Source organism: Peromyscus maniculatus, chromosome 7 (assembly GCF_049852395.1).
Source record: "Peromyscus maniculatus bairdii isolate BWxNUB_F1_BW_parent chromosome 7, HU_Pman_BW_mat_3.1, whole genome shotgun sequence".
NCBI classification, from domain to species: Eukaryota; Metazoa; Chordata; class Mammalia; order Rodentia; family Cricetidae; genus Peromyscus; species Peromyscus maniculatus.
Window position 1 is genome coordinate 85,339,060 of NC_134858.1, and position 72,089 is coordinate 85,411,148.

The 72,089-nt window shown below is 40.2% G+C and overlaps 2 long non-coding RNA genes across 2 annotated transcripts; one reads left to right on the forward strand and one right to left on the reverse strand.

The window, feature by feature from the left end:
- Positions 1-4,909: 4,909 nt before the first annotated feature.
- LOC143274297 (uncharacterized) lies at positions 4,910-32,766 on the reverse strand. Its single transcript, XR_013052875.1, has 3 exons — positions 32,582-32,766; positions 24,125-24,217; positions 4,910-5,082 (listed from the first exon to the last, which is right to left on the reverse strand). It is a non-coding gene; the product is annotated as an uncharacterized LOC143274297 (long non-coding RNA).
- A 771-nt stretch (positions 32,767-33,537) lies between these two features.
- LOC143274143 (uncharacterized) lies at positions 33,538-36,856 on the forward strand. Its single transcript, XR_013052574.1, has 2 exons — positions 33,538-33,674; positions 36,351-36,856. It is a non-coding gene; the product is annotated as an uncharacterized LOC143274143 (long non-coding RNA).
- The last annotated feature ends 35,233 nt before the right edge of the window (positions 36,857-72,089 follow it).

The window sequence follows — 72,089 nt, forward strand, 5'->3', positions numbered from 1 at the left end:
CCCCAAAATATTGTGTACCTTAATAAACTTATCTGGGGTCAGAGAACAGACAGCCACTAGATACAAAGGCTAGGAAATGGTGCCACTCACACCTTTAATCCTAGCATTCCAGAGATAGAAATCCCTCTGGATCTCTGTGAGTTCAAGGCCACATTGGAAATAGCCAAGCATGGTGACACACACCTTTAATCCCAGAAAGCCAGCCTTTAATCCCAGGGAGTGGTGGTAGAAAGTAGAAAGATATATAAGGCGTGAGGACCAGAAACTAGAGGCATTTGGCTGGTTAAGGTTTTGGCTGGTTAAGCATTCAGGCTTTTAAGCAGCAGTTCAGCTGAGAGCCATTGGGATGAGGACACAGAAGCTTCCAGTCTGAGGAAACAGGACCAGCTGAGGAACTGGCAAGGTGAGATAGCTGTGGCTTAATCTGTCTCTCTGATCTACCAGCATGGACCCCAATAACTCGTCTCAGGTTTGATTTTATTAATAAGAACTTTTAAGATTCCTGCTACAGGACTGGGTTAGAGAAAGTTGCATGTAAGAGCCTTTTTGCCCTATATTTCCCCATTACTGAAATGATCAAGATATTATAGTCAATGTATAAATTCAAGATGACAATGTGTTTTTTCTTTGACAAACTGTTATTAAATTAACTGTGTACCTTAAGAAGGAGGAGGAGGAGGAGGAGGAGGAGGAGGAGGAGGTGATGGTGGTGGTGGTGGTGGTGGTGGTGGTGGTGGTGGTGGTGGTGGTGGAGGTGGAGGTGGAGGTGGAGGTGGAGGTGGTGGTGGTGGTGGTGGTGGTGGTGGTGGTGGTTATCCTGATGGGCTTGCCTTTATGTGTGACTTGGTATTTTTCCCTTGCAGTTTTTAGTATTCTATCTTTATTCTATCCATTTAGGATTTTGATCATTATGTATCAAAGGGAAATTCTTTTCTGGCCCTGTCTGTATGTGCTCTGTATGCTTCCTGTACCTTGATAGATACCTCCTTCTTTAGACTGAGGAATTTTTTACTAATTTTATTAAAAATATTCTCTGTGAGATGGGGGCATAGCTCAATGATTAAGAACACTTACTGCTCTTTCAGAGGACCCAAATTCGATTCTCAGTACCAACATGGTGACTCACCATTGCCTGTAATTCCAGTTCGTGAGGATCCTTTGCCTGTGGCCTCCCAGAACAATGCACGCATACCCCCACACAACACACACACACACACACACAATTAAAAATAGTAAAAGTAATCTTTAAATATATTTTATGTGCCTTTGACCTGGATTATTTCTCCTCCTCCTCCTCCTCCTTCTCTATTTTTTATTGATTATGTCTTTTTATAATGCCCCAAATTTTCTGGATGTTTTGTGCCTGGGTGTTTTGTTTTGTTTTCAGATTTAACATCTTCTTTGACTCCTTGACTAAGCTCTCTTTTTTTTTTCTACCTTGTCTTCAATGCCTGATATTCTCCCTTTGATGTCTATAATCTGTTCATGAGGCTTATCTCTGAGGTTTGTGTTGGACATCCTAAACTTTTCTAATTTCCAGTTTTATTTCTGTTTAAGTTTTCTTTAGTCATTGTATTTCTTTGTTTAATTCTATTTTCATGTCTGGAATCATTTTCAATGTGTCATTCAATTGGTTGTTTTTTCACAGACTTACAGAAATTGTTGGTATCTTTTTAGGGTCCTTGAACATATTCATAATGGTAATTTTGAAGCCCTCGTGCTTTCCACTATACTGCATTTCTTGGGACCTATACAATAGGGTTACTGGTGGAGGCATATTGTCTTGGCTGTTCATGCTTATGTTTTTGACCTAGGATCTAGGCATCTGGAGTTATGATGTTTGAGGCATTTCTTGGTGTTGATGCTTAGTCTCATCTTTGTTGGGTAGGTGTTCTGTTGTTTGGTTGTTGTCTCTCTGAATGTTAGTCAAGTGTGGTGGCTGTAGAGTCTCTGGTAGAGTTATTCTGCGGATCAATGGGTAGCAGAAAGGAATGGAGATAGGCTAGGATTAAAGGCTGAGGGGGGCTCTGGAAAAGAGCTGGGGGGACCTGAGTCCATACCAAGAGGCAGAGTCCCCCAAAACAAAGGTGGGTTGGCAGGGGTGTTTCTGCTAGTAGGCTGATGTAAGATTAAGCATAAGTGTGAAGTTACAATAATGGAGGATAGGAAGACAATAGAAATTGCCTACTGAGTTCCAGCCCAGTGTAGCCACTGGGAGTCCCTGGTAGAAAGTGTTTCTGTGGGTTGATAGTTGACACAATGGAATAAAGATGAGTTAGTTGACTCATTTATAACAATTTATACCTTTAAAACATTACATGTTAGTACATTGTATAAATAACTGATGACAATTGTTTTTTGGCTCAGAAATGGCTATAAATCTCCCATCAGGGATTATAACAGGATGTTGAATAAACTTTTTCTTACATTCTGAAACCAAGGCCAAGGCCCATAGCTAAGGATAATAAATGCTAAGTTCTACAAAACTATGGCCTCCCACAGGGCTTATTATGACAGACTAATTCAGAAATTTGGCTTTACAGTAAACCCCCAGTCCCCACACACACAACCAGAAACAGAAGGTGACTTAAGTATAAAGGATAACATATGGAGAAGGGAGAGGTCTTTAGAGAGATCTTTGTGGAAAGCCAAGAGCATCCCTTACTCATATGTGAAGACCAGAGCATCAGCTAAATAATAATTTGTGTTGTTGAATTCTGACTTTAATGCATGGTAGTCTGATAAAATTAGGTTATTCTAATTTTTTGTATCTGTTGAGATTTGCCTTGTGACCGAGTATGTGGTTAATTTTAGAGAAGGTTCCATGGAGTGCTGAGAAGAAGGTATATTCTCTTGTGTTTGGATGGAATATTGTGTAGATGTTTATTAAGTCCATTTGAGTCATAACGTCTGTTAGGTCCCTTATTTCTCTGTTAAGTTTCTGTCTGGTAGACCTGTCCATTGGTGAGAGTGGTTAGTTAAAGTTTCCCCCTATGTGTGTGTGGGGTTTGATGTGTGGTTTAAGATTTAGTAATGTTTTTTACGTATGTTGTTGCCCTTGTATTTGGGGCATAAATATTCAGAATTAAGACTTTATCTTGATGAATTTTTCCTGTGATGAATATGTAATGTCCTTCTCGCTCGTTTATTGATGTTAGTTTGAAGTCTATTTTGTTAGATATTAGGATAGCTATACCATCTTGCTTCTTAAGTCCATTTGATTGGAAAGACTTTTCCCAGCCCTTTACTATGAGGTAGTGTCTGTCTTTGAAGTTGAGGTGTGTTTCTTGTATGCAGCAGAAGGATGGATTCTGTTTTCGTATCCATTCTGTTAGCTTGTGTCTTTTTATATGCAAATGAGTCCATTGATATTAATGACCAGTGATTGTTAATTCCTGTTATTTTTGGTAGTAGTGTTCTATATTTCCCTTCTTTGGCATTTGTTGGTGTGAGATTATCTATTGCCTGTGGTTTCATGGGTGCATCTAACTTCCTTGGATTAGATTTTTCCTTCTAGTGCTTTCTGTAGGGCTGGATTTATGGATAGGTATTGTTTAAATCTGGTTTTATCATGTAATATTTTGCTTCTTAAATATGGTGATTGAGAATTTTGCTAAGTATAATGATCTTGGCTGGCATCCATGGTCTCTTAGTGTCTGCATAACATCTGTCCAGGACCTTCTGTCTTTCAGTCTCCATTGAGAAGTCAGATGTTATTCTTATGGGTATGCCTTTGTATGTTACTTGGCCCTTTTTCCTTTACAACTCTTAATATTTTTTCTTTATTCTATATATTTAGTGGTTTGATTATTACATGGTGAGGGGATTTCTTTTTTGGGTTCAGTCTATTTGGTGTTGTATAAGCTTCCGGGGGTCAGAGAACAGAACAGCTTCTAGACAAACAGACATAGAGGCCAGAAAAATGGTAGCACACACACCTTTAATCCTAGCATTTCTGGAGGCAGAGATGCATCTGGATATCTGTGAGTTCAAAGCCACACTGGAAACAGCCAGGCATGATAACACATGCCTTTAATCCCAGGAAGTAATGGCAGGAAGCAGAAAGGTATATAAGGTATGAGGACCAGGAACTAGAGCCTTGTTAATCTTTTGGGCTTTTGAGCATTAGTTCAGCTGAGATCCATTCAGATGAGGACACAGAGGCTTCCAGTTTGAGGAAACAAGATCAGGTGAGGAATTGGCGAGGTGTGGTTAGCTGTGGCTGGTTCTGTTTCTCTGATCTTTCAGTGTTCTCCCCAATACCTAACTCTGGGTTTATTTTTATTAATAAGATCTTCTAAGATTCATGTTACAGGAACTCATGAACTTTAGACTGATAGCTATGGAACCTGATGGAACTGGACTAGACCCTCTGCAAACAGGAGACAGTTGTGTAGCTGGGTCTGTTTGAGGGGCCCCCGGCAGTGTGATCAGGATCTATCCCTGGTGCATGAGCTGGCTTTCTGGATCCTGTTACCTATGGTTGGACACCTTACTCACCGTTGATGCATCAAGGAGGAGCTTAGTCCTGCCTCAGCTGAATGTACCAGGCTTAGCTGCCTCCCCATGGGAGGACTTACCCTTTTTTACCCTTTTGGAAGAAGAGATGGATGTGTGTCCAGGGGAAGGGGCGGGGGGGGGGGGGGGGGGGGGGGGAGCAAAAGGAGGGAGGAGAGGGAGATCTGTGGTTGGTATGTAAAATGAATTAATTTTTTTTAAAAAAAAATCTTTGTCTCAGAGAGATGCTTGTATTTAAGGCACTAAATACTCCCAGGTCTGAATGATGGCCTGAGAAGGTAGGAGGAAGTAGGAACTTCCTTCTTGTTGAGATTCCCTGAGTGCATGTAAGGTGACAATGAAAGATACCAATGCTGTCTCTAAATGGGGTAATGTCAACATTGACAATCTCACCAGGAACACCAGGTGCCTGCATAGTGTTTACAGATATTCACTGAAACCATCCCAGTCAACCTTTGGGCAACCATTTCAACAGCATCCAACCAGAGGATAACTTAGTGTCATCACAGTATCTTCAGTTTTCTTCAGTTCTTATGCTCTCTTCTTCCCTGGTCCCACCTCAGCCTGCAACAGGTCCCCAAAGAGAAGATTTAAACAGACAATCAAAGCTTTTAAATAAAAATGTAACTGAGTGAGGTCATTCAGGCCAAGAAAGACAAACATTGCTGTAGCATGAATCTTAAAAGGTCTCGCCAACTTCTCAGCTGATCCTGTTTCCACGAATCCTCAGACTAAAAGCCTCTGAGTCCTCTCTTCACCTGAATGGATCTCAGCTGCACTGCTGCTAAAAGCCTAAAAGCTTAAAAAGCTTCTAGTTCATGGTCCTTTTATACCTTTCTGCTTCCTGCCATCACTTCCTGGGATTAAAGGCATGTGTCTTTCCCAAGCAAGACATGAGATCTCAAGTGCTAAGAACATGTGACTCTAAGTGATCAGCCATAAATGGGTTATCTCTATCAACCTACCCCCACTCAAAGCTCCTGAAATATCACCAAAGAGGAGGCAAAAGAAATGTAAGAGCCAAAGGTTGGGGAGGAGAGAATAAAATGTTTCTGAACATGATGTGGTCACTGCACACGTGAACTCACGGGAGCTAGAATTGCCTATGTAAAACCTACACAAGAGCAAGTCACTCAAAATTGTGATGATATACTGTGTATCAAATACAGCTTGCCTGAGGATCAGAGGACAGAGCCAGCCACTAGATTAAATGAAGAAGCCAGGTGGTGGTGGCACATACCTTTAATCCTAGCACTCGGGATGCAGAAATCTTTCTGGATCTCTGTGAGTTCAAAACCACCCTGGACTACATGAGATTAATCTAGTCTAAAAGAAACAGAGCCAGGCTGTGGTGTCACGTTCCTTTAATCACGGCACTTGAGATTGCATGCCTTTGCTACCAGTATTTGGGAAGCACACACACCTTTAATCCCAGCACTAGGGAGGTTGAGATAGGAAGTGAAATGGCTGGGTGGAGAAAGGCATATAAGGTGTGAGGAGACAGGAACCCAAAAGACCTTTCCACTGATGTCAGAGGCATTCAGTATGAGGATTCATGGAGATAGGATCTGACCTTCCATTCAGCCTGAGAATCCAGTAGTGGTGAGAAGTTTCTCTAGTGGCTTGTTCCTTTGTCTCCCTGATCTTTCAGCACTTACCCCAATATCTGGCTCCAGGCTTTTATTAGAAACCAATTAGGATTTGAGCAACACAAAATTCTAACATGGATAGATAGCAAAGGGGCTCCTGAGGTCCTACCTCTACATGAGGAGTCACTGGCAATTGGTGATGAATGAAGGAAGAAGAATTATTCTTCTCTGGGGTGTGCCCACTGGTAGATTGTCGATGCTCCAGCAGTTTGCTCCAAATGTATGCATACATAAGCAACACTAATGAGACTCGGTGGGTTATTAATGTTTTAAAGAAATGAAGTTGAGAGGAAAAAGTACTGAAGGACACTAGGAGGAGCTGGAGGAAGGTAGTAAGGGTGGCTGTGACCAAACTATGGTGTACACATTATGAAATTTTCCAAGAATAAATTAAAAGATTATTTTAAGTGTGAATAATAAACTTCAGGATAAGACTTAGCTAATGTATAAAGGGGCTGAGAAATCCCAGAATCTACTAAGGAGTCTTAATGATCATAGTGAAGGTGTTTTAAGAGAGTTTCTAGCCAGGAAGGAATGGATATTAAATACCAAGGGGTAACACACAGTTATTGAAAGAAAGAAAAATGTTTATACTAAATTAACTGCAAGGTTATTGTCTTCATCTTCAGGATTAAATTAATTGAAAACAAGAAGTTTTACTCAGGAACTCTCAACATTTAGAATATTCTAAACTAAGTTGCCATTCCCATGTTTCACCTTACCCAATGCATCTCTGGCAAAAGCACAACATTCACACTTTGAATGACTTAATTACTCATGACTCAGTTAATCAATATTCAGCATATAAATGCCCTCCAGTGCTACATTCCACTGTTAACAATAACCATAATAGATTGCATTTCATTTCCATTTAGTTCAAAATGATTTTTACTTTCTTTTAAGATTTATTCTCTGGTCCATGTGTTACTTAGAAGTGTATTGGGAAGGGTCTAAATATTTGGAGATATTTCCAACTGTCCATCTGTTGTTGACTTCTTGGCCCAAGGCAGAGACTGCATCACTTCTCTTCTTTTGCTGTGTTAAGATGCGTTTTATGGCCCACAATGTGGTACGTCTTGGTATGCCCTATGTGAATATTCTACTGCTGTCTATGATGTCCATTATACCCAGTTAACTGATCACTCTCCTGAGTTCAGCCACCTCTTGGATTTTCTGACTTCCAGATCTATCCATTTCTGATACAGGATCACTGAGGACTCCAGCTCTAATGCATTCATCCTTTTCTCTTCAGCTTTTGTCTCACACATTTTGATCTTTCCTTGCTAGATACATACATCTGTTTTCTTGCAGAGCTGACTCCTGCCTCAGTAAGTAGCACACCTCTTTAGCCATAACTTTAGTTTCTTTAAAGACTATTTTATTGCAATGTAGCTCATCCAGGAGCCCTTTTTCACTCCTCCAAGTTGTCCTATCACCTCTCCATGTGCATGCACACGCACACAAATAAATAAATAAATGTAATAAAGTATTTAAATACAACAATATGCTCAATAAGATGCTACTATACCCATACTTTGCATACATTTTGTAACACTGCTCAAATAGGTTCATCAGTTCAGAACTGCATGAAAATTGAAAAAACACTGAATCCATTCCATAGACTATGAATTGTGTACAACGTAGTACATAGTAGTTTATTTCTAAAGAAAAGCAACAGTTGCAAAGAATACAGAGAAAATTCTGATATTCATCCCTCTTGAGGATGTGGAAATCATCACCAGTGTGCAGAAGATGTCATTTCTGACATAGTCCAACTGCGTGCTTCATTAAGTTTCTTATGGAGCTAATCTTGAGGGTTAGTTTTGTTCCGTCCTTGCTGTGAGTGCTGTTTACACAAAGCCTTTAGCATGTACCTGCAAATTCTTAGCCTTCACTTTAAATAACAGATCTTTACCAAGAATAGCTTCCTTGTCATTCGTTTGTGCCACATTGGACACTGTTTTTCTTTTGTTCAATATTAATGGATTATCTGTCTGCTTCAGCCTCTCTCCCAACACCTGTGACCTCCAAGTCCAGTCAGTGCCCTTTGCCATAGTCAATGGCTTCTACTGAGTTTCTCTGATAGGGAGAGTTACAACATCCACTATTTTCTGTCAGAGCAATCAGTGGTGTGAACTAAAGCCTGAATTCTCTTCATTGTCCATCCTTACACATCGTGTAACAACAGAGAGCCTTCACCTGAGACAGTGGGAGCAACTGTTTCAAGAGAAGCCTCAGCTAGGCTCTGCCAGCAGTGGACAACCAGCAATCCTATAACTTAACTCCTACAGCAACCCTCACTGCCAGCAGCCAGTTTCCTCCCGTGGCTTTGAAAGAAAGTAAATCTTATTTTGTTCCTATGCTCTGTTTTTAAAAGGAGTACCATTTATGGGGGCTGGAGAAATGGCTTGGTTCTTAAGAACACTGGCTACTCTTATAGAGGACTGAGGTTCTGTTCCCAGAATCCATGTGGTGATTCATAACCATGTGTAACTACAGCTCCTAAAGAACCAGTACCCTGTTCTCACCTCAGCAGGAACCAGGCACAGACATGGTGCACACACACACACATGGGCCAAATAATCATACACATAAAATAAATAATCAAAAAAATTTTTAAGTACCATTATATGGTAGAAAAAAAGGAGTGGTCAGTCGCTCATGCCTCATGCCCAGAATTCTTTTTGCCTCCAATTTCATAAGTCGATGGATTTCTCCCTAACTTTGTAGTATTGAGAGTCTATATTGGTGTTATAAGTATATTCCACCTTATAGAACTACATATTAAGCCACTGTAGACAAGCTTTCCCTTGAACCAATGCACAATTAATCCTGAAGTTCACTTTACAATAAGAAAGATTATCTTCTTTAAGTCATAACTTGTAGCTCATTTAAGTCTGTTTTTCAGATACAAAGAGAAACAGATGGTTGAATATGATCTTTCAAAACAAATAAACGTCAAGAACATTCTTCAGCTGTACTTGATACCTATGGGAATTTGGAGAGTACAGTGTGTAATGCACTCTTAATCCATATAGGTGTGAGCTACCACCTCTGCCAAAGTCATTGCTGTATTTATATTGGTGAATTTCAGCAATGCATTATGTCACCCTGCAAACTTCTCAACTTTGTCATCTTCAAAGACTAGAGAAACTTCATTGGGTCCTTAATAATTTTTCTTGTGTAGAACTACAAAATCAAATGTTGTCTGGGCTTCACAGAATGAAACTCAGCTTCTTTTTTAAAAAATTCAAAGAAAAAGTATAAACTCAGAGCAAAATTGAGCTAAAATTGGTCATAGTATAGCATTGTGTACATCTTGACTTCTTATCCAGCATACCTCAACTTCACACCTGACAGAAAACATTTACCTAAAAGAGAAAAAATCAAAACAGTACAATTTGTCTTTCATTTATATTATGGACATTTTCATAGAGAGAGGAGAACTTGGGATTCCATAAAGGACATAAAGGGTACCTGAACAGAGCAGCAAAGCAAACAAGTGAGGCAAAGAATAAGCTGAATGCAGCTCAATAACACTTTGAGGACTTTCTAAAAGGGATTCTAACTGAACAGAGTAGGATGGATGGATAGATAGATAGATAGATAGATAGATAGATAGATAGATAGATAGATAGATAGATAGACAGACACACAGACACACAGATAGACAGACAGATCTGGGACCCAGCAGAGAAGTTAAGAAATGAACAATAAACTGGAAATTAGTCAGTTGGATTTAAAGCTTCAAAGCCTGGTAGCAAGTAAACTTAACTAGGGAGGAAAGTAAAGAAAAGAAATGGTCAAGGACCAATGAAGTTTCTCCAGTCTTTGAAGACGACAAAGTCAAGGAGGCTCCCACACTTGCAGGTAAAAAGCACAAGCTAGTAAAGTGGAGACGGGGTGAAAAAAAGCCTGCAGCAGAAGGTTCTGCTACAGCCTAAGGAAGCATTTCAAATCCAAAGTGCCCGATTCTGTCACGTTCTTCTAGTGAGAAGTGACAGGTGAGAAGTGACCACTATGTCGGCAACTGTGGAAAGCACTCCTGTCCCTGGAGAAAAATGCTAGAGACAAAATAATCTGGATACATTCAAAAGTAGACTGTCTACATTAGCACTGTGTTAATCTTACTCACACTAGAGATTTAGAATTAATCTAAGATCACCTTCTTCTTCACATTCTACAACTGATGACTCCACAACATTGATTAATTGTGCTTCTGAGATTTTTCCCTGTCGACTTCTTTCCTCGGCCACTGTGGCCACTGAGGACTTTAACCAGTCCCTCATCTCTGTCTGCACTGCCTCAGGAATTTCCCAGGTGGCCCCAGCACATCCATTCCTGTCACCTTCTGGTCAAAAACCGGAGCCAACTTTGCCATCTTACTGCTTAAATTTTTTCAGTTTCCAGCAATTTGGGAATAAAGTTTATAAATCTTCAGTTAAACCCCAATGGGGTACCTGTACAACCTCCAGAATTTTCTTCTAATTTCCATGCCTATTTCACATGGCCAGATCCTTGAATGATTCTCTTTCCAAAGAATTTTAAAGTTGAGTAAGAAGACATAGTCAGTTTTTCAGTCTACTCAATAAAGAGCCCTAAACCAGACCCAACCCTGATATTTACATAGCTTAGGGTGAAAAGCATAAATAGGTTCCCATATAACAAATGTCAAAATGTTAAAGAGTTACTTATCAAGCTTGTAGCCCATTAAATGAAATATATTCTGTCCTATGCCCTTTGTAATAAGATGGAAGGTTGTCTAAATTTAGATTTCCAGATTTTCATTCCATGTCCTGGCTCCATTTGACTCTGTAAGGATTCTGTATGTGTGCTGGCACACCCCTCTGGCTGAGTCTTGCTCATTCATTGATAATTAATGGAACAAGTACCTTCAGTGTGTTAGAGAGCAAACATCCCTTCCCTGAATTGCCTACATTTCCTGCCTCCAAACAGAAGCTCCTTAGATGGATATTCCAGCTGCTCCTGTGGTAAAGGTTTTGCTGTTGGATAAAAAAAAGAGATCTACACAAATCCCAAAAGAACATATGGGGCTATGAGGGTAGGAGAGTCTGAAAGCCAAGCACTCGAACATAGTTGATAGCAAAGTTTTTAATGTGCAGTTCTGACAGCCCAACAACTGATTATGGAGGTCACAAGGAAGTTGACAATGAAAGGTTTCTGAACATGCAATGACCAAAAATTAATCATATATACATATACATATGTATATAAACAATAAAAAATGAGGTGTCTTATCTAGGGTTTCTATTGCTGTGATAAACCACCATGACCATAAACAGCCTGGGGAAGAAAGTGTTTATTTCCGTTTACAGCTCTCTGCATTGGTATGGTTCATTATCTTATCAATAAAGACTCTTTCTCAGGCTATTTCTGAATTCTCCTGTTGTATGACACACGATATAAGTAAATATTAGTAAATAAGATTAAAATTTTGAAATCTACATTTGCCCCAGCCAGGCTACCAAGGTCAGTAGATTTTTCTCACAAATTGTTATTATTGGAACCACTAAACCTTGTTAATTTATTGTTATTTAATAAACTAAGACATTGTGAAAAGACACAACACATTCATATATGTTTCTGGCATGTTTCACAATAAATTTCAGGAATAATTTTTTGTTTCACATCTTTTAAATGTTTTATACTGATTTTTAGGTGCTGTTTCTACGTATTTTGAAGTTTCAAAGCTAAGGGCTTACAAATGAAAAACTCTCCTGTGTTCATCACTGATAATTACTGGCCTCTGCCCTATAAATAAGGAATTATCCATTTATGTATTAGTTAGGATGGGGACTGAAAGTGCTATTTCAAAGTAGGAATTGAATGAAACAAATTTGTTTCAAAATGAAACAAAATACCAGTTGCTAATGGGTTAAATAAGAAAATGATGTTTTGTCCTGTGTACCTGTAAAGCAGGGGAGGTCTTGCCCTGGCATGGCATTATAAAGGAATACAGAGACAAAACCATGCCTGTACTCTATCCTAGGACAGGCCTGACGCCTGTGTGAAGTCTTTCCTTTCCACACAGCCTGTCTCTCCCAGCATCAGGTGCCCAGCAGAAACCATAGTTAAGTCTGCCTAGGTTCAAACTCCACAGACAAAAGAAATCTATGCCCCAAACATGCTCAGCAAAACTGTCAGATATTTCCCATAGAGTTGCTTAGGTCATGAGTCTCAACTCTTTCTATCAAGCATAAGGAAATATATATATTAAAATGTAGGGTCTTTAAAGCATATTTAACTTATGTTAACAAAGGATATAGCTTGAGGGTTACAAAATACAGAAAATATGACTCATACATAGACACAATGCAAAATATGGCCCTTAAACTGTGGAACCAAAGCAGCAAAAAGACTTTGCCCTTTTTCTGTTCATGTCCTCAACCCAGTGTGAGCTGCTCTCACTCCAAGCAAGAAAGGCTAATACAGGGTAAAGTGTGGTCAGCCTCGTCGGCATTTTCTCATACTCAGAGCAGTGGGAGCTGGGGTAGCAGTTTGGGATCAGAACTGCTCTTGAGTAATGAGAGTCCCTGAGGGAGCTGGACTCCGGGACAGAGGCAAACTTCACCCAGCCCTGTTTACACTAATCACCATCAGAGAACTGTACAAAGAGTTCTGCTTCAGGGTCAGGATCAACGGTGCTGTTCTGGATCATTCTTGATCAAAAAAACAATCCACACCTGCTCAAAGCCAAGTCCACATTTACTTCATACACAATATTTCTCTTAGACACTAGCTGGTTGACAAGGTCACCTTTTAAAATATAGTTTGGGGGGACTATTACGTATTCAGCCTAATCAAACATACCACCTTTCATTTTAGAATTAATTTGAGTTAAACTAGTATTGATGGTGGCCAGGATTCTAGAGGACGACTGATGATTTGAGTCTGGTAAAAACATTATTAACATTGAGAAGCCAACTGACAAAATGCATCAGACCAGATGGGACTCTGAGTGCCTCATGAAATAACATCTTTAAGTGATTTTCCATACAAGGTAGCCCTTTAATGCCCAATCGTGAACATTGTTGTGAAAAGAAAAGAAAAAAAAGTGTCAGAAGCCCAGGCAGATGCTTCATATGTTCTTTGGGCAGATAGCCAAACTATTAATTACAAGACCTTGTTTAGGTTCTGTGAACACTGTTCAATAGCGTTTCTTATCTCTGTACTTGGTTGGCTCTCCTGTGAGACATACCTTCACAGTGCTGAGATGGTTGCTTTGTTTTAATCACTTCATGTCTAAAAAAAGGCTATTGATGAAATAACAGATATCTGTGGGCTGATGGACTGTGTGACTCCATTGCCCCATCAAGTATATATTTAAGAAATCTTTCTGTAATGATTTTCTAAGAATTTCATGGACACAAAAAGTAACAACATATGTGAAAGTACTAGTGGTCATTTAACCCAGCAGCCAAAGCTATGAAGCAAACAGAAAAACAAACTTCTGCAGCTTGGAGCTATGTGGTTACCATTACCTGAATTACGGAAAGCTAAAGTTATAAGATGTGTGTGTGCGCACACACATGTGTGTTGTGTGCACATGCACGTGTATGTGTTGTATATATGTAAGCACATGTAAAGGCCACAGATGAATATTGGGCACCTTCCTCAATCACTCTCTACCTCAGTTTTGAACAGAGTCACTTGCTGTACCTGGAGCCTTACCAGCTTGGCTAGCATGGCTGGTCAGTAGCGTCTGCCTGTTTCCAATGCTGTGATTGAGTGTTCACTGGCATGCCTAGCTTTTCACATAAGTTCTGACAATCCAAACTGAAATCCTTGTGCATATGTAGCAAGCACTTTCTTAACTGAGCCCTCTCCTTAGTCCCATATTATAGGGTTTTAATATAATACACACACCAAAAGATGTCATGGCCAACTGAGTTTGGATATTTTCTAACATGTTTTGTCATTCTTTAGAGGTAAATAAAAATGTTCATAATGTTTAACTGAAACCATTTTTATTGAGCAGATTAGAATAATCATTTAGACTCAATGGCCTTTACAATCGATTCAGGAGGGGTCACCTGGAAAGACAGCTCAGCTACTTAGAGAGAATCTGCCAAGGAAGAAGCGAAGGAAGGAAGGAAGGAAGGGAGGGAGGGAGGGGAGGGGAGAGGGAGGGAGGGAGGGAGGGAGGGAGGGAGGGAAAGAAGGAAGGAAGGAAGGAAGGAAGGAAGGGTTCCTTTCTTGCTTCTCTGTTGCTATAATGAACATTATGACCAAAAGCAACTTTGGGAGAGGTATTTAACTTACATGTTACAGTCCATCATCAAGGAACACCAGGGCAGGAGCTCAAGTGAGGAGCCTGGAACAAGGAAAACTGGAATAGAGACCCGAGGAATGCTGCTTACTAGCTTGTTTTCTTACAAACCCAGGACACCTGTCCAGGGGAGGCACCACTCACCTTATGCTGGGTCCTCCCAATCACTAATCAAGAAAATTCATCCCCATAGACATCCCCACAGGTCAGTCTTACGGGGGTAATTCCTCAACTGGTGTCCTTCATCCCTGGTGGCTCTGTGTGTTAAGATGGCAAAACTAACAACTCTCACAGAAGGCGGGGGGGGGGGGGGGGGGGGGGGGAAGGAAGGAAGGAAGGAAGGAAGGAAGGAAGGAAGGAAGGAAGGAAGGAAGGAGGAAGGAAGGAAGGAAAGAAGGGAGGAAGGAAGGAAGGAAGGAAGGAAGGAAGGAAGGAAGGAAGGAAGGAAGGAAGGAAGGAAGGAAGGAAGGAAGGAAGAGGTGAGTCATACATCAAACAACAGTTAAGCTTTTATGGTAATGGTGGTTCTTAAGTCTATTTTAAACTTATATGCAGCAACATAAAATTATACAGGTTAACAGGGCAACAGGTAATGCACTGGTTCATATAGACAATGTGTAATGTTTTAAGCAGTTTAAACTTACCTATCTCCTCAAATATTTATATTACTTAAAATACATATATTATATATAATTTATATGAAATTTTATCAGGATGAAAATGCAGCCTCTAAGAGCCATAGACTATAGAAAAAGATCCCCCAGTGCAAAGCCTTGGAACCTCCTTTTGTGTTGCTGGTCAGGAACATCGAAGAGACTCCCCAAAACACTGTAGGCTGTTGCTATTGCCATCGGTAGCCTTCTAGAACTGGAAGGTAAGAACCCTAGTGGTATCCAAAGATACCACATATTTCAAACACAGGACTTGTGAGAACTGAACTGGAATTGACCTAGGAATCTCCTCAAGGGCTGGCTCTCTAGTATTGAAAGATGCTGTGCAGGTTTCCAAGGGAGAAAAGAAATTAATAGCTATAAGCATTATAATGCCTATGAACCACAACAGTGGTTAAAAAAAATGGCAAGAAAGCTCAAGGGCACAGCAGTGGCACCTTATATCCAACTAATAACCAAGAGCCATCTAACTGGACTTAAGGCCCACTCAGTCAGAAGGAACTCATAACGAAGACTGTAAACCTAGCCAACTACCTATGACTGATGAAGAGGAGAACCTCCTACTGAGATTTTCTTTTTTTTTCTTTTTTTTTTTTAAAGTGTTTGTTCATTTTATTTCCTTGTTGAAGAAGTCAGAAATCTGGGGTAATGGGTCTCAGAGGTTATCAGCACTGTGTTATTTTCTGGATGCTCTAGGGTAGAATTCCTCTTCTTCTTCACTGGAGTAATTGTTAGAACCCTGTTCCTTCCTTTCTTTTTTTTTATTTTTTTTAAGTAAATTTATTTTACAACATCATTTAGTTCAACATAATAGCCAGATTCCCCTGTTCTCCCACTCTCGCCCCCCTCCCCCTCCCCCCACCCCACCCCCCATTCCCACCTCCTCCAGATCAAGGTCTCTCCCGAGGACCGGGATCGACCTGGTAGACTCAGTCCAGCCAGGTCCAATCCCCCCCTCCCAGACCGAGCCAAGCGTCCCTGCATAGGTCCCAGGATTCAAACAGCCAACTCATGCAACTAGCCCAGGACCCGGCAACAACACACAGCTGCCTCCCAAACAAATCAAGCCAAATGACTGTCTCACCCGTTCAGGGGGCCTGATCCAGTTGGGGGCCCCTCAGCCTTTGGTTCATAGATCCTGTGCTTCCATTCATTTGGTTATTTGTCCCTGTGCTTTATCCAACCTTGGCTTCAACAATTCTCGCTCATATAAACCCTCTTCTTTCTCACTAATTAGACTCCCAGTGCTCCACCAGGGGCCCAGCCGTGGATTAAGCCAGTATAATTTCCAGCTGCATTCTCAATACCCATCCTTATTTCCACAGCTGAGAGTAGTTTTCACCCCTGATAATAAAATTTAAAAAAATTTCAAAAAAAAAAGATCACCACAGAAACTCGCAACTGGTCGAAATGCAGAGAACCGATAAAGCAATGTTCATCACCAATTGATTCGTTGATAACACAACCCTACACTTAAGGCACAGGGAACATTGCAGATGAGGGACCAGGAAGATTTTAAGAGCCAAAGGACCAGGATGTGATGAGATGGTGTCTTCTACAAATGATAGGAAAATGCATTGATGAAATCCCCATTATATGATCACCTCCACAGGACCTACACAATGACAATACCAGCTGACTTCCCAGCATGGATGGGAGAAATCTGGCAAGGTTCTGCCCATACATGAAGAGCTACCAACAATTACTAGCTCCTAAAGGTGGAAAAATCTGTCTTCTCTGTGGACTAGCCCTGCTCCATAGGTCATCCAATCCCAAGTGGTCATCTCTAAACACATATGCATACGAGCAACACTAAATGAACACAGCAAGGTGTGTGTGGGTGCATGTGTGTGTGCGTGCATATGTGTGTGTGTGTGTGTGTGTGTGTGTGTGTGTGTGTGTGTGTGTGAGTATGTAACAATAATTTTTTTAAAAAGAGGTCATGAATTTTGAGAAGGGGTACATGGCAGGAGTTGAAGCAGGAAGATGATAGGGAAGAAAGGATATAAATACAGAACTCATGTATGAAATCCAAAAAAAGTGTAAAAAGAAAGGGGGAAACCCTTGAAATCTTCTCTTCTGGCTTTTTTGAAGTATTCAGCACATTGTTGCTAACCCTCATCACTCCACTGTGCAACACCACACTGGAACTTCTTATTCCTATCTAATTTTGTAACCACTAATCAGTCTTTGCCCATTCCTCGGTCCCCCATTCTTCCCAGCCTCTATAATCACCATTCTGCTCTCAACTTCTATTTAGTCTTACATTTCATACATGAGTGGGTCACACAGTGTTTATGTTTCTGGTTCACTCAACGTGAGACTTACAGCTCCAGACACACTGTCATAAATGACATGACTTTAGAATCTTTGCCACTGCATAGTATTCCACTATTTCTGTGCCACATTTTCTTGATCTACTCGCCAGTTCATTAAAATCTTCCTTTTTCAATTCCTTCTTATTGTGAACGGTGCTGCAATGTGGATAGAAACATAGATGACTCCTCAGCATAGTGACATCATCTTTTGTACTAGTTCCCACTTCTGGGCATGCTAGGTTACTTGGTAGTTCTGGTTTGCTTTTTTGAGGAGCCTCCGCACAATTTCTATAATAACTAATAATGAGCAAGGGGTCCCTTTTCTCTGCATCCTTGTGAGCACTTGTTGCTGATCAGTGGTTACAAAATTACATAGGAACAAGAAGTTCCAGTGTGCTGTTACACAATGGGGTGAGGAGAGTTGGCAAAAATCTGCTGAATACTTCAAAAATCTGGGTTCCCAAAAAGTTTGTTACCTATTGCTTGTTTGTCTTTTTAGAAGAACTATTTTTACTGTGGTAATATGACATTTCACTATGGTCTAGATTTGGGTTTCCTTGATGATTAGTGATGTTGACCAAGATATTATATAACTATTCAGCATTCACATTTCCCTTTAAGAACTGCCTACCTAAGTCTGTCGCTCATTTTTTAATGAGTTTGATTTTCTGCTATTGAGCTTTTGCATTTCTTTATATATCCTGGGTATCAGTGCCTAGGTAGCTGTTTAACAGTTTGTAAATGTTTTTCACATCCTGCAAGTTGTCTCTCCATGCCACTGTTCATTTGCTATGCAGAAACTTTTACATTTAGTGCAATCCCATTTACCTAATTTTGCTTTTATGTCTTGTGACTTTGAGATCTTTTCTAAAAAACTAAAATTTCCTGTTTCAATATCCTAAAGCATTTCCCTACATTTTCTTCAAGTTCTTAAATTTAAGTCTTTAATCCATTTTGAGATGTTTATTTCACAGCTGAGAAACAGAAACATACTTTTCATTTTTCTACATATGGCTATTCAATTTTCCCAGCACTATTTATTAGCCCTTCTCTGATGTGTGTTCCTAGCACCTTTGTCAATAATAAGTTGGCTAGATAGATGCATGGTTTTAATTCTATGCCCTGTATTACTCCACTGGTATATCTATTTGTGCTTATTATAATACTATAATACATTGGCTGCTATGACTTTGTTGCATATTTTATATGCTTCCTATTGTGGTTTTTGTGCAAGATATCTTTAATTATTCAGTTCCATTTATGGTTCAGTAAACATTTGGGGTTTTTTTCTGAAGAGTATATATTGGTGTTTTGATGGGGATTACATGGAGCCTTAGGTAGAATGTACATTTTAACGATCTTGATTCAACAAATCCATGAGTCACAATATCTTTCTTTTTACTCCTGATTTCTTTCATCATGGTTTTATGTCTTCCACTGTAGGTGTCTTTTACTTATTTAAATAAATTTATTCATAGAAATACAGGTGAGATTATTTTCTTGATAAGTACAACCAAGCTTAAAGAATTTACTCAAAAATGTGACTTTATCAAGCATCTATTTATAGTTATTGATCCCCCACATCAATTGTTAAACCACTAATTATAATATTCTCTGCTATCTATAAGATAAAAATTTTTTGCAAATATACTATTAACACATAGCATATGCCAATGTGGTATGTCAGAAAATACTTGCATCTTAAATGTACAGGCAAATTACTCCAAACCAAATACACTTTCATAAGACATATGGAATGTGAACAGTAACATCCCTGTTTTGTGGGTGAATACATTAAATGCTAAAAACATTTCATGTTTTCCCAAGAGTATATAGCTGATAAGCAGAGCATACAAAAGTCTGAATTAAGGCCACGTCTCTTGAGACCCCTTGAGCTACTTGATTAAAAACTTCAAGACCAACATTACTAGAAAAAAGAAGCATAAAACACTATGCATTTTCTAGTTCAAGTTCTACTACACTCACTCACTTGTGCTGTCAAGTCTGAACTTCTGAATGTCTGATCTTTCATCCTTCACTACCTGGGCCTGATTTCCCATCCTTCTCCCACCTAAGTCCCAGATAACTGACTTCTGTCTTGTTCCTGGCCACATTGAACCACTGATTTCCTCATCTCCGTTCTTTGGCTCTGAAATCATTGGCTGAATTTAGACCTGGATGTCAGTCTAGTTCTCTCTTCGCCCACTTCTGGCCCAGCCCAACCCTGATGTTGCCCACAGAAGTGCATCACAGACACTCCTAGGGAAAGAATTGACATTTCTCATTGAAGTCATTTCAGTTATTCACATTTGCCAATCAGGCAACTGTTTTGATGCTAGCTTTCAGGGTCACTGCAGGATTAAGCAATGCATTTTGTTTGCCAAGAAAGAAGCCCCTTCTAATGCTTGGTTACACGTCAATTCTTTCTGAGCCACAGCAGCAGCAATTACTTCCAGCATGACCTATTCAGCTTGCTTAAGGCAGTATTTAGAGGTACAAGGTGAAAAATAATTATCTCATTCTCCATTCTACCCTCTATTTTGAAGTCTTAAATTATTTGAACTAATTAATCTTAGCATAATTAAATTGACTTCTTGAAGATGTTTATATTTCTTGAAGCAAAAGAACTAGACAGATCTTCTTAATATCATTAATCTAATGAGGCATGGGCCCCTTTATCATAGTGTCATTATAATACTATTAATCCTAAATAATCAATTATATCAAATGTTTGAGGTTCCTAGCTCTATCAGGACTACCCACCTGTGAGAAGAGGCCAACACTGGCATCTACAAACCCATGGAATCCCTGAAGAGTACCACTGTAGCATAAGGTTGCTGTCACTGAACCAATACATAACCCCAATTATCATTACTCCAAACATGTTTTAATCTCTACACTGTATAATGAAAAATATTCTAACTGGAATACAAAATAGATAATTTGTGTTAAGCACAGATAAAAAAATCTAGATACAAACAGCAAACAGGTTTCACAAAGAAAATATACAACAGAAAAAATCATTGTGTATATGAACTACAAATACTCTTCTAGATTAAAAAAAAACTGACGGTGATCATGCTATGTTCCCTATGTTTTACACAGGTTGTATTTGGTGCCATGAGTGACCATTCATGGTCAAAACATTTTTCTCCGTGTGAGACCTACTGCTTTCTTCCTTTATACTGCCCAAAGACTTTACCTAGAACTCACTAATCAAATAACGATGCTAGCCCAAGAATTGAATAATACAGGACACTAAGTTCACTCCCTGTAATTGTAATTCAAAACCACTGAGCCCTAAATTATCAGGACACTGTTCAAGGTGGAACCTGTAAAGAAGGAATGCTTCTTTTATGTCAACAAATCAGGACAAGTGAAAAATATCTCCAAATTATCAAACATGCCAGTGATTTTCAGAACAAGGAACAAGAGGAGGGTTTGACTGGAGAAATTTTAAGACAAGTATCTGGTCTTGATTTTCCTAGTAGCCTCACTTTCTGGAACTACTCAGGGTCATCTGTCTTGTATTTGGTCTTTGCATTTTTAAAATAATATTTTTATTAATTCTTTGACAAATCCATATAACGTATTTTGATCACATTAACTCACTATCCTTGCCTCCAACTCCTCCAGGATCTACCTTCATCTCCCTATCCACATAACTTTGACTTCTCTCTCTTTTTTGTAAAGCTGTAGTGTTCAGTTTGTGTTGCCCAACTACTCTCGGGTTTGGGGCCTGTCTTGGAGCATGATCAACCTGCTAGAGGTCACATGATTAAAGAAAACTGGTTCTCCCTCTCCTGAAGCTATCAAATGCCAACAGCTCTTCAACTATGGGTGGAACTTTATACCCACCCCACCACCTGTGTGCTGCTTTTTGTCTGGCTTGAGTTTTCACAGATCTTGTGTATGCTATGGGATCATAGATATACCCTGATACATCCAGAAAACAGTTTCCACAAAGCCATCCACCTTCTCTGTCTCTTATAATCTTCCTGTCCCTCTTCTGTAAAGATTGCTGGACCTTGGGAGTAGGGCTGTGATAGAGGCATACCATAGGGCCGAGCACTCTGCAATCTCTTTTTCTCTGTATATTGACCAGTTGAGAGTCTCTGTTAATCACCATCTAGTTCAAGAATAATCTTCTCTGGTGAGGGTTAAGTGATGAACTAACATATGGAGATAAAAATAAGTCACTAGAGTCACCTTAATACTATGCCCATTTAGCAGAGTAATAGTTACAGGTTCTCCTCTAGTCTATCTGTGACCTATCTAGCCACAAGTTCTTGTCTCTGTTGAGAGTGCCAGGTATATGTTTCATCTCATGGAATGAGCCTTCAATACGACCAAAAAATGGCTGGTAAGTCCCATAACGTTTGTGCCACGGTTGCACTAGTGGGTATATCTTGTCAGGCTAGTCATTATTGTAACTCCCAGGGTTCACAGAAGGACGATATCTATGAATAACTTTTCATAGTATGCATAGCACATTCTAGCACTATTAAAATCGGCCAGTAGGAATAAAGTTTCCAGGTGCCAACTTGACCCCTACATTTTTGTTTGCCATGAATGTGTCTTCTAGGATTTAACAGTTCTATCTTTAGATAATGATTCAGCAAAGATTTCAACACCTGCCAATGTAATATGCACTTCTCTTAAGCCCCTTGACAATGCAACAAGGACCTTCTATTCAAAGCATTCCTAAGTATGGCTACCTTTTTTATGGTGCCTAATAGAACTCCTGCCAGAGTAACAAACAATTCAGTTGGCAAGGCCAGCATGTCACCCTGTACAGCTTGAAGCAGGTACAAGAACAGATCTCCAACCAACTTTTTTGCTCTGACCAGAAGGACTCCTGATTAAAGACTGGAATATGGAGCAGATCTCTTTTAGGTAATTTTCACACACATTGTCCAGAAATCAAAAACTTTTGTTATCTGTCATGACAGAGCTGCAACCCTATGGCCTGTGCCCTATGAGCAAAACTTTTGACCAGAATTGAACTTTGATCACCACAAAATGTGCCTAATTTGCACTGCCTGTACTTGCATATGAGAGATTATATCACTGAAAACTATATATGCAACAACTCACACTAACTTCCTCAAACTCTGCAGTGGTCAAATGTACATGATATAAATCACATGCTGAGAAACTGCACACAGCAAAATTAATTCTAATCAAATATATCCTTCTCCAAAACAGAGATACCTTGTTTGTCTATTATCCATTGTACTATGCTGCTGCCTAACATCTTGCAATATTCTTCTAGAATCCATTCAGCTACCCAATCTTTTCCCTTCAATCACAGTGGCTAGTCATCTGTATTTTCTTCAGTATATCTTCTCATTACTCCAAGTACTTCAGTTCTGAGAATGTTCAGACCACAAGAAAAGGCAGAAAGAGCTAGTAGCTAAACAAGATAGAAAACGAGGTGCTATGCCAATAAAATACAGTAATACATTGTGAACTGGAAGAATAAAAAATAATGACTATCATACTAGTTGGCACACATAGCTGTCTGTGTGTGAACTGTTGTATGAGAATATTTTAGCCAGTTTTTAATTATATCTTCTGGATTTTCTGTAATAGATATACAAAGCTTTTAAGACCTCTAAACACATATAGCAAAAGGAATTTTGTCTTAAACAAAAAAATGGATACCTACTTTGCTTCCTAGTTATTAGAACCCAGACCAGTAATGACAGATACATTTTAGGAGATAATGTATTTTCAATCTTTGTGATGGCTATTCTTGGTCGTCAACTTGACTACATCTGAAATTAACTAAAATCCAAAAATGGAGGGCACACCTATGATTGATTTTTGCTTAATTTGAAGTAGGTAAGTCCACTTCTAATCCAGATCTCTGAGGTAGAAAGACACACACTTTTAATCCAGATCTTGAGGTAGAGGAAGACACACCTTTAATCTGGGCCATGCTATCTCCTCTAAGCCTCCATAAGAACATAGAAAAAGGAAGCTTTTGCTCTTTGCTGGATTGCTCTCACCTTGCTAGCAAATCCATTCCTTCACTGTCATTAGAACCTACACCCTCAGTATGTCCAGGTATACTAAAGACCAGTGAACACATCCTGCCTTAGAGAGTGAACTACTGTATTTTTAGACTTTCCATTCACCACCAGCCATTGTTGGACCACAACCTATAAGTCATTCTAATATCCCCTTTATATAAAGAGAAAGATTTGTTCTCTAAGTTCTGCTACCATAAAGTAGTCTTCTAATACAGTTTTCTTCAACTACTCAAAAGCATCCAGCATTTGTTCTTACAGCAAAATTGGAGTTGCCCAGCCAAATGTTTTGCATATTCCAACCAGTGGGATTCTTTCATTCCTTAAGATGATGTATTAAATTTATTGGTCTAAAGTCTCCCTGAAACCATAGTCATAAATGCATACATAATAAATAGCAACAGTGAGAGCTCCTCGTCATTTAGTTCACCTTCTGAATGTTTTCCATTAATTACAATCAGCAGTTGCCCATAAATCTTGAGAACAGAGTTTAACAGCTAACAGAATGCCAGCTTCTGGGGCATTACCATGAGGTTTTATTTTATACTTTTTATTATTCCAAAGGAATTTGTTTATAAGAAAAAGGATCCAGATTAAAAGAGGCAACAAACAAATGCCCTACCAGACTGAGTCTATCACTTACCAATTCCTGAATTGAAAAACTTCTTTGAAAATCCTCAGGCACTGTGAATTTCATTCAGTTCTGCTTCACCTTTAGCAACAAGAATGATGGTGTCTGGAAGAGATAAGAAAGACAATATGCTCTGGACAGGTTAAAGCTCACATGCAGCTGGATATGTGAGGCAAGGCTAAAATAACAAGAACTTTCTGTGCACTGCTTCGAGAACTCCATCAGTTTGACTTCCACCATTTATAATCAGCAGAGCAGAGCACCATCAATTGAAAAGATATTAAGTAACTGAAGACTGGTAGCCATCAGCTTTGTGTTGGCACAAAACCCTGAAGACTCTATAAATGATAACATGATGTCTTGCCTCCTAATACTCTGAAATAAAATTCACCGTAGATTTTTCACTGAAAACTTTTATCTCTCCATCATGTACCCTGGAGTTATGGGATTAATTAGGGAATGTAGCCTCCTTGCAAGTAAAACTACAAATGTATGATTTTTAAATGATTAGAAATGGTTTCAATGTAATCCAGAAAAAAATATTTTCCAAAACATTCATCTATATGTCTCATTGGATGTGCCCTGGGAACAGAAACCCCTTCCAGTACAGAGCATAGCCCTGATCGAAAGTAGAGCTCTCCTGAGATATTGACAGCAGCAAGAGCTAGAGCCTCTTCTGGGTGGTAGTTTTCTACTTGTAGTAATGTGACATGTTCCTTCCAAAAAAATAAGTCTTTTTAAATAAAGTTTTCATTCTCATGGTTACCAATTGAGTATAGTTTCCAGATTTTCCAAATTAGACAAAGGTGAGACTCAGATAATCTGTAAGAGCTTCTTTGAATAATTCTGATAATCAATAAGGCTTGCTGACACTTCCTTGAACTGTTGTGTAATTCCTAGTATTAAACACTTACTCAATACGAAGTTTATAACAGCATGAAAGGAGAAATGGAGTGGAAAGAATACAGCTCCTAAAAATATCTTCTAATGCCTTCCCTGCTGTAATCCCATCCTATATAATCCCTTCTTCCATGTACATGGGTTGGACATGGTGATTTGTTTCTAGTGAACAGAACAAGACAATGTCTTACTGTAGAGATTTAGATGAGACAACAAATGCTGTAACTTCCATCTTGCTTGTATTCTCACTTTCTGTCTGACTCCTCTTGTGTACTTGATCTTATGAAACGATTTTCCACAAGCTGTCGTGTGGAAAAACAATAAAGCAGGGAAGTATGGGTAACCTCTAGCTCATACTGAGTATGAAAACAGAGGTTCTCAAACTAGCATCCTTCAAAGAACTGATTTTGCCAGGATGATGGATGAGTAGGGAAACAAAGAAACTTAATTTGTTTGTTAGAAATGTTTTTTAATTCAAGAACTATAAAGTATTTCATTTTCAGGAACCTACAACTAAATTAATCTCACTTAAATATTGGTTCAATTCAACTTGTTGGCAGTCTTGGAGTATCTAACACAACACAGTCCAGTTCTGAGTAGTAAGTCCAGCAGTAAAAACAAGTAAGTCAGAAGAGGAACCACTTCTCAGCATGTTTTGACTATAGTAGATATAGTAGAAAACAAGTCAACAAGAAATAATTTCAGGTAGTAGTACAAAGAGTTTAAAATGGGAAAATAGAATTAAAAAACAACTAACATGGAAAGAGATGAAGAGTTCTTAAGAAGGGAAATGATACAATCGTTATAGTCATGGGCTACATGATGCTGTTTTGGTCAATGAAGAATCAGTGGGCCCAAAGACTAGGTTAACCTGATTTTGTAGCCATTTTATACATAGTATTATACATAATATAATACACTATGGTGTTCACACAATGACAAAATCATCCAGAGATACTTTTTCAGAATATAGAACTCATTAATCTATGCATAATAATATACATAGTAATTTAAGGAGAGTTTTTTTTTTCAGACTATATGACCCCAAAAGCATGAGCAACAAAAGCAAAAACTGGAAAACAACATTCCTTCAAGCTCAAAAGCTTCTTTACAGCATTTCTTGACAAATTGAAGAGCCAATCTGAGGAATTTGAGAACATATTTGCAAACTATTCACCCAAGAAGAAAGTAATATCCATAATCCATGAAGAAACCAAAAAAAAAACTAAATAGCAAAGAAACAATGGGTTTGAAATTACCTAAATAGATATTTATTATAAGAAGACATTTCACACACCCTTCTGAATCCGCTTGCCCTGGCTGGGGAGAAGAAATTATGGGCCTGCCTGGCACCATTAGGACTGAGCAGGTGAAGGACACACACCCACACACCCCTAGGGCCACTTGCCCTGGGTAGGGATAAGAAATCAAGGGTCTGCTCAACCAGGTGAGCAAATATATGGTGGGTCATGGAAAAGAGAGAGAAGAAGAATTGTTCATGTCCTGTGGAAAGAGGCAGATCTAAAGAGGCAAAGGCTATGAGGAATGGGTTGATGTGGGTTACCCAAGTGCCCCCAGAACCATGATGATGTCCAGGCGTGGGCTGCTGCCAAGGGCCATGTCTAGGTGGCTCTGTCTGTGGCCCTGCTATAGCTAGTCTGTGTCGATGTCAGTGGCTCCTGTTAGCACCAAAGACCAGGCAAATACCTGGGGTCTGTGCTGCCACATGTGGCCACATTGATGCCTGAGGCCCATGCCATTGGAGGGGCCATCATGATCTGAGTGGCCTGCACTGCCTCCCAGGGCTGTGGTGACATCTGGGCCAAGCTGCATTGTAGGACCATGAATGGGTATGTGACCCTGCCACAGCCAGGGTCTATGTTGATATCCATGCTGCATATTACCATTGAAGACTGCAGATGTCTGGGTCTGGGCCACCACCTGGGGCCATGTTGGTGTCCTAGGACCACCCTACAGCAGGGTAATACTGATCTGAGTGGCCTGTATTGCCACCTGGGACCATGGTGACATTCAGGCCCAGGTTACTGTCAAGGACCATGTCTGGGTTCATGGTCCTACCACAGCCAGGGTCTGTATTGATGTCCTTGGCCCATGTTGCCACCAAAGGCCACAAGGATGTTCAGGTTCTGGGCTACCACTTGTGGCCATGTTGGGGTCTGAGGGATGAGCCACTACCAGAGCATGCCAATCTAAGTGTCCTGTGCTGCCACCCATGGCTTTAGTGAAATCTGGGCCAAAGCTGCTACTAATAGCCATGTCTGGGACTGTGGTCTTGCTGCATCTGGGGTCTGTGTTGATGTCAGTTGCCCATGCTACCACAGGGACTCATTCAAACCATGTGTTGGACCATGTATTGAAGTATGAGGACTGTGCTGAGCTGACTCCACACATCACCAGCCATGGGATATCAGACCTTGGCACAGGAGAGCTGCCCCCACAGACACTTGAGAAAGCTGGCTCCACCCTTTGCCTGAGGGGGTGGTTCCAGCAGCCTGAACTGACCAATTCTGCTACCACCCAGGCATATATCCAGGGCTTTGAGTTAACACTCCCCACCATTTACCCCATCTATGACCGGCTAGAGCTCATGAAGGGACTGGGCCTTTGGAACCATAGCCTCAGGGTCTCCATGACTCAGGACAATAGCAGAATATCTGAGAGGAGTCTCAGCAAGGGTCCAGCATTGATGGTGAATCTGTCTGTGGTGATTTGAAAGAAATTAGCCCCCAAAGGGAGTGGCACTATTAGGAGGTATGGCCTTGTTGGAGGAAGTGTGTCACTGTGGGGGTGGACTTTGAAGTTTCTTTTTCTCATGCTTCCCTCAGTGTGACAGTCAGTCAACTTCCTGTTGCCTGCAAGATGTAGGACTCTCAGCAACCAGTACCACATCTTCCTGCATGCTGCCATGCTCTCGTGATAATGGACTGAACCTCTGAAACTGTACATGAGTCTTCCCCCCAATTAAATGTTTCTTTATAAGAGTTGCCATGGTCATGGTGTCTCTTCACAGCAATGAAAACACTAAAACACTAATCAACAATACATCACCCAATAACATTTACAAGAAAAGCTGTTTGGATTAAAAAGGTATACTACATGGTACACATCAACTCCCAATGCTACCAAGATGATGAAGAGGCCATGGAGATGTGGGAAAAATGGAGGATTGAAGTGTGTTTGTTTGTTTAGATTTTTATTTGCTTGCTTTTGTTTTGGTTTGGGGGGTTGTTTGTTGCTTATTTGTTTTTAATTAATATTTTTATTTGCTTTTTTATTATTTCCCTTTAAATTTACCTTTGTTGGGGAAATGCTTCAAGGGTAAAGGGTAGATATGGAGGGACTGGGAAATGAGTGGGACTGGGGTGCATGATGTGAAATTCCCAAAGGAAAAAATTATGTTAAAAAAAAAGAAGACATTTGAATGCAAGGGCTGAAAATGTTAGGTCAGCATTGGAGCACTTGTCTGGCATGTACATGGCCCTGGGTTCAATCTCTAGCACTGGGGTGTTACATGATATCTGACTGCACTGTGAAACCTGAGACTATGTTAATAAAATCAACCTTGGATCAGGGGGCAGAGCCAGCAACTAGTTGACATAGAAAGAACAGAGTTGACAGGAAGATCGATACAGAGATGCACAGGGAAGAGTAGGGAGACTTGGAGTTTGGGCGGTCTTTTTGGTTTGGGATGGCTGGAGGCACACTCCCTTGCTGGGTCTCTAGCCAAAAAGGAAAGTCAGCTGGTTGCTTCCCAGCCTCTCTGAGCTAGCAGGTTTTCACCCCAACATCTGACTCCCAAGTCTCTATTGGTAAATAGAACCATAGAGACTTAATTAAAAACTACATTTGGAAGCAGCAGAGGAGCCTGTGGGTGCCATCAGAACTGGAAGTCCTGCCAGACCATGGCCTGAGTGGTGTGGGCACTGGCTGCGGGAGTATGGGGCTGCAGAAGGTAATTAAAATATCAGTAGATTCAGGTGCAGCTGCTAACCTAAAACAACAACAAAAAAAAAAAAACCACTGGAGGGTGGAAGACAGACAAAGGACCCACAATACTATGTGGGGAAATGCTTACTATCACTCACCATCAGGTAAAAGCAAATCAAAAGCAAAATAAGAAAACATTTTATCCTCATTAGAACAAAAAGGCAAAAAACAATTGCTGGCACTGGTGTGGTACAAAGGAATTATCACACACTGTGAGTGGGCATGCAGATTTAGTCTAGTCATGGTTGTAAAAAGTAAGCAGGATCTTTTAAAAATTAAAAATGGAACTACTATATGTAGCAATTCCTACCCAGGATATACATCCAAAAGAAAGGAACCTAGCATGTCAAACAGACATGTGCACAACTTACTGAAGTACAATTCACAACATCTAAGATACAGAATCAACCTAAGTTTTCATCAATAGATGAATGGGAAAAAAATCAATAACACACACACACACACACACACACACACACACACACACACAGGACTATTATTCAGCCATTAAAATAAGGAAATCTCATTATAAAATGAATAAATTGTGGGGCATTAAGAGAAATAAATCAGGCACAGAAAAGCAAATTGCTCATATTGTCAGTTATATCTGAAAGTTTTAGAGTTTAGCTCCTAGGAGACGAACGAATAGTTGTTATCAGAGTTTGAGAATGCAGGAGTTGGTAATCTTGTGTTAATATTTCCTGGGAGATGTGAGCAAATATCTATTCACTCCAGATAGGGCACCAATAATAGACCAAAGTGAGGTTTTCACCAATGTGAAATTTGTGAGCCAATGTTTAGTTTGTGAACTGATAGCATTGTGAGCTTGCTTAAAAGCACATGGGTGACTTAAGGGAGTGTAGATGATTCCAAAACAGCTCTATTAGCACAACCACACCCAATCATGGATGATGACCTCACAAAGTCCTCCTTCTAGTTAGCTTTCTGCTTCCTGTACATTCTAGCATCCCTGGACATGCTAAGCAGATCTGGTCAAGGAGTGGTCATTGGCCTATCATAGTGTCAACTCCAGTCTATCCTGCAAGTTGGTCCAGCAAGACAAGTTACCTGGAGAGATGGCTCGGTTATTAAGAGCACTGTTGCTCTTGCAGAGGACCTGGGTTCAATACCCAGCACCTAGAGGGCAGCTTGTAACCATCTACCACTCCAGTTCCAAGGAATCTGATGCCCTCTTCTGACGTCCACAAGCACCAGGCTCCCGCATGGTACACAGACATAAATGGAAGCAAAACATTCGTATACATGAAACAAATCTAAAGACAAGAAAAGTTAACTTGTTAGAACTCTGTGAAACGTTCCTCCTCTGGCTGGCTTCAGATTTTTTCTTCTCCTAGCATAATATCCCTGGGGAAATGCCAGTTCCTTGGGAAAGAGTTTCAATCAGCTGATATGCAATGGTAGGGGCCACTAGTTTCTCTCTTCAAAATACCCTTGCCCTTGCCAGAATGGTTCCACTAGTTTATCTCACTCTCCATAATCTTGCATCCTTAGACACTGCCATGGGGCTGCCATGCATCTCCTATTTCCAAAGTGCTCAGTGGTCAACTCAAGCTTCTCAGCCCAGCCCAGGGGCACCTCAGCTGGTGATAACCAAGTGTGCCCAATGGCTCATAGGCACCAGTCAGCAAGGACTACTTTCCTCCATGTTGTCTTGGAATAGTCAACCTTGGTTTCAGCAAGGGATGAGTGGATGCATTGCTCCATTTTTATGGTTCTACTTCATTCACAGTGGCCCCACCTACCTCCATGTCCCACAGCTTCAAGGCAAGAGAATGGGGCAGAAAGTGAGGTCTGGAGAGGCTTTCCACACAAGATACAAAATTAGTATATGAAAAACAAAAACAAAAAAATCTGATGGCAAAGAGAAGGACTGGAAAGTCCTCAGCCTTGCAACGTGTAACAGATGCTGCATGCTTGAGAAAGCCCATGCTATGCAAGTGACCCATAAAGGTTCCAGTCCTCTGTGAATGGGACCACTAAACTCCTGAACTTCTCTGCTCTGTCCTACTTAATCCCTTGAAAGTGAATTCTTTTTAATAAATTCTCTTGCTTTACTGACTACTGTCCATGTGGCTCTGTCTACATCACCCCAACACCCACCAAGAACAGTTGGCATGCCAAACAGCCAAGTGGTATGGTTTATTTTTCTAATCTCTTAAGCTTTCTACTGATTCCAGAAATGCCTGAGAGAAGCCTCCCCAAACAGCAGACACAGGTCAGTCTTTGCACACTGTAAAATCTTACCACCCATATCCTAAAGCAGTTCCCCAGTGCAAACTACTAACCTCAAAGAATCCTGAACTGCTGTCTTGCTCTCTCCCCTCCCCTCCCCCTGCAACCAGGCATGGTCTCAGTAGCCATTCCCTCCCTTTGCCATGTCAGCCTAAAACATTTTTTTACCATATGTGAAGCCTCTGTGCAACCTGTTACCACTGATTCCTTACAAGTTACTCTACAGACCTCAAAGTTTGTTCTAAACCTTTAGCCTTTTTAGGGCATCTCTTTACTCCCTCATTGTACCCCACTCATCAGCCAGGCTCTCTACCCTATCCCATATCAAGAAAGACAGACTTTCCCTGTGATAGAGAACTCAGTACCAGTTGCACGTCTTAACACCCACTGTAGAGGTTTCTGTTCAATTCTTTGTTCTGGGACAGAAGAACCTGGAAACCCCAATAGCTGCCACCAAACTCCAATATCTGTGTGTACCAACTTCATAATGCTGGCCAGAAGATGCTCTTTCATTTCTTGTTTAAAAGTCCTTCCCAACTGAAGAATCCAGAGGCAGAATGTTTCCCCTTTAACATGGTTGTTTCTATCATAGTTTTATTTTGGTCTCCAGCCTTATGTTTAATCGTGGATTCTCTCTTCCTCTGCATTAAAAGTTGGACCTGAGGGGTGTCTTTAATCACTTCACCTCACTTTCTATCTCTTCAGTATCTGATTTTTGCTGTAGGTTACAATTTTTTTGTTCCCAGGAGGGGCTCCTTAACATAGACCTAATTTGTATTCTGTTGCCTTTCAGCCTGGTCCCCTACTATAGTAAATGACAAGCTAGCATTTCTATCTCATCCTCTCTTTTATATAATCTTACTGCCAAAACACAGTCTGATATGGAGGATTCTACCCATGTGTCCCTTTTTTCCATTACAGTTCTTCCTTTAGATAAGCAAGATTCCTCTGGACAGACATTTTGGCCTCAGTCACATGTCTTATTACACACAGTAGCAGACACACAACTACTGCAATAACTTACCAGGAACCTCATTCCATATGCACCACTCTTAGGGGCTGTAATGTATATATACTCTAGTCCTTCAACAATTTATAGAATATCCCCTGAGGGCTGCTCATATGGCAAACCTCACTCATTAGGTAGGCATGTGTAAACAGAGGCTTTGCTCCGTCCTGCAGCTGCTTTGAAATAATCACACAGAGGCTTATATTAATTACAGAATTTTGGTCTATAGTTCAGGCTTATTACTAACTAGCTCTTACATTTCTATTGATCTATATATCTCCATGTGGCCTGTGGCTTACCAGTTCTCTGACATCTTGTTCCTTGGGCAGCTGGATTGTGTCTGCTGGCTCCACCCTTCCTTCCTTCCCCCTGTAACAAACCTTTCATCATGCTCTTGTAAGTAAGCCAATAAATTCCATTTGGCTTTCCTGCCCAGCCTTATTCTGCCTAGCTATAGGCCAAATCAGCTTTTATTATCAATCACTGAGAGCAACACACAGTCACAGCGCACAGAAGGGTCCTCCATAGCAGATATGCCACCATACAGAGGAATATGGCCACTACCATGGTATTCCCTCCACATACACTCCACTTACAAATGCTTCACCTTGGTCACATGTCTTAATACCCACAGAAGGTCCGAGCAAACATTACTATGGCAAAAAAAAAAAAAAAGTGACACCACATATCACATGGGGAATGATGGCCATGGCAAGATTGCCTCTAGACATTCTTCATCCTAAGGTGGTTCAGTCTCAGATTCAGTTTGATGCCGTACATCACAAGACCCTTGCAATCACTATTCCTAATCTCATTTTTCATCCTGTCATATCCCAAATTTGATATCAATTTCTGTGTCAGTGTTTCCTGAAGAGACATGAAAGAAAATGCCCATTTCCCCTAGAGAGGGCCTTGATGACAGTAAGGGTTCCATTAAATTCTATTTTGGTGAATTTATTGGCTTCCTTACAGGAGCATGATGAAAGGTTTGTTACAGGAATGTGGGATCCCAAACAGCTACATCATTGCAAAGTCCTACTCAATCATGAACAACACCACGGAAGCTATATTGTGAAGCTCATTTCCAGTTAATCTTTCACTCTCCACACACTCTATCACTCCCAAAATCACATGTAACTGGGATGTGGAGGAGAGAAGGAAAGATGACTAGAATCCTAGGTGAGAGTTCTGGGATTCTACCCCTCTGCTGAAGAATGTCAACAGTTCCATTATGACTGCCATAGACCTAGCCATCCATCACTGTATCACCTTGCTTGCTTCATCATCATGACTTCTGGGTCAAGATAATCTCTATTTCAAAATGGAAATGGCATAATCATGTCATGTCCAGAGGAAATAGCCATACTACTACAAGGAAAGAGGTGAAATATGGTAAGTGGATACCAGAGAGGAGTTGGGTATGAGCCGTAACTTCAGTGTTCTAAAGCATACTAAGATAACTATAATGGGCTACAATTAATTGTATATTTAAAAACAGAAACTGAGGAAATCTTTTCACATTCCCAACACAAAGAAGTGATAAACATTAGAGATGATAAGGAACCAATTACCTTGATCAGCTTAATACACTTGTGAACATACATCAACATGAAATATTACACTCTAGCACCACATGATAGCTCACATCTATAATCTAACACCTAGGAGACTGATTTTGAAGAACTGTGAGTTCAGTGCCAGTCTGGGCAACACAATCTGTTCCAGGACAGCCTTGGCTACATACCAACATCCTGTCTCAAAAACACGAAAGAAAATAAGTAAAAGAAAGAAGATCACATTCTACTCTCTAAATGTGCTACAAATGCAATGTGCCAAATTAAATACAGGAATGTTTTTTAAGATTTTTTAAAGATTTCTCTTTGATGGCAGAATTTGGAATCTGAGAGGGAAAGCATGGAAATAAGAAAACATTTAGGAAGCTATTAAAGCCATCGAGTTAGGGAAGGTGGTAACTCGGACTTGTGGCACGATGCTGGCTATGATAACAAATTGCCTACTTGGAACAAGTTCCTGTTTTTATTGGACATGTTACCTGACAAAAGCATAGGAATTAAGATGATTTCTAACATTTTTGACCTAAGAGTAGACAGTGATGTTCACTGTGAACCCATCAAACTTCAGAATTTCAAACACTGTTTCCACTGACCATGTGCCACCTTCACACCATGGTAAAGTTAAAACATAGCAACCAACTCAAAAGTCAACTGTGCCTGCAACTGTCTCTGGGGCAAAGGCGGAAGAGAACAGGTGATGGATCAAAGGTCCTCATATTGGACACATAATACACAAAACGTTCATCAACATCTACATCAAAATATCAAGAAATCAGCTTGACTTGAAGACTAACTTGTAAGGTAAGAATACACATCTGTTGAGTGCTTCTGGAGTATGGGAAAGCTAATGCTCATGCAAACTTGAGTTGATGTTGAGAATGTGGCCTTTCATTTGGAGGAATAAGAAGCCAAGTGTTGCTGGGCACATACTGCCATAGGTGTTTGGGAAAGTTAATACAGCTTCATGGTATAGGTTTAGGAGGGACCAACACCATCCAAAGCTGTCCACTAAGAGATAAGTTGGGCCATCCACAGTTAAGAGATTTAATTTATTTTCCATAGAATCAATTCAGAGGGGAAAAAAGGCAAAAAATTTTGAAAAATCCTTTTTCTGGCTATGACCTTTAGAAGGCTATAAAGTTTAGGGGTTTTTTCCTCATAATTTTTTAGGCATATGCTACTATTTTTCATCAAGTAGACTATAAACATGACAATTTGTACAGGCACAGCTGATTTACCCATCACGGTAATAAAAATCCATATAAAACCATCTCAGCCTGTCAAACAACCCATTGTCTTCAATGTGTTTTGCCCAAATTTTTACAACTGACCTGACTAGAGTGTTATTTCCATATGTCCCAGCCAAACCCATGTGAAAGAACACAGAGAAGTCACTCCGCTGATGCAGAGGCTATTGCAGCCACATCTTCAACATATATCTAGAAGACCAGTGTAGGTCCTGTCCGGAGGTCTATACACTCTGAATTTTTACATCTTTCCCCTCTGTGCCCTGCATTCTGCCCATCCTATTCTCCAAGTTTCTAATGTGAGCAGAAATAGAATGCAGAGGATTCCTTCCTGGGCAAATTTGTTTTTTTTTTCCCCAGGGATATTGTAACAGGATATCTTTGTGATATTCTAACTACAAGTAAGAAGGTAGCCTACGCTGAGATACTGCTATACTTGTATACCCTATAAGCATTCACAACAGAAATATTCCCCAATCTATTGCAACCCTCTTCCAAGCCACAGCCACTAGAATGGCTGGGGGATTCTAAATAAAAGAAGTTACTTCTCTATATGTATATTGTTTGCTACCCATGTAGACAAAAGACTATTAGGTCTAAATGACACCGATCTCAACTACAAAAATGACTATATTAACTGCTCCTTCATGAAGTTTTGAAATATATTACTACTTCTATGCCTTAAAAATGATAGAATAAAAAGAAGAGTATCATTGAAATAGTAAAGAGAAACAGTGGGCCAGTAAGATGGCCAAGAAGGTAACGGCTTTTGTTAAACAAGTGAGGTGATGTGAGTTCAATACTCCAAGCTCACATGACAGTGGAAGGAGAGAATTGATTCTAGAAAGTCACCCACTGACCTTCAAACATGCATACTGCCAAGCATGTGTCTGTATACACACACACACACACACACACACACACACACACACAATTAAGAAATTTTAGAGGAAAATAGTTTATTAAACATATGCTTTCCTAAAAAGCTCCTGTGGGATAAAGTACTAACCTACCTTGAGAATCATTCAGTTAAACAAGTAGAATTAGCACAAGGCCCACCATTTGTGTGGAAGGAAGCTTCTGAATGACTCTCAATGATGTTCCTCTCCTGCTTCTTGTATTGGGGCTGGACCTTGGAGTTCACATTGACAGGTAACGAAGTGATGATGTATCACTGCCAAGATCAGTCTGTAAAGACTCCGGCTTCTATCCTGCTCATCTCTTGCTGTCTAACTTCCTGACTCCAGTGAAAGTCACCGCCATCTTGAAAGCTGCTCTATGGAAAGTAACTGCCTGCAAAGAATGAGTCCTCCCATCATCCACAGTCAGGAAGCTATAAAGCCTTGGGACACATCCCCTGCCCGCACGGGAGCCACAAACACTGCTAGACCTAGAATGTCCCTCCGTTCTTGTTCCACAGAAACTAAGGTGAATATGTGTTATTTGAACCAAGCTATTGTGAGATGATTTTTATGAAGCAATGAATAACTAATATAACATAGAGTGAACTTTGTGTGTGGAAAAAGGGAAATAATTATGGGTATTTTGATGCTTGCAAATGATGGGTTATAATTAACTATCAATTCCCAGGAGTCTTTGACTGAAGGTCTCTGCCCATAGAACAAAAGCAAATAGAGCCCACGGAATGAAAGCCAACTCTAGAACAGTCCACTAAACTTTTTAAAAAGGGAATATATCAGCATCCCCTTCTTCTGTAGAGGATAATTTATAAATCTGTACCTACTTTGTAAAACAGTATCTCTAAGATCTCTTTTACTTAGATAAAACTTCATTTGTTAACATGGTACATACCTTCAAGATTCCCAAATGTTTCCTATAAACCACAGCTAATGATTTAATCTTTTCTTTGCAGAATATGTCATATATATATATATATATATATATATATATATATATATATGACATCTTCATTTGTTCTTTTAAAAAGTGTGGAGTTTATATTGACAAAGAAAAATATAATTTTACATCTATGCTATATATATCCAAAGATATATATATATTTGTAGCTGAGGACCGAACCCAGGGCCTTGGGCTTGCTATGCAAGCACTCTACCACTGAGCTAAATCCCCAACCCCAGCAAATTTTGTTTAACTACCCAGTTGGGGACTGGTGAGACAGCTCAGCAGTTAAGAACATTTGTTGTTGTTGAGGATCTGGGTTCAATTCCCAGCACCCACATTGTGACTCACAACCATCAATGACTCTAGTTCCAGGGGATCCAACACCCTCTTCCAACCTCCATGGGTACCAGGTATGTATGTGGTATAAAGACATACATGTGAACAAACCATTCATATACATAAAATTAAATCTTTTTAATTTAAATTTTTTTCATTTTACTTACCAACCACAGTTCCCCCTCCCTCCCCTCCTCCCACTCTCCCCTCACCTCCCTCCCACCACAACCCTACCCACTCCTCAGAGAAAGTAAGGCCTCCCATGGGGAGTCAACAAAGCCTGGCATATCAAGTTGAGGCAGGACCAAGCCCTTCCTCCTACATCAAAACTGAGCAAAGTATCCAACCATGGAGAATGGGCTGCAAAAAGCCAGGTCACACACCAGGGATAAATCCTCGTCTCACTACCAGGGGCCCCACAAACAGACCAAAAAATATTCTAAATTAATAGAAAATATATTTAAACTATCGCATTGGTTTTGCTGGAAAGGCATGAAAATATATTTTACCTCATTTTTTCTTCTGGTAATTAGACTGTAGTTTATCAGAAACATTTCTAAATAAATTGTATTTTTTCTGTAGTACAAAACAAAGTTAATGCTCATCTTTTGTTTCCCACTTGTAAGGCATAGGAACTCATTAAAAGTGAATCTCAAGTTCAAAAACACAACTGGGGAATAGAAAAAATAAAATTAAAATAAATAAATAAAAGCACTGTCCATGCTGTGCTTATGCCTGGGACTTAAATCTCCTGGCCTGCCAGTGTCAGCCTCCTAGACTACAGTTACCTAGGAATTCGGCAGCATCCAAGGAGCTATGTGGGGGACCAAAGTAATACAGGAATCAGAGATGACCCTAACTGAGCATGGAGAGAGAGCTTTACCAGGCACCAGGCAACTGAACCAACTGCTGAATTTATAAATCTTATACAAGCTGGTATTTTTCTAGACAGCATATTTTAATGTAAGGTATTCCCACGTTTAAGAACTAGATCTAGTGGCAGCCCTTGTTCATAAGTAATAATGAGGTTCTAGATGAAATCTAGACCCAGACCAAACAGGATCTCCATGCTGCTTTAACACACCTTACCTCCCACTCTCCAGCATACAACTTCTGTTCTACTTTTCTCAATATATTTTGTTTGCGGTATATCTGTGGAGAAAGACATAGGTGGCAAATTCTAGGAACATAAATGACCATGGCTAATTCCTTCCTCCATTGCCATGATCAGAACCTATGAGTTGTCCTATTCTGTTAGAAATGACTTGTGTTCTCTGTTTGATAATGAGAGTTTGCATTCCAAATACTGCTGAAAGATGAAGATTATTCTGTATTACTAAGCTGACAGCTTTTATCTGCTTTCGAGGTCAATGTGTGATCACACAAAGGTTATCAGATGATACAGAAGGGTACAATCTCCTACTAAGTTTATGATATGCCTTAAGAGACATGAAAATTGCTGCCGCTTTTAACAAAGTACTGATATTGGTGTTAGTGAGGTTACTTGTCGCAGGATCAGGTCATCATGATGTTATAGCAGTTAAGGGAAAATTCCATTCGATACCTAGCACCAGGGTTCACTAGGTTATTTCCATTTGCTAGTGCTACTGTCACAAAGTACCACAAACTAAGTGGCTGAGACAGCAGAGACTTAATGTCTCACAATTCCAGAGGCTAAAATTTCAAGATCAAGATCTCATTGAGCCACAGTCCTTTGAAACATTAAATATGTGTCCCAGCTCTCCTCTGGTAGTTTTCTTGGCTTATAATATCATCACTGCAGCCTTCACATAGTGTTCTGGGTGCATAGCTAGATGCAAAGTCCTTTTTCCAAGGACACTAGACATATTGAGCTAGAAGCCTAATCTACTCTGGTGAAATGTCCACTTAATTATCACATTTATAAAGACCCTATTTCCAAATGAGGTCACATTGAGAACTACACATTCAATGTGTTCCTTTGAGGCATGCCAAAATTCAACCCACAAAAATGGTCAATAAGTCAAGATTGAATTACTGATTTTCCTCACACATTATAATAGGCCAAAATGACTACCTTGGAAGGATAATGTAATCAGAAAGTCATTGAGGAAAAGAAGCCTGAGCTGGTAGCCAAGAGACATGGAAGATGTATCTCTGGAAAGAGTACCTTGTTATATCACTGTAAATACCAGTGGTAAAAACTGTGAAGAGCCCTTAGAATGAAACTGAGTATAACTAAGACTTGGGGAGATTGGAAGAGGGTGACAACTAGTTTGCTCAGACATTTGAGAAAAGATGCCATAAACTACTTAGTTTCTCAGTTAAAGTCTGAAGACCCATTCTCCACAACAAAGGGTACACAGTTCCTTTGTTGTGGAGAATGGGAGCCCAGATGTGCTGATACCCCATCTAGTATCCTTTCTCTACACCACAAAGATTAGAACTCTGAAATGAGTCCAAGATATCCCTGCTCGAAATACCAACACTTTACATGTTACTTATTCCTGAATGTAGAACTCCAAGAGGTGTGGCTATCCAAGACAACTCAACTTGCTTTACCCAACTCAGCCTCATGCTGGTTCTTAACAACTGTAAGTTAACACTGCCCCCTAGAGGTCTCCTGCTTGGTCTCTAACTCAGTTTCACCCCTGCTGAGCAGCTTTTCTTTTCCTAAGTGGAGTGTGTCCAGTCAATTGCTCTTGATAGCACATTCAGTGCATAATTAGGTGGATACAGTCAGTCACCAACCAGAAGACAAAGAGATGTTTTCAGCATGTGGCATAGTAACCCCTCACTTCACAGAAACTTTACATAATTCATTCAAACTCATTTATGTGGTCTCATCTTCACAAAATGACAGAAAACAAAACCCAATATCTAAATCCAAAGGCAGCATCCATCTCTAACTATGTATAACATTCAAAGGAATCAAGTATTAAACTAAGAACACAGAGAAAAAGCTACTGCAGAGCCGTATGAGAGAAGGTTAATAAATTGAAAGGAGCTGAGTGAAACCCTTCTTACGTGTTCTGTCTCTCAGCTCCATCACCAGAAATCCATACAAAGGCACCAGGGCAACAGCGCAGTAGTCCATGTTTCTCACATTTGGTTTTAATCCTTTTCAACAGATGCCAAAGTCAAACTGAGTCTCGGGAGTCTTAAATTCTATGATCACTTCTGCTAAAAAGATGTGTGACCCTGATTGACTCCTCTAACCTTCTGAGTTTCAATTCCTTCATCTTTAAAATGTGGGTCTGTGTTTAATTAGCTCAACAGACCCTTTCTGCCTTAATCTCCTGTAACTCTCTGCAATCAGTTCTACTCTACTGAGCACTAAATCTGGAGTCCAGAAAATCCATGTTCCAGAAGAGTTCTATTTTATATCACTAAGAGTCTATTTTAGAAATAAGGTTTCTTTGGCAATAAGTCAAAGAGTAGGACAATTATAAGTAATACTTACATGGCTATTTCAAATATCAAAATATTCACTGAATACATGTCACTGGGAACAATTAATAACTTCCCCAAGAACTTTCAAACACCCAAATATATCCTATGGTTTTTTTTTTTACTATACCTTTTACTCTGATAGCTAAGCTGTTAAGAAACTGCATTTAATATGACAAACTTAAATGAAGCCAAGTAGTACATACCTGCAATACCAGCAATTGCAAGGCTAAGGGTGGAAGATCCTGTAGTCAGCCTTGGCTGCATAGAGAGACCTTGTCTTGAAAACTAAACAGAGGCCTGAAGCTGTAGCTTGGTTGCTAGAGTGCTTGCCTCATTATACACAAAGCCCTGGGTTTGATCCCCAGCACTACATAGATTGAGTACAGTGGCATATACCTCTAGTCTCAACACTCAGGAGGTAGAAGCAAGGAGATTGGAAGCTGAAGGTCATCTTTAGCTACATATTAAGTTCAAGGCCAGCCTAAGATAAATGAGACTTTCTGTGTGTGTGTGTGTGTGTGTGTGTGTGTGTGTGTGTGTGTGTGTGTGTGTGTGTGTGTCTGTGTGTGTGTGTGTCTGTGTGTCTGTGTGTGTGTGTCTGTGTGTGTGTGTGTGTGTGTGTGTGTGTGAAACTTGCCACACTCACAGTGAGTAATTGTGGCCATTAATAAGAATCAAAAGGCTTTTGGTGTCAAAATCAAATATTGCTCATCTCCTAAAACAAATTGAGTAACTGAGTACATAAAATGTAATCTGATATCTTTATTTCCACTTACCTCTACACAAATAGTTCCTGACTTAATAATTTAGTAACTAATTAATGAACTAAATTAATATCAATTCCTACCATAGTAGCTAAAAACTACAAAATATATACAAAATCTATACCCTCATTTGAGGGGATATTTTTAGAAAAACTAATTGAAGACACTCAGAAACAATTCCATGTCTTTCAAACAGGCAACCAATCAACTCCCCGACTAGCTCTGATGATGTGACTTTCTATGCAATTATTACGTATTAGTAAAAACCCTGCAAGCATTTCATTCCTATAATTGACTCTAGTTATAAGATATTTCACTCATTAAATTCTCATATTTACAGGGAAAATATGTGCCAAACAACTAATATCCTTGAACAATTTCTCTACATGACCTAAAATTGTCAGTGCCATGAGAATGTATTTTCTTGTTTGTCAATCTCTATGGGGATCCTTAGTAGAAACTCAAAGATTTAAATGATCAACTGAAGGATGAGGTTATGCCTCTGTTATCAGCAAAGAGAGCTAGAGTCTGAACTGCTGAGCATGTGCAAACCTTGTGCTCAAACAAGACTGTCCAGATACCAAAGGTCAACAAGGGGGAGAAGGCAACAGCTGGAGTCAGAAGAGCACATTCTGTACGTTTAGTATGGTTGGGGAAAGCACTGCGTGTCCACTGAAGCCTACTCCCTCTGAAGTCAGGTGGCAGAGTGACTGAAGGTGTGGGACTAGGAGAGAGAACAGCATGTGAGTGATGCTTTTAGTGTGCCGCCATGTTCAGTCTGCCAGTGTTTTTCAAGACTTCTTGCAAACATATTTGTCATGGAGATTGACATTCCTAGACACTGACGGACATAAAGAAGACACAAATACTTGTCAGCCACCACTCCTCCCCCATCCACAGTTTCTGCCCAAGCTCCTTGAATTCCAACAACCAAAGGCCGCAATTATCAAGTGGTGGGGACATCTGTATTACACACACATGGGCTTTTATTTTGTGTCACTGTTTCCCTGAAGACTACAATATAATGGCTACATATACATAAAGTGCTTCTACTATATTAAGTAATATAAGCTCAGAGATTATGTAGCAATATATGCACAGGTTATATATAAATACTATGAAATTTTATATAAATGAGTACCCAGAGATTCTGTCAAGTGTAGGGTCCTGAAACCAATCACTCATAAATACTAAGGACTAATTATATATAGAAAAATATCCTATGTTCACACATCGGAGTGGTCAATATTGTTAAAATGTACATACAATCCAAAGCAAGCTGTACTCAACACAATCTCAAAGTGTCTAGGATATTTTTCACAGAAATAGAGCAATTTCCCTAAAATTCAAATGGAATCACTGAGACTCCCAAATAGCCAAACCAATCTCAAGCAAAAAGAACAAAGCTGAAGGAGGCATCATGTTTCTTGACTCCAAATTTGACTATAAAGCTTCAGTAATCAAAGCACCACAGTACTGACTCAGAAACTTGCAAGAAGGAAGTCTGAAGTGTTCCTACCAATCAATCAATCAACCAATCAATCAATTGGCAAGATGGCTAGCTACAAAAGCCTGGACAATCAGAGTTTCATCTGTGAAATCCATATAAGAATGAAGGAGAGGACTAGCTCCACAGAGTTGTCATCTGGCCTTCATGGACACTATAACATGTGTGAACCTCCCCCTCCCACATACACTAAGAATAACAATAATAATGATGAATTTTAAATAGTAGATATGAGGCAGATCATATGCTAACATGCTTGATTTAATCATTTCATAAGTATTGCAGAATATCATGTTGTAACTAATGTATGTACATTTTTCAATTAAAAATTTATATTTTTACACTCAACTTCTGCAGAAATAAATAAGTAATGGATATATCTGGATCTAATACACCTATGATACCACCACCACCCCTGTAGGGAAATATTGTGAAGTCAACAGAGGAATCCCAGAACTGTGTCAGAGAGGACATATTGCCAGACACTCTTTTTTTTTAAGATTTATTTATTTATTATGTATACAGAAGAGGGTGCCAGATCTCATTACAGATGGTTGTGAGTCACCATGTGGTTGCTGGGAATTGAACTCAGAACCTCTGGAAGAGCAGTCAGTGGACCTCTGGAAGAGCAGTCGGTGCTCTTAACCTCTGAGCCATCTCTCCAGCCCGATTGCCAGACACTCTTAAGACAAAGAACTTGAAGGACACCATCTGAGAAATCCTCATCCAGATGCAGTTTCCATAAACCTAACAAAAGTACTTGTTCCTGGAGCAATCTGACATTATTCTAATTCCCAAATGAAATGCTAAGACTTGGCAAAAAACAAAACAAGTAGCACATGTTGGGATGGATCCAGTATGCTTGGTTAAATGAAGGTAAACTAAGTTTCCAGTTTTGCAAGTGAAAGACACTACACCAGGCAGGATATGGTGGCACTCTATAGACAGGGATTTTTTTCTTTCTTTCCCCTACCAGGTCAATCTGACTGTGTCAGGACACCCTGGGCAAACTCTCAATAAACTTCTGCTGCCTCTCAGGAATTCCCATGGTGCATCAACTGTCTGCCCAGGCAAGGTCTTTTTTTTTGTTTTGTTTTGTTTTGTTTTTCAAGACAGGATTTCTCTGTGTAGCTTTGCGCCTTTCCTAGAACTCACTCTGTAACTCTGTAGCCCAGGCTGGCCTCGAACTCACAGAGATCCTCCTGGCTCTGCCTCCCGAGTGCTGGTATTAAAGGCATGTGCCACCGCCGCCCGGCTCCAGACAAGGTCTTTAGTGCTTGCTATGCAAGATGTACACACACCAATGAAAAGTTCTTGAAAAATGAAACAATAATGAATCTACCAGTGGGTTTATTATAGCTCATATGTTCTGCAATAATTAATGGAACTTGGTATATTAAGAGCATTGAACACTGAGAATAAATGTTATGTTGAAGCCCTTCCACTGGAGTAGGATCTGTTGTCATTGTTGTTGATGATGAAGATGAAGATGATGATGATGATGATGATGATGATGATGATGATGATGCTTGCTGTTGTTCCTGCTGCTTCTGTTTGAAGGGAGTACCTTCAGCCTGAGAAACCTAGTGCCCCATTTGTAGGGGGGAAAAAAACAAGACAATACAAAAGCGTATTTCATGCCTTGGCTGTGCAATGCTGAATCCTGAGAAGTGAATTCTTTTGATCTCTACTTTCTGGAACATAGGGCACCTGTAAGGCAGATCCAGCCACAAATAAAAGCCACGTAAATGTGAGGCAAATGTGGAAAGAGTTAGTACTCACAATTCATAACATGTGTTGGGTGGGTGGGGGCCTCGCTCCTCTTGTGGCCAGGACTAGAATCCACCGCCCTCTAAGGAGCACCCTGCCCCTGTCCTCTTACAGCTTTTGATCTGGCTTTGAGGGGATTTTTCTTCTCTCCCCATCTTTTTTCTTGGCTGGAACTGCAGTGAGGGTAGGAGACTTTTCACTTACTCACCGGTTCAGAGATTGTAATCTGCCTCCTTGAACTTCACTCATTCTTGCCAAATCTTTTGGCAATGGAAAAATGTCTCACGAGCGTGCAGAGACTTGCTGCAAGAGCTGGAGTTCATTAGCTTCTATTCAATGTTCTTCCTATTATCAACGCACTTGGAGGTTAAACGCAATCAGCTCTCCATGTGGTATTTCTAAAATGGAAATGGGTCTTCGAAAACAAAGTCTCTCAAACTATATAGAGAGTTGAAGACTCCCTTGAAGGATCTGAAAGATCTGGGTCCCACCTCCAGAGTTCTGATCCTGCAGGTCTGGAATGGAGCATGAAACTATTCACTGAAGCAAATCCCCAGGTCAACTTGACAAGGTGGAACTAGAGACCGTATTTTGATATCCACCATTTCAGAATATCTTGCCACACTCTCCCTAGCATGAAAATCAACTCAAAGGGGCTTATATCAGGATACTGGATTGTATGTGATGATTGATGTCAAACTTGTTTTATGCAAATTGTAGCTATGACCTCGGGGCTATTAGAATTTCTCATGCTTTAACTAAATTTGAACAGGGTTTATCTCCTGTGTCTGTGTACTAGCACTGCATAACTAAACATCCTATGAATCATTTGTGAGCTGGCACTCCAGACTTCAGAGGAAAGCTAGGCAAGCCAGGTGTCCTCATCCTAGCACTCTGGAGCTCCATGGTGGATGTCTCCTCACACCAAGAACCTAGTCGGAGAGAAAGTGACTAGTTGAATAGAGAAAAGACAAATTAAGAAACTTGATATTTGTCCTTAATCTGGGCAGGATACCCAAACTAAGCATATTTCAAATGCTGGTGAAACAAGACAAAACCTTCCTTATGCCAACAGACAAGGAACTTTAGAGACCTACTTGGGAGAAGAGTACAGCTGTGGTCATGGGATAGGGAAGAAGGCAATGTAAAGCACAACCCAGTACTTATTTTTATAGTGTTGCTACTTCCCCACGGCTTTTCCTGTCTGGATTATCACTGGTCATTGTATTAGAAAGAAGCCCAGTCTCTTTCAGCTATGCATAACATAAGTTTTGTATTTAAGGCACAAATAGAGGAAAACAGAATTCTAAGAATATGGAAATGTAATGAAAAGCTAAGTCTACAGGAAAGGAGAACATTAGAACCCCACACTGGCACAATCCTTATCAGTTTCTTTCCTCAATCTTTAGAGGGGTTTGTGTTTTTACACAGACAGTCCAATTAGTGCTCCAGGCTTCTGTTGCTGTCGTTTCAGATCATGGGTTTCTGGGTTCTGGTGCATGCGTGCATGCATGTGTGCGTGTGTGCATGCACAGGAACTAAACACAGTGTTTTGAACATATTAGGCAAATGTCCTCCACTGAACTATATCTCCAACTGTGGGTTCCTTAAGCTCGGAAGAGTTGTTTTATTGGCTTAAATCTTAATACATGCCAGTAAGTGTTTAGTGGTTACTTGTTATAAAGACTGAATGTATTCAGAGGGACAGACCATTCCCCTGCATGCAAAAAGCTCTAAGTTTGGTGTTACATAGAGAGAATTGAATCAATAAGCTAACACATGGCAAGGTGAAGTTTTACAGATCCAGATCAATACAAAATGACAGCTGAAGTATAAATTAGGAAAAGGGGGGACTACTCAGATACATTTTCAAAAAACATTGTTAAGCAATGATGTAAGACATGACAAATCATATCACATGTCTCATTAAAAACTAATTATTAGTAAATATATTTTTACAAAACATGATAATAAGAAAACATGCCAATAAAAGGACAGATTGAGCCAACATTTTGCCTAATTCTACATGCCTGGCAATAATGGAGACGAAAAATGGTCAATGTCATTAATTGTAAATTATGACCAAGGAAAATGCAAATTATAAATTAAAACTACAAATTAAGATCATTTCAGCTGTATTATAGCATCTATAAGTTTTAGGATGCCTGGCTGTATCTGGTGTTGGCATCCTATATCAGGATGAGAGGCAATGTTACCTACTTATGTGAGGGACAGGAATGCAAACACTAGAACCAGCTTGAAAAACAGTTCAGTAGTTTCCCAAGTTAAATAAAATATGGCCATACAAGTTAACAGTTCCACCCATAGGGATTTACCTAAAGAAATGAGAACACTTCTCCAGGAAAGAACACATATGTGAATGCCCATAGCTGCTTTACTTCTGAAACTTGAGAGCTGAAAACAACACAGTGACCACCCACGTATGGTTGGGTAAGGGAACTGAAATGTCTACATAGTGGTCTGGTGCTACATACCATGGAGGACTGAACTATTGATACAACCAATAAGGAAGACCCTCAGAGAATTCAACCCCTCCAAAATAATAATATACCACATGATCTTATTTATGCACAATTTTGGAAAATACAAATTAATCTACTGTGGCAACAGCAGGTTGGATGCCTTCATAATAAAACATCCTGAATAAATTAGTAATGGATAAGACATATCACAAAATAATAAAAACTATAACAAACCTATGCCTAACATTATCAAAAGGAAAAATCTGGTAATGAAATTACTTCCAGAACCTGGTATGAGATAATGGTACCCACAGTCTCTCCCCTCTTACTCAAGATAGTGGCTGAAGTCATAGAGCAATAAGGCAAGAGAAAGATACAAAATGATGAAAATAAGAAAGGAGGAAGTCAAATTATCCTTATTCATAGATGATGTGATTCTATACACAAAAGACCCCACAGACTCCACCAGAAAGCTCTTAGATTTAATAAATACCTTTAAGTAACGTTACAGGATATAAATTAACATGTAAAATTCAGTAGCTTTCACGTATACCAATAGTTAACTTGCTGAGAAATAAAGTAAGAAAAATAGCCCATTCACAATAGTTCCAAAGGACCTAGGAATAAACGTTACCAAGCAGTGAAAAAAACACTACAATGAAAACTTTAACATGCTGAAAAAAGAAACTAAGGAAGATACCGGATGATGAAAGCACCTTGTATCTCCTGAGCTGGTACAATCAACATTATAAAATGGTTATCCTGCCCAAAGGAATCTGTAGATTCAATGCAATCCCCAAGACAATCCCAATGTCATTCTTCACAGACCTAGAAAAATCAATTCTAAAATGCATATGGAAACACCTGACCTCAAATTATACTCCAGAGGGCTTGGAAAGGAGGTTCAGTGGGCAAGACCATTTTCTGCACAAGCTTGAGAATCTGAGTTCTAATCTTACCACATGACCTAGCACACCTGTAATCCCAGTGTTAGGGGTGGAGACAGATGCATTCTGGGGGCTTGCCGAACAGCCATCCTGGCCCCAGAAGAATTTCCCATTGAGTGACCCTGTCTCAAGAGAACAAGAGTGACAGAGAAGGACACCCACTGGCCACCCAATTTTTTTACAAAGGAATCAAAAAATACACTGGAAAAGAAGCAACCTATTCAAAAAATGATCTTGCAAAACTAGGTATCTACATGAAAAATAATGAAATTAGATTCGTATCTATTTCTCAACTGCACAAAAAAAGAAACCAAAATGGATTTAAAGACCCTAATTTAAAACTAAAACCAGAAGTTGCTAGAGGAGAACATAAGGAGTACATGTCAAATACAGATACTGCAAGAACTCTATGACCACGATTCTAATGGGAATCTAACGGGAAATAGCACTTAGAATTAACCAACTGGACTACATGAAATTAATTCTTTCTACGCAGGAAAGAAAACTATCCACAGAGCAAACAGACAACCTAGACAATGGGAAAAAAATCTTTGCCAGTCACACATCAGACAGGTGGTTATATCTATACTATATAAAGAACTGAAAAAATTAAACACCAAAATCAATTCTTTCAATTAACCAACAGTCTAATGAAATGAATAGACAGTTCTCAAAAGAAGAAAAACAAACAGCATATAAGTACCTTAAAACTGTTCAACATTCTTAGTAATTAAGGAAATGCAAGTCATGACTGCTTTAAGATTCCATCTCACACCAGTCAGAATGGCTATCTTTAAGAAACAGCAAATGCTGGCCAGGATATTGGGAAACAGGAATACTTACTCACTGCTGGTGGGAGTGGAAATTGGCACAACCACTATAGAAATCAGCATTGGAAGTGTCTCACAAAATTAAAAATAGGACTTCTATATGACCCAGCTATTCTACTCTTGGAGATATCCCCAAAGAATTCCTGCACATCCATGTTTATTACTGCATTTTTCCCAACAGCAAGGAAATAGAACAAGCCTAGATGTCTGCCCCAGATGAATGGATCATGAAAATGTGGCATATATGTATATGTGTCTGTTTGTGTGTGTCTGTGTGTGTGCCTATGTGTGTCTGTGTGTGTTTGTGTGCCTGTGTGTGTGTGTCTGTGTGTGTCTGTATGTGTCTGTGTCTGTCTGTGTGTGTGTGTGTCTGTGAGTCTATGTCTGTGTGTATCTGTGTGTGTGTGTCTGGTGTGTGTCTGTGTGTAGCCTGTCTGTGTGTCTGTGTGTGTGTCTGTGTGTATGCCTGTCTGTGTGTCTGTGGGTGTGCCTGTGTGTATGCCTGTCTGTGTGTCTGTGGGTGTGCCTGTATATGTGTGCCTGTGTGTGTCTGTCTGTCTGTGTCTGTGTGTGTGTCTGTGTGTATGTCTGTCTGTGTGTCTGTGTGTGTGCCTGTGTGTGTCTGTCTGTGTCTGTGTGTGTGTATGTCTGTGTGTATGCATGTGTGTGTGCCTGTGTGTGTGTGTCTGTCTGTGTGTGTGTGTCTGTTTGTGTCTGTGTGTGTGTCTATGTGTATGCCTGTCTGTGTGTGTGCCTGTATATGTGTGCATGTGTGTGTGTGTCTGTGTGTGTCTGTCTGTGTGTCTGTCTGTGTGTTTGTGTCTGTGTGTGTGTGTGTGTAATGGAATTTTATCCATCTGTAAAGAAAAATAAAATTGCATGACAACAGACGAATCTGGAAAGTATTACATTAAGTGAGGTAACTCTTACTCAAACAAAAATCACATGTTCTCTCTCATATACATGTTCTTGCTTCTGATGTGTATCTCTAATAGTGTTGGAGTGTGTGTGGGTAGAGGCTAGGAAATAGGAAGGAGACCATGAGTGATGTCGAAGAACGAAGGCTGGGCAACACAGGAGCCATAGAAGCTGGAAAGAGGGTTATGGGTGGAGGGTAGAAGAGGAGGATGAAGAATCAACAAAAATTATGTTTTTCAAAAATACCCTAATGAAACCTAGTGCTGTGTGGATTAATTTTTTTAAATGTTTAAATAAAATGTGGGTGTTAAGGGGGAAATAGGTTGGAGTTGCCTAAGGCTATGAGAAGCGACACCAGGAAACATATTCTTGGGAGGTTCACGGTCTTGAAGTGTAGCACAAATCTTAAAGGTCTTATTAATAAAAAACAAACCTAGAGAAGCAGAACAAGCCACAGTTTCCTCACCTTGCCAGTTCCTCAGCTGATCCTGTTTCCTCAGATTGGAAGCCTCTGAGTTCTCATCCAAACAGATCTCAGCTGAACTGCTGCTCAAAAGCCTAAAAGCTTAACCAGCTCTAGTTCCTGGTCCTCATGCCTTATATACCTTTCTAATTTCTGCCATCACTTCCTGGGATTAAAGACTCACTTCCTGGGATTAAAGGCATCAAACAAAAACTGTGAATCTAATCTCCTTGTTCAGCTTTTTTCCTGACCATTAACAATTAACACCATGCCTGGCTGTTTCCAGTGTGGCTTTAAACTCACAGAGATCCGAATGGATCTCTGCCTTAGGAATGCTAGGATTAAAAGCGTGTGCACCACCATTTTCTGGCCTCTTTATCTAGTGGCTGTTCTGTTCTCTGACCCAGATAAATTTATTAGGGTGCACAATATTTTGGGGAACACAATATCACCACATTGAAGTGTGTGTGTGTGTGTGTGTGTGTGTGTGTGTGTGTGTGTGTGTGTCACACTGTATCAATGTGCACATTTTAAACTTGTACAATGTTACATGTATTATACAATTATACTTCAATAAGACCATTTTTAAATGGAAAGAAGTCAATTACTTGTCATGCTAAGAATCCCTAATGAGTTAGTAAGAAAAATCCATCTGTAGCAGATCTTTGCCCATTTTAAAATTATCTAAATTTACTTATCCTCAAATACGAAGAGAAAGTATAGGAAAAATGCTGGCCAGGGGTGGGCAATTGTGTAGGGCAATCTTCCATGCCCTTGTGCAGGACAGTTTCAGTTTACACCTGTTGCCTGGTGTCCTTATTCCATTCTCAAAGGTATCCTAATTTGGAAATAATCCATTATATGCTCATGCTCAGTGTGTGCTTAGCCAATCTAAGAAGATGTGCTGTCTTCCCCTTAGTAACTCCAGAAAAAACAAACTGGAAATCAACGAAGCCCCAATAAAAAACAGCCAGGGAGGTTTGTCAGCCAAGACGAGATCAACTTCCAAACTAAGAACATAACAAATGAAGCAAAATATACCTGACTTTCCATCGAAAGCTCCAAGTAAGAGCAAAGGGGCTACATCCGCTTCAAAGACAGCAGCTTCCTCTCCCAGTTAATGCCCGCAAGGTGACAGGACTCTGCTGACTGCTGGGAAAACATAGCTTCAAAAGCAGCAATAATGAACACATGGTTGTGAAGCAAGACAACTGTGGCCAGGTCTGGGACAGGGCAGGCTCACTCTAATGACATTATTTCTTTAGTGTCAAGTGAGTCTTTAGGACAAGAACAGAAATTTAGTCCAAAACCTTTGAGCTTCCTGCTATTTTCTTCAATGTACTGATAAATGACATATGTATTTATTTTTGGTTTTGTTTGTGTGGAACTGAGGGTTGTAAGATTAGGCACAACATGAATATTTGTTAAATAATAACTGAATTCACTGCCATTCAATTATTCCAATTTCCCCTTATACAAAATTAACAGTGTTTGTCATAGGCTATTGCTGTTGGAACATCGGTTGCTACAGGGCAAAGCCTCTTTCCTGGGTCTCTATTCAAATACAGTGAAAGATGGAGTCATCCATCTGTTTTATACCAGAGACCACTGATTTCAAAGGGAAGTTGATGTAGTTAAGGGAATTGAGTTCTAAGTGCAGAAAAATCAAATAGTGTTTTTTAATATGGAATGGGGGTCATGGAAAGTCCAATTCAAAGACCCTGCGTTTTCATCTCTAAACAGATGAGGGACGGGAAGGGTCAGGCTCTGCCCTTTAATAAAGAACTCCTTTGACTCTCATTTATTTTTTCTTTGCTCCTCATTTGATGCTCAACAGCCAGAAACGAACCTCAGGCCACAGGTGTACAGTGCACGTGCTGTTAATCTATCCTGCTGAATTTCTAAGTTTTCCCGACAAAAAGACTTAAGTGGTCTTTCTGTCAAGTTTTGTTAACTAAAATGTAATGTCCCTCCTTAGAGCTTCATTTTCAGTTAACTGAATTAGATATAGATGCCAAGGTTAAAGGCAGCAGATGCAAAGCTCATATTGCACCCATACGTAATAGCATCTGCTTTTAATAGAATACACATGCATGCTAAGAGATAAGTTTGAATACCATAAATTAATTGGGTGGCCTTCTCCCTCAAGGGTCATTCATAGCAATGAGAAAATACAGAACTCTAAATACAACAGGGCTCCCTTATGTGGTCTATTTCGTTTAATTTAGGCATACAAGTAAGCTCATATTTGAACCTTATTGGCATCCCTCCAAGACAGAGCACATATGAACAATGTAGCAAAGAAAGAAAATATCCTTAACTATAATAGAGGGAGCTTAGCCAGTCCCCCCAAAGATCACAAGCCCTGAACTATCTTTCTGACCGCTTCTAGAATAAATGCACAGAAATGGAGATGGCACGGACATGGTTTCAATCTCAAACATTCATCAGCCATGTCAAGTGCAAGCGTTAACAAACGTGAGCCAGTACTCACCACACTCACTCAGAGTACTGGCACGCTGGTGAGCAGAACTGTGTTTATGCTCCATTGTTTCAAAAGAAATCACTCCTAGACACATTTAAATTGCAGTGTTCAAATAAATAAAAATCGTGTGTTCCCCATTTACTCAAATAATGCATATTCCTCATTGTTGTATTTTGATTTCCATGTTAGATCAGGACAATATCATGGTCTAAGAAAATTACAGTGTATAAAAGGTCAGCCTAGGGTTAGGTGTGGTGGTGGAAAATACTCTGGCAGGTACAGTTAGTGGACTGTGTTGCAATCACTTTTTAAAACTCTGGAAAGCTAGTCCTGGGAGACTTTATAGAAATTAAGGTGCTGTTAGCAAAGCCTGTTGACCGAGACAACTGGGTGGAAAGAAGCCAATCCCCTGAAATGCTCTCTTCCTCCAGCAGCCGCCTGCCATCTAGTGGATGCATTGCAATCTAGCCAGGAGTTGCTTTACTTAAAATCAATGTATCGATTGAATAAATGCAATATTGTCTTTTGAATAAGAACAGAGGCATTTATTCTGGTTGGCATGCCTCAAAATAAAGCCTATCTGGTTTTCAAAGAACCATGACACAGTCTGTCCGTGTTTGCTTCTCTGTGGCTGTGACTAAACACTGACCAAAGTCAACTTTGAAGAAGGAAGGATTTATTTCATTTTACAGCCCCGAGGCCACACAACCATCACTGAGGGAAGTCAGAGAAGGACCTCAAGGCAGGAGCCTAGCAGCAGGAATTGAAGCAAAGACCATGGAGGAGCAGTGCTTTCTGGCTTGCTTGTGGGCTCATATGCAACTGTCTGTCTTACACAACCCAGGACCCCATAGCCAGGGCATCACCACCCATAGTGAGTAAGGCCCTCTTCCCTCGGCCATCGAGAAAATGCTCCCCCTCAATGCCCATGCACCAATATAATGGGCGCAATTACTCAGTTGAGATTCCCTCTTCCCGAGTGTCTGTAGTTTTTGGCAAGTCCACAAAAACTACCCAGCCCAGTCCTTACTGAGAAAACATCATTTTTGGACTTATACTCACCAAAAACCAAGTCTTATTAAATCCAAGCCAAAATAAATAAAAGAGAATTATTGATATTCATTCTATTTATGTTTCTTCTGTGCCAATTCCATAAATTATTTCGCTATATCATATTTTAATTGGATTATTTGTACCCCCCCCCCAAAAAAAATCATTGAATAAGCAATTACCTATTAACCAACTTTCACGACAGACATTAAAGGGATCTAAAATGTAAGAGACACAGTCTTGGATTGTTATAGTGTAGTCAGAGAGGGAAAAAAAAAAAGGTCCAAATGAAGTAAATAATGAGTAGCTATGCCTCCTTGTATGGTCCAAAAGAAGGAACTCTGCCCCAGGAAATGTCAGTGTTTAAGAGTGATGCCTAGGCTATGTGTGACAATAATGAAACCCGCAGCCTGAAAACAATGAAGACGTCTTCTCCAGGTAGGATAACTGATATCTTAATATAAAGGGGAGGCAGAAATGAATGTACAATGAAAAGACACAGGAGTGGCATCCCAAGTAACCCTGGGCCATGGTGTAGGCTGATGGGTGGTGAGCTGACCACAATCTGCAACACCAGGAAGGTCTTTGGGAAAGTGTTAAGTTATATTGTAAATAGCATCCCAGTGCTTGGGCTCTCCTTATTTGCCCTGTGTTGAGCAACCATTGGCAGGCTGTGAGTGGAAACAAATGCTTGAAACTGTGTTCTGAAGAGTGAGGCAGGTTAATGAATTCCACTGTGCATCCTCTGTGGCATGCAGGCAGAACATTGTATCCATAATAAATAAATAAATCTTTAAAAAAAAGATTTATTTATTTATTATGTATACAGCATGTATGACTGCAGGTCAGAAGAGGGTACCATATCTCATTACAGATGGTTGTGAGCCACCATGTGGTTGCTGGGAGATGAACTCAGGACCTCTGGAAGAGCAGTCAGTGCTCTTAACCTCTGAGCCATCTCTCCAGCCCCCAAATAAATCTTTAAAAAACAAAAAAATTTCTGTTCCTATCTGCCTGTCCTCTGACTTTGAGGCCCCATCTTCAATAATAATTAAGTAATAATTAAAATCACCATTTGTTTTATATATAATACATACATATGTATTGTTTCTTTCTTTTGGGTAGTCTTAAAACCCTGTAAGAGACTTGTTATCTCACATTTATAGACAAAAATGTTGCTGTTCAAAGCAAGTGTACACTTGCCTTATGCACAAAGTAGCAAGAAGAATGACTTTAGACCTTTCATATTTCAAATTTTGTACACAGTTGCTTGTTTTCTTTGGACTCTACTGCCTTCTCTTGAGGAAGATCAGCTAAGGTAGTAACAGTTGCCTCTTACTGAAGCTGTAGTGAACTTGGCATTCACAGTCTATGCACCAATTCAGGTCCAGTTACCCATAAGCCAATTAAAAGAGCCAATTAAAAGTAGAAAGCAGAAAGAGAAAAAAAAAGGAATATTTATACAATGTGACTGAGAAGAGTGACAAAGAGATCCAGCAAATCCCTCAAGTCTGGTTTGGTCTTTAGGGTTCTGAAATGAGGTCAAAATTTAAATAGAGTGCCAAGGATTGCACTTCTCAGCAGTCCTGGTCAAGATGAGGCCCCGCCCACCATTAACCATCATTGGCTGGGCTTCAGTCTCATCCTGTGAGGTAATCTGACAAGTAGTTAGAACTGTCTGAAATCTCTTTCTGGGAAACAAGATCTGCTCTGGCTGGAACCTTGTCCTTCTCCCGCCAGGAGACTCCTGGGGAGATCCTCACTTCTTTGGGGTCCATCGTCTTAATAGTCTAACAATCAGACTGAGACATGGTGTCTCTTTAGAATATCTTCATCTGCCAAGTCGATTACAGCGGTGTCTATGTATGCTTGCTCATGACTCAGAACATTGATTTAATCAAATGAATTAGATATGGAAAAAGACCTTTTTGGTCAGAGAAGGCATCTCCCTGCCAAGAATAGGACTTTTTGCCTATAAAGCCTTCATTACTTCAGACATATTTATAATAAACATCACATTTTCCTATTTTAGACCCTCTATGAAACCATCCCCACCAATATTCAAGATTGCCACATAATTCTATAAGATATTTCCCATCTCCCACTTCGGCCCCCCTCAACTATATTTTCTTACCCTCCAACTTCTCTCCTTACCACAGGAGGGCATTCTGCCATTCGCATTTGTGGGCATCATTCTCAGCAAGCACAGTGGAGGCACAAAGTTAACACAGACACTTTGCCACGAGTGAGAGACCTTGGCAAACATCCAAAGCTGACGAAGCACCAGGAGCCTCTGCTTAGTGTTCATGTTTCTTTCACTTATTCCTAAAATTCTTTAGGGAAAAGATCCATGTGGTCCCCCAGTTTCTTGTGATTTTTCTTCTGTTTCTTTTGTCCTAGTCTGATATGTCTGTTTTCCTTTTTATCTTATTTTATTTTATTATTAATACTTAGATGACAGTTTTTTTCTAATGAGAGACAGAAAGGGTGTGGATCTGAATGGGAGGGGAAATGGGGAGGACCTGGGAGGCATAAGGAGAGGAGAAACCACAATCAATATATTGTATTTTTAAAAAAGTCAATTTTCAGTAAAGGAAAAAATAACAAAATCACAAAAAAGAAAGGCTTTTGATGTCTCACTAATCTGTTGCCCCCAGAATCACATCAAATAGGCCTTTCTAATTTATTCATGTACAGTCAGTTTCAAATCAGCAAAAGGGATCAGTATCCCGCAGACACTCTACCTACACAAGACATTATCACCCAACCCAGCAAGGAGACACCAGCAGCCTACAAACTCAAGCCTGTCAGTAAATTACAATAAGGGAGGGCATCCAAGGCAGTCACAGAACTCTGCTCAGCCGGTGAGGTTTAGAAACACCCTGTGATGCTAAAGCTGGAGTCCTATGTGCGGTTCTGAGGAGGATCTGAGGAAAACAGGATCTTCTGGGACTGGGTGCTACCATGAGTAAGTTGAGGATTTAACAGTAGACTTGGAGGCATCATTCCCAGGAATTTAATAGTCACTTACAAATTATGGCCACTGAGGCATTTTGCAGCCATTATGTGACTATGGGAAACACTATCTTCTGCTAACTTTGCATCTGACTTATCCGTTTGAGCCTAACGAAGGGCAGGGATGAATATTGTCATTTCAGTCTGAAGCAATGTTCACTCTGTGGGTCCTGGATAGGTTTTAACTCTTTCAGAGTGGCTCCTAAAATCTGTGTTAGGTAGAAAGAGCTCTGTAATACCCCTGCAACATTTCAGTGAGTCTATATAATCACTACAAGCTTTCAATTATCATCACTTTAACCTAAGGATCTTCACAAGAGGGTGTCCTCCACTCCATGCCTGCCCACTGACCTCTGCTCTCCACATTGACTTACCAGTGACTGTGGAAGTAAGACCCTCTGTTGGGAGAGTTTATTGGGATTTGTGAGTTTTATGTTTTGTGAACCAATTTTTGGGTTACTAGCAGGAGTATGGGTGAGGGGTTAATTTGCAAAGAATACTTCTGATATGGTTTGACCTGCTTGTGTTGATCCATTCCCCCATCACCCTCTCTATTGGCTTAAGCTGTACTCATGGAAAATTTAAATCTACAACATCTTTTTCATATAAACTAAGTTCAAACCAGCCGCCCTGTTCAACTTCCCAGCCAACCTATACTCAGTTTATTTTTTAAGCCAATCATAGAACTCCCCTGGTAATGGTTAACTTGTACATTTCTCCTCACAGTCAGCACTGTGACTGAATGGAAGAAAACTAAGACTCAAAAGCCCCAGCTGTAAACTCCAGCTCGCCAACTAACTGCAGAACTCCAAGCAAGTCATTCACTCCTCAGGGTCTCGTTTCCTTGTAAAATAAAGTCAGTGTCTTAGTTTCTCAGAACCTTCAGCTCTAATACCTTTTCATGGGTCCCCAGGCTGCTATCACGCTTAAAATCTGTTGTACTTGTGTGATCTTTATTGATGAAAACAAATTATTCAGGGAAGCCAATTAACTTGGCCAACATCATAAATGAACTGATTCTGGCAGATACAGTTGGGGTCTCAATTCTGTGCTTCTGTCTAGTAGAGCCAGCTTCTATTTAATCTCACCCATTTCTGTCCATCAGTCTATTCTTCTCTACATTTGCCCACAAAGCTACCAAGCACCTTCTTAGACTGGACAATCATTTCCTGTAGCCTCCAGTAGTTACTCCAGTGTCCTTTTTCCCGTGTGCCATACGACTTCTCAAAGAGGCCATGTGCAACTTGTTATTTACTTCATCCCATGAAGGCTGGGCTTCTTTTTCAATGATTCTGAAAGCAGTTCCTGGACCAGTACACTCTTGTGCTGTCCCGAGTGTCATCAACCTCCCTCACTACAGTGTCTCTGCCCCCAGTTCCTTCTCCCTAAGTTTTCCTTGAGGTTTTCTTCAAACAATTGTGTAGCTGGAGAGTTTTCCTGCCTTGCCCACAGTCAGGACAAATCTTTGTCACCCACCAGTCCCACAGCCGCTCAGACCCAACCAAGTAAACACAGAGACTTATATTGTTTACAAACTGTATGGCTGTGGCAGGCTTCTTGCTAACTGTTCTTATAGCTTAAATTAATCCATTTCCATAAATCCATACCTTGCCACGTGGCTCATGGCTTACCAGCATCTTCACATGCTGCTTGTCATGGCGGCAGCTGGCAGTGACTCCTTCCACCTTCCTGTTCTCTCAATTCTCCTCTCTGTTAGTCCCGCCTATACTTCCTGCCTGGCCACTGGCCAATCAGTGTTTTATTTATTGACCAATCAGAGCAATTTGACATACAGACCATCCCACAGCACAATTGTCTTTTGTGGGAAACCCCAGTATTCATCTCTATACAAGTCCCTACATATAACCTCTGACCTACAGATGTTAGTGACAGTCATTCACTGGAACACTGTCTTTGATGTGGGAGCCCGTTCTGGGGTTCCTCGTGGCTTTACCCAGCAGGTCCGAATAGAGGATGATCAGGACCACGGGCCTGAGTGCAGGTATCTGACATGGTCTGCACTTGGCTGTGCTGGGGGAGGAGGTCTTTTGCTCCACCCCTTGGCGTCTCTATAAAAACCCTGGACCGGAGACAGTCTGGGCCCGTTGGAATAGGTTCCAGGCCCTCTCGAGGCTATCCTTTATTTTCTATCTGTTTATCTCCACAAGATTCTCTGCTATAAATCCTTCTATCTAATATTTCCTGCTGCTCGCACTCAAGAAAACTCTGGGAAGCTGTGGGGGGGGTGGGTAAAAGCCCCACAGAATGTCGCCGTGAACAGGGACTAAAGAAAAAAAGGGACTAAAGAAAAAAGGGAACAAAAAAAAACAGGGACTAAAGACAAATGAACAGGGACTTAAGACAAAGTAATAGGGACTAAAGATAAAGGAAAATAATAGTTTTAATACAGAGTTTTTGGTGAAAGTGCTGAGTCAGCCCTGCCAGTGGATAGGCATGCCGGTGTTATGGAATATATATATATTTATATATATTTTTTGGGAAGGCAGGGGTTTTATCCTCGAGAGAAAAGGAAAGCGGACTGGAAGGATGTCCGATGCTGCAGCGAAATTCTCTTCTGTCAAAATTTTCTATCTTCTATCCCTTTCTCAATTTCTATCTGTGATAAGTATAAGGTATAGGGTAGTAATATAGTTTAGGAAAAACTTAGAAGTGTAAGATTGTGTAGGAAAAAATAAGTAAGGCAACTAGACAGAAAAACTCTTCAATTTTCTCACTTTGGGGGCTTTGAAAGCAAACTGGGGAAAAAATCTTTCTTTGGGCTTTACGGGAAGTAAAAAAAAGCTCTTCTTTGAGCTTATGGGAAAGAAAAAGTTTCCTATGGAAGCTTTTGACCTGGGGACAGCTGAAATGCCAAATCCAAGCAGCAGGAGAAAATAATTTCTCCCTGAGGCAAAAATGGGGGTGTAAGAAGTCAAAGTTTAAAGTTGGGAAGTTTTGGGAAAAGTTGGGCTTTCTCCTGGGGGAAAAAATCTTTCTCTTAAACTCTAAAGCTTTTCTTGAAAAATTTGGGGGGAAAAAACTCTCTAAAAAGCCTTAATCTTTCTCAAAAGCTCTCTTAAGCTTAAAAACTAAATTTGTCCTTCTGGGAGATGACAAAAATTAGAATCACCTGAAGATATTAGTATGGGGACCACCTGTGATTAGCTCTAAGGGAAAACAACAAACTTAAGACAGCAAAACCTCTCTAAGTTCTTTCAAGCTTTAACAATCTTCCCTGCAATGCAGGAGGCAGGGACAGTTTCCTAAAAAACCTCTTCTAAGCTCTCTCTTCAAGCTAGTAAAAGACAGTGGGTCAGAGTACCCTGAGGGAAACGCTTGGGGAGAGTAACGGTGAAGAGCTACAGAGAGCCCAAAAGGGCTGGAAACTTTACCTGAGAAAAGCAAAATAGTCAAGCTTCACAGTTACAGCTGAGCTGAGGCAGCAAAGGTTTTGAGTGAGCATTTCAGAATGAAAAGGTGCTCCTAATCCTCCTAATGCAAAGATCCCCTGAAGCAATGCAAACTGTTAGCATTGTATCCTCGCTCCTGACCAAAAACCCAGAGGCGACTGGCCAGCGTCTCTGAGTTGGAGTGCATTTCGGGGATACTAGGGTTCCTGCAGTTGTAAACTTCCTGGAGCACAGAGGTGAGGCAGGAAGGTGCAGGACCAGGGGAAGATTGCTAATAAACAAACAAAGCTAAAGCCGATGGGAATGGCACAGTTATCTGCTTTCCTACAAGTCCCGGGGTTGATAGGTCCACAAATGCAAAAAGGAATCTGAGAAAAGCTTTCCTATCAGAGTAAGGACCTTTCTGGGAAAACAGTAAAGCTGAACTGTGTCTGAAGCAGTTGTGCTGCTGAGTCAGAACGCTGTCTGAGGAAAGAGCCCAGCTAGGGCAGAACAGAACTGTCCAGGAGTAAAGCTTTCTTTTCTGTCAGAGAAAGCACCTCTTTGAGAAAAGCTTTGTTTCAACTGACTCCCTGAGATGAGGGAGTGTAGCCCTGAGGGGTGATTGCCTCTGGCATAAGCTCTGTCCTGAGCACCCAGACAAGCAAACACAACCCACTGGGGGACTGGGCCAGGTGAAGGCCTGATGAGGCAAAAACCTGTCCTAATGGGAGTTTAGAGATGGCGAAAACCTCCCTCGATAAGCTTGATTCACGAACACAAACCACAGACCCCGAAAACAGAAACGGACTAAAGCCCCTACCTTCAGGAGCAGGGAAAACCGCCGCTCTAGTGTCGGAAACCGTTTCTGGGGTAGAGGGGATAAATTGAGACCAAACTGGAAACTGTCTGGGAGAAAGACTCTGAAGAAACAGAGAAGGGACATAATCCTCCCCAGAAAATGCATGACCTGACAAAGCTGCTAGAATTTGAGGCAGATTCGGGGGGAGAAAAAAAGCCCCTCCCTCCAAAGGCAGCTAGCAGAAGTACAGAGCCGCAGACAGATACCTGAAACTCTGCATCTGGGGGGGAAGGAACAAACAAAATGAGATTAAATCAGTGGGAAAAAATCTCTGAAGGAGCTATGGAAAAGCTCTGTTGCAAATGTTTTTCACTGACTGGCTAAGGCAAACACAAGCCCCGAGGAAAGTTGCTATCAGAAATGCCAGCCTCAATGCCGGCTAACGAGGCAGGTGTGGTTCTGATTCGGGGGCCAGTGTCTGATGAAGGAGAGACACCTGTTAAAGCCAGCTGAGAGACCAGAAACCTCCCAATGTGTCATAGCTGAAAATGTAAAATGCTTGTTCAAATCTCCCATTGCAAAAGCAAAAAACTTTGTTCAAACCTCCCGGGCAAGAATTTGTAAGCAAGTCAAAGAGAACCAGTTGACTCTCAGACCCAAAAAGAACTATGGGAAATGACTGATATAAGGGAAATGATATAAAGGACTGATATGGGACTGATATTATTATGGACTGATATAAGGGAAATGCATTCTGGGAACGGTAGTTTTTCCGCTAAAGATGGCGACATTGCCCTGAAACACTTTTGTCAGCTCAAAAATACGTTCATGGTAAACTTAAAATACAGCCTTTAAAAAGAATAAGGAGGAAAATCATCTAAGAGTTTAAGTGTCAGTTCCAATGAAAAATTGAAAGGATACAGAACTAGGTGCTTCATGGTTTGGGGCTCTGTTGGTAAAATGCCTTATTTATCCTAATAGCTGTGCAAAGTTTTTACGGCAGTTGGATGACAAAAAGCTACCTATAAGAGCAAACAAGTCACTTTAAAATCCTTAAAATACTACCTAATAGCTGTGCAGTATTGGCGAAGAGCTTTACAGAAGCTAAATACAGCAATTTCACCCTCAGCGTAAAGTTTTCAATAGAACAAACCAAAAGTACTGCTGTGATAGAAACGTTTGTTTGAATTGAAGTTCTTAGGGGAGCTATTATGAACTTGGGTGAAGGGACAGCCTCTAGTTAAAAACTGTCTACCGCTGACAGTGCATCTCTGCCAGTCCGGAACGGCTGAGAGAACTGGCAACTTTGGAGTGTGGCTTCGTCCTGAGAATGTTACAGTCCCCTAGCAACAAGTATCACAACTCTATAATGACAACACTCACTAAATCCCAGTGCTTTATAACAAAGCTAACTATAAACTGTAAACTTTAGAAATGATGTACGTACTTCCTGTCTAGTTAAGAGAATCTTTCTAATAGAGATGGTGATAATAATTAAGAGTAAGAAGTAGAAAGATGAAAATAAGATGTGAGTTTGTAAAAATTCTGTCTTGTTAGATCTGTGTTAAGAAATCTTTAGGTATTTGCTAAGTTAGATATATGCTAATGGTAGCCTATATAAGTTTGTAAAATAGATCTATAGAGTTCCTTTAAGAATATAAGCTTGTAAGAAGTATCTAAGGTAGTCTTAAGACATGTAGTAATAAGCTTGTAAGATGCTAATTGTAAAAGTAAGTTTAAATAAGAAATAAGATGGAATGAATATAAGTATATAAGAATTAATAAGAAATATATTTGCTAAAGTAGTTCTATAGTTTCCTTAAAGTATAAATAAGTAGATGTTAATATGTGAGTTTGTAAAAATGTGTAATGTTGAGTGAGTTTATGCTTAAGCACATGTTATGTGGGTTTGTAAAGTGTAAATGTTAAGTGTGAGTCTATTAATGTATATGGTAAAAACACCTGAGACACAGGAGATAGTGTCCTAGTAGACTGCAAAGTAGGCAGTCTAAATGGTTTCAAAAGCTCCAGAAGCCGCTAAGAAGCTAAGAATGGCGGATGACAAAACCAGCACAAGGCATCTGCAGCTGAGATCCGTGGAATATCAACACAGTACAGAAAAACCTGAGCTAACAGCAAAAACGGTGCGGTTTAAAATATTACTATAACTAAAAAGGTCTGTCTGTGAGAACAAAAGTTGCAGAGACGTTTGTTTGAACAAAAATTATTAACTACAAAAAGTTTTGGTTGAAAAAACGTCTCTTCATATTTGAAAGTGAAAGCCTGATACCAGAATTTATTTCTTGTTTGAACTCTTTGAACTTAAAATGAGATAAAATTGCAAAAACATTTTGGTTATGGATTTCTTCAAATTTGGAAGGCTAGTACCAATATTTATCATTTGAATTTTGGTACTTAAATGAAATGAACAATAGATTTCATTACAATGGGACAATTTTGACCTTACTTATAGTAATGACCTAGGAACGGTTTTTTGGAATTGGGTTAAAAATGAAACTGTTTAAATGAAGAAATTGTTTCTACCTTGACTCAAGATGCAGTTTTGTGTATGCCTATATGCTTTATTAACTGGTGATTCATGAACTGTTTTGTGGAACTGTTTATGTAAGAATGGAATTACTTATGGAACTGGTTTTGTGTTACAAATGGAACTGTTTAAACAGAAAAGTTTGGGTTTTCTAACTAGGTTTGAGATTTTGTTTAAAAAAATTATAAAGAAAAGTAGGAGCTATGAGATTGAATTATGTTCGCAGAAACCTATTGATATTAATGCACCCTGGCTTTGTGGAATTGAGGAAATGTTTAAGTTTGATGTGAATACATCGAAGTTTTCCTATGTTCTGTTAACAAGAAAATTCAAATGACTGAGTTAAAGTTGTAAGACGGAGAAAATTGTTAACTATATATAGCACCATATATGCTAATTCTAATGGTTCTGTTAAGAGTTTGTTTTGAGTTGTAAGATTGAGAGAATTGTGACTATGTATAGCAATATTTATGTTAACCTGTTAATGGTAATGATGAAGCTAAGGGATTCTTTAAGTTTGTAGTCGCCTTAAGAGTTTTGGTTTAGAAAGGGCTTGAGGCAGCTAAGACTGCTGTGGTCACCTTGGACCTAATTCAAAAGAGAAATACCATTTATATCATCCTCTACTCCCATACTGGGAGGTGTAACAGCTATGGAGATTGCTGTAAGCCATTAATAGTTATTTTTTTATATATTAAGAAGGGGGGACCTGTGGGAGCCCGTTCTGGGGTTCCTCGTGGCTTTACCCAGCAGGTCCAAATAGAGGATGATCAGGACCACGGGCCTGAGTGCAGGTGTCTGAGATGGTCTGCACTTGGCTGTGCTGGGGGAAGAGGTCTTTTGCTCCACCCCTTGGCGTCTCTATAAAAACCCTGGACCAGAGACAGTCCGGGCCCGTTGGAATAGGTTCCAGGCCCTCTCGAGGCTATCCTTTATTTTCTATCTGTTTATCTCCGCAAGATTCTCCGCTATAAATCCTTCTATCTAATATTTCCTGCTGCTCGCACTCAAGAAAACTCTGGGAAGCTGTGGGGGTGGTGGGTAAACGCCCCACACTTTGAGTGGTCTCTCTCCTTATATTCCTCCTTATAATCAAGGGATTATGCTTTACTAAAATCTGAACACCTTTGGCCCCCTGCTCAGATACTAAATGTATTTACCAATGTGCCCCCCTAGACAGAAATCCTATCCAAATAGCTTGACTTGTGGAAGACTTGGCTGGAGAACACTAATAGTGACTAAAAGGTAAAACTGCCGTAAAGAGCCCCCAGCAATGCCTACCATGAGGTCAGAAAACTAACAGGCATGCTGCCAGTAACTCATAAAAGTGCAAAGTAGTCTTTTTTCAGCTCAAGAAGAACTGATAAACTTTAAGAGAAGGGTGGGTTACCCAGATGTGTAAATAAATATAGTTCGTTTTAGTACTAAGAACATTCTTTAAGTTTTTATGCCTTAGAAACAGTCAAAACAATCCATATGACGACCTTCAGAGCAAACAAAACTGGACTTTACTCATTGGAAAAACAAAACAGGACTATTCAGAGATGTGTGAGGACAGCGAAAGTGAAGCCTGGGTACATGCAGAAAGATGGGGAAAGTTGTTCAAAGACATGTTTATGAGGATTAATTAAATGACTTTCAATGCCAACAGGTAGGCACTGTACTCGGGGGATTTAGAAATGATGTGGAACTGAAGGTCAGCGCTTAGCCATGTCCCACCCCTGTTCCCTCACCCACCACCCAAACTAATACCCAATTTTAAAAACTCAGTCTAGACATTTTAAAATACCACATTATTTTCTCCTATAGTATAACAAAATCTACACATTAAACTAGTTCTAGGTATTCTCCATAAATTCTGACATAAATCTTAGACTATTTTTTGAGGTGTCTCCGACTTCCATTCTCTAGAACGTCTATACCTGTGTGAAGAAAAGGTTGTTGTAAACTCAGTGCCATGAGTCATAATGGAACAGAGCCCAGCCATGGACAGATTAATGACAGTTTGATTTTCTATTGCTTCTTGAATTTACTTTCTTATGAAAGCAGGCCCAGGTTAACAGTCCAGCTGCAGTGAGTAACCACCACGTCACTCTGCTGCATTGTCAATCTTACTACCTGTCCTGGCAAGGCTTCTGTCTCTAGGATAAAACTGTGACCACAAGTAACTTGGGGAGGAAAGGGTTTCATTTGGATTACGTCCAGGGACACCAAGACAGGAACTGAAGGGAGGACGTGAAGCAGAGACCATGGGGGAAAGCAGCTTGCCTCCTCAGGCTGGTTCAGCTATCTTTCTTGGACATCCTAGGCCACCTGCCTGGGGATGGCCCTGCTTACAATGAGCTGGGCACTCTTACATCAACTAGCAATTAAGAGACTGTCCCACAGACATTCCCACAGGCCAATCTGATGGCAATCCTCAACTGAAGTTTCCTCTTCCTGGGTGACTCTATAATTGTGTCAACTTCACAAGAACTAACCAGCATACAACCTGAAGTTGGCCTCAGTTCTCAGTCCTGAGAATACAATTCAAAGTATCAGACTGGGGAGGGCGGGGCGTGACATGAAGTATAGCCTTTGAAAATATTTTTAAGCCAACCAAGTAACAACAATAAATATTATAAAATATGATTTTGACCATGCTGGGGGAAGAAAAATATGAGATGTGGTAAAGTCAAGTTAGAAATGTGAGAAAGAGTTTTACCATACTCAGATAAAAAGAGATAATGAAAATGAGAAAAATCAGACAGGACCAGTTGTTACTGATGTCCATTTTCTCTTTCCTTTACAGCCATCAACCTTTTAGCCCTACACATGTCCACCTAGAATAAGCACTGCATCTTCAAGAAGCTGGGTCTGGTTTTGTCATTGGGAGGTAGAGGGTCTCTCTTGCAGGTTTTTGGTCTTATACACAAAAGCATTTTTAAACATACTCATAAAGGAACACAGGAACAATTTTTGCTGGGATTAGAGAAAATAACAAGGTAGGCAAGTGTGGAATCTCAGCAACTGCTAGGAGGAAATAGAAAGAAAGTCACTCTTTCTTAATGGGAACTGGAGAAGGCAATGTGGGCAGGCTCAGCAACACCATTTGCGAGTAGCTTCAGTGAAGTGGGGTTTTCAGGGAAAGTGGGGCTAACCAAAAGTCAAGGTGGGAAGGCTTGGGGTTCCTGCGGATCTTGGGAGGCAGAAACTGGAAAGAGGAATGCTCCACTTTCTGAGTTCTAATTCAGAAAGGGGTCAGGCTTGGCAGTGAATCAACAAGCAAGCATGGCCAAGAAATGGGCTTTGAGGCTACTTCCGTATATATCTCATTAAGGCAGTAGTTACTCCTGAGCTCTTATCTTGTCCTCAGGCAGGTCATATTTCTGTTGTACCTTCTGATTTTGGACAGGTGTCTGAGAGGCCACAGTAGCACCATTGTGGGCTTCTCCCAGCCCCAGCCTCTACTAGGCCTGAGTTTCATTTAAGTTTCAGTTTCTGTTTAGTTCTCAGTTTCTGTTTCAATTTCAGTTTCTGATAAGGCAGGTGAGGGAGATACTGCAAACTGGGTATGATTCAGCACTTACAGCCCCAGCCAAACAGAAACAGATTAGTGCAGTTGATGCTCCCTTGGCCAGGCATGTTTAAGATGACCTAATCCCTACCTGGCTGTCTATAAAAGGAGTCTGTAAGCTCCTCTGGGGATCATCAACATTTTGTCGTGTGGCTGACCCCTGCATGCAGGAATTCTTTTCTCAAGAAATAAATGCTCTTGCCTTTGCATATATGAGTGGTGGTCTTTTGTGGGGTGATCTGTGGGCCCTAACAGTGTCCTCTGGCTTATAAAACAGTGTTTCCCCCTTGAGGCAGCTGGCCTCCAGCCCTGCATGAGAAAGGAAAACATCTGCTGTCTACTGAGAGGACCAAGCAAATGCCATAATAGGCTACTCAGTCTTCTGTCAGAGATCAGGCCTCAGTTTCAGTCTCCTGAGACTGAGTAAGAAGTTTCTGAGGAAGCCACAAACAAAGGACAATCAATCTTCAATGCCCCTGAGAACAGGATGAGAGAGATAGTATATACCAGACCTGAGCCAGCCCCACAGTCAATAGCTCAAATAGCTCAAATAAGGACAGAGCCTGGGACTCATCCAGCCCCTGACTAGCTCTAGCCAATTAGAATGTACTAATATGATTGTCACTTGCTTAAGCCAATCATATCTGAGATGACCTAACTGCCCTAGGAACTCCCCTGAGCTATGCTTAAAAGGAGCCTGTGAGCTTCTCTCGGGGTCATCACCATTTTGCCTCTATAGGATAATAAATGCTCTTGTTGACTGCATACATGAATGGTGGTCTTTTGTGGGACTTCTCCAGTACCCTAACATCTACCTCTAGAGGATATTATCAACCACTAACCAAACCATTTGTAAAAGGGATGACAGACCATCAACTATATACTATTTGTGTCAAGGCTGTCAACATATTAGGGTTCATATGTCCCAAAGGGGGTCCCAACACAGGGGGTCCCCAATAAAGGAGGTACCTGCTATCTACATCCTAATGAATGTTATTGAACATGGGTCATGCCATTTGTGCCAGATAATGGCAGTATATTGGCATTCATATTTTTCAAATGGTGCCTTGGAAGCAGTTGGCTACAAATGGCTCTCTTCATTCCCTTTCTTCTGATGAGCTGTTATTTTAAACTCTACCCCATGGAGTTGTTCTATGATGACTCTCAAGGACCTTCCTTGAGACAAGGTTGATACTAGCCTTTACACTCTTCCTACAGCCTCCTCCATCCTGAAGCTTGGATTCAGATATACCCTGTTCTCCATGTCTAACCATTAGGACAAAGAGAATGCCTAGTAAAGGCAAAACATAAGGCAGGAGAAACCTCAGTTCTTATAGACTTTGTGGTGCTGAGCTGGTATGCCAGACCTGGATTGCTGTGTTACCTTCCTAAATCTGCTGTGACAAATTACCACAAATGGGTAATGGATTTAAAAAGACAGACAATTGTCCTATCATCGTTTGGGGGAGATAAGTTCAAAAATCAAGGTGTAAGTAGGCCCCATGACCCCTCTGAGGTACACAGAGGTGAGTCTGCCCTTATAGCATCCCTGTTTCCAGTAATTGCTGGTTTAGGGAAAATGCAACTCAAAGAAATATTATATTATACCACAGAAAATTTTTCAACAAAGGTAGAAGTTACAGAAAACAATGCTATTATTCAATAAGCATTAAGTAAGAATGTGACATGTATCACCTGTTGTTTTTATCTAAGTTGTTCTACTACCAATAAAGACTCAGAAGTCAGATATTGGGAGGAGACCCTGATAGATCAAAGAAGCAGAAAAGGAGCAACCAGCTGACCTTCCCTTTTTTACCAGAGATCCAGCAAGTGCCTCTCTCTCCACACGTCCCACACCAAAAAGACAACCAATCTCTAAGTCCCTCCCCACTCCTTCCTAAGCCTCTCTGCCCAGGTCCTCTGCACTCTCTGTAGCTAATTCTTGTTAACTGGTCACTGGCTCCACCCCCTGATCCAATGTTAATTTTATTAACACAGTCTTAGAGTTTCACAGTACGATCAAATATCCCACAACAATCACTGGCAGTCCACAAAGAGACAGAAGAAGAAAAATAAATCACCCTGAGACACACCAAGCTGGCACAACTCATTCCACTCATGTTCCCGAGATCAGCCCTCAAGTAAGAGAATTGATGTCACCTTTGGTCACATATCCTACACTCACCTAGTACCTGGGATGGGCATCTATGGTTGCTAATTTGAATTACCCAAATTAAAAATGAATGTATATCTTCATGACGTGAGTGGTGGTTCTTCAGCCAAGTGTCTGCAGAAGCTACACACCTGCTCTCTCAAAGCAACTAAGGATCTGTCTTCCTCAGCAATTGCATTCCTGGTGGGCATAAAACTGGTGAATGGTTGTTTCCACTTTAAAAAAAAAGATTTATGTATATTTCAAAAGAAACGATAAGAATTTATAATTTTAAAAAAATTTCTAAGAAGTGTTCACAGAAGTAAGTCTCCAATGTCTCATTTTTATACCATACACTAGCAATTCCTGGCCTACAGGCAATTTTTTCTAATCCCGACCTCACACTGCACAGCCCCATATGTCTTGGAGTCCAAGTTTCCCTCCTAAAAAAGAATATAATTGTTGGATTAGTGACTACTGTTAACACATCAGTTCAGAGGCCCTTGCTGTAGTCATCTGGGTTCCTGTTTCTCTTTACAGTGAACTGGAGAAGCACGTGGTTGCAGGAAAGGAGATAGTTCATATTAAAAGAGAAAAACAGATGCGCTTGGAACTGTACCACAGTGGAATCCTGATCCTGCTGCAAAACAGATAGGGAAAGGCAGTTTATGGACCAGTTACGTGTGATGTCTTTTTCTGCACAGACTGTGTAGCCAGAGCCTGGGAAGAGCTCATCTTCCACTGATGCCACCTTCTTTCATGTGTTAACCTATGGAGTCATGTCTTCCACCCCTTTCCTCTTCTGCCTCAATACTCTACTCAAGTGTGATCTAATTTCCATGTAAAACCTGTGTTATTTCCATATAACATTACAATCTCCGGTAAGAAGGAGAGTGAAGGACATACCTTCAGGGAGACACAATTCAACTCATAGCAATTACCTATCCGTGTCTTTATGTAGGAGGAATCCTAATTTGTCTAAGCTACCATTACTTGGGGTGTTGGTTAATCACAGCCAGCTAGTCCTAACTCTGGCAGAATCTGATGTCAAAATAAAAACCCCAACATCTTTCACTAACCCAGTGCACTGCTGCCCCCTGGTGTCCACTAATATAACTTACCCTTTCTACCTGATCCACATCTGGCCCTTGAGGTCTTTGTTTATATTTTACCTCTTTTCCTGCCTGATAACCAAAGTTGCTTCGAAAGGAAAAACAAAAACACATATTTTTTAATTAAAGATAAAAGTTCTGACCAAAATTTGCCAGGTGTTGCAACTTAAAATGAATATGTTTCCTTCGAAATGTGATCAAGTTATCAATGAAGAGATCAATGTTATTGAGGTTAAATTCTTGGCTCTTTTTCTAGGAAGAAACAATTGAGATATGAAGTCTTTCGTTTTTCAAAGATCATATCCAGAACATCATTAATATAAAATCAGTTTTAGAAACAAAATGAACCCACATCCACCAGCACATGAGCACACAGACTAGACACAGTGAGGTATGAAGGGGAGAAGGATAGAAAAGTCGGAAGGGCGTGGGAAGGTGGGGGTTGATCTGGGAGGAGCGGAGGGGAGATAGGACTGAAATATGATCAAAATACATGGAGTGCATGTGTGCAATTGCTAAACAATTACTAAAAATATTATATCAAAACATAAAATGGAAAATCGATTTGAACTGCTGAAATATTTAAATTTGCCAGACTCTATTACTAAGTCAAATAGTAAAATCTTGAACATGCCATAACAGTACCACAGAAAGCCCCTTTGTTTCAACCCTGAGATAATTCCAAACTGCCTGAGGCAGACAGACTTGGTTTTCTTTGCTACCACTGTAAGGCTGTTGAACAAAACGCATGCCCGGACAGAGGAGAGAACTGAGAAGAAAAGTAGATCTGCAGACATAAAACACATTTGCAAGATGTCCTGGGGGGATCATCTACTTAGCTAAAATCTCCTGTGCTCAAAGAATGTCCTTCAAAAGGTCCAAAGCGTTATATAAAATAAAAGTTTAAAAAAAAAAAACTCAGATACTAGATTCTCATTAGGTGTGCCTGTGTTAGAACCAAACTGGCATAAGTGATTAAATTTGATATTTCCTCCAGAAACCACATATCCAAAAATGCTCTCAGATATTAGTCAACAGCACATGAGCAAGCACACTGCACACAGTTTGAGCAGAGATGGAGAAAGTAGGTACCCCCAGGCAGATTAATCTATCTAGATATTTGCCTGCAGATGCCTTCTGACCTCTTTACTTTCTAAGCAACCACATTAACATAACACATTATTAACATGACTAGATGTTGTACTGAAAAAAATAAAGATTGTTTTAAGCAAAGTAATTTCATTTTAAATGTATTAACTTTGTCACTTAAAGAATAAATATTAGAATAATGTTCTAAATCATCTTGGAGTACAAACAGCACTGTGTGGTGATATTTTATTTGTGCATTAATATATAAAGCTTGCCTGGAGATCAGGGGGAAAAGGCCAGCCATTTTAAATAAGCAAAGAAGTCAGGCAGGAATGCCCTTAATCCCTTAGCAGGCAAGATCGCTGTGTGTTCAAGGCCACACTAGGAAACAGAGCCAAGCGTGGTGACACACGCCTTTAATCCCAGTACCAACCATAGAGACCGGAGGTCTGCACAGACAGACAGACAGTGGCAA